At 40.3% G+C, this 72,089-nt stretch overlaps 1 protein-coding gene across 1 annotated transcript; it reads right to left on the bottom strand.

Moving 5' to 3' along the window:
• Positions 1-56,453: 56,453 nt before the first annotated feature.
• Positions 56,454-57,527, bottom strand: LOC141613810 (uncharacterized). The gene has a single exon (XM_074432553.1). The coding sequence runs from the start codon at positions 57,525-57,527 to the stop codon at positions 56,454-56,456; it is 1,074 nt and encodes a 357-aa protein (XP_074288654.1).
• Positions 57,528-72,089: the final 14,562 nt, after the last annotated feature.

Genomic DNA, 72,089 nt, shown 5'->3' with positions numbered 1-72,089 from the left:
GGTATGTCATCTTATATTCATATGATTGAGATTAACCATGCAAGTTTCGGAACTTGGGTACTAGATACTGGTTGTGGTTCTCACCTATGTAATCATTTGTAGGGCCTAAAGAACATCATACCTCTCGAAAAAGGTGATGTGGACCTGCGAGTCGGGAATGGAGCACGAGTTGCTGCTGTCTCGAAGGGAACATATTTAATCCAACTCTCTAGTGGTTTTGAGTTATTTTTATATAACTGTTACTATGTACCCAGTTTGTCTAAGAACATTATTTCTGTTTCCGTACTTGCAAAAGACGGTTTTGCATTTTCAATAAAGGATAATAGCTGTATTTTCTCTTTCAATGAAATGATTTATGGCAAAGCAGTTTCCATGAATGGAATTTATATCTTAGACCAAACCACAGAAGTATTACACATGAATAATAAGAAATTAAAGGTTGGTGACAAAGATCAAACCTATCTATGGCATTGTCGAATGGGACACATAAATGAGAAACGTGTAAAGAAACTCGTTGATAATGGGACTATTCCCGCATTCGAGTTTTCTACATATGACACGTTTGAATCATGTCTCATTGGCAAGATGACTTGAATTTCCATCAAAGGTGTTGGAATGCGCGCTAGTGACCTATTAGGACTCATACATACTGACGTATGTGGACCTATGTCAATTACCGCTAGTGATGGCTATAGATATTTTATCACTTTCACGGACGATTTGAGTAGATATGGATATGTCTACTTAATGAAGCATAAAAGTGAGTCCTTTGAGAAATTCAAGGAATACCAGAACAGGGTTTAGAACCAACTGGGTAGAAAGGTTAAAGCACTCCGTTCAGATCGGGGTGGCGAATATCTTTCAAATGAGTTTGATCAACACCTTAAAGACTGTGGAATCGTTTTGCAGTTAACTCCACCTGGAACACCTCAATTAAATGGTGTGTCCGAACGGAGAAATCGAACCTTACTTGATATGGTTCGATCCATGATGAGTCACACGGTAGTGCCTGATTCATTATGGGGTTTTGCTCTTTTTGTCACCGCTCTTATACTTAACCGAAGTCCGACTAAAGTCACGACAAGACTCCATATGAAATGTGGAAGGGAACGGTCCCTAACTTGTCCTTTATTCGGGTTTGGGGCTGCGAGGCTTATGTCAAGTGGAGACACGAGGATAAGCTCGGCCCGCGATCGGTCAGGACATACTTTATTGGTTATCCAAAAGGAACATTTGGTCATTACTTCTATTCGCCTACCGAACATCGAGTTTTTGTTGCGGCTAGTGCGACGTTCTTAGAGAAAGAATTTCTCGAGAACAAGACGAGTAATAGAACCTTCGAGCTGTCGGAGATTCCAGAACCAACAACCGAGGAACGGATGGAGGATGTGGTTCCTCCAACTGATGATACGGTTAATATTCCTGAGGAACCTAGGAGGTCGGGTAGAGTCTCTAATCCTCCGGACAGATACATTGTTATGGTCGAGGAGAAAGACGTTTTACTCCTAGAGAGTAATGAACCCGCAACCTATAAAAGTGATATGGCCTGTTCCGACTCAAAGCTATGGCTCGAAGCCATGCAATCTGAGATGGACTCCATGTATGAGAATAACGTATGGGATCTAGTTGATTTACCTAATAAGGTAAAACCTCTACAGTGCAAATGGCTTTACAAAAAAAAGCGTTCTATAGACGCGCAACCAGATACCTATAAGGCACGACTAGTGGCAAAAGGTTTCACTCAAGTGCACGGATTGCATTATGATGAAAATTTTGCACCTGTAGTTATGCTACGTTCCATTCGGATAATCTTAGCGATTGCCGCTTTTCATGATTATGAAATTTGGCAAATGGATGTAAAAACCGCCTTCTTAAACGGTTATTTGGAGGAAGAGTTGTACATGGTGCAACCCAAAGGTTTCACAGATCCTGAACATCCTAAGAAAGTATGCAAGCTTAAGCGTTCCATTTATGGACTTATGCAAGCTTCTCGGAGTTGGAATCATCGATTCGACCAGGTAATAAAAGAGTATGGTTTCACTCGATCGGTCGAGGAACCATGCTTATATATCAAGTCGAGTGGGAGCAAGATTGTATTCTTGATATTGTATGTCGATGACATACTCCTGATTGGGAATGACATTCCTCTCCTATCTTCGGTTAAAGAATGGTTGAAGAACCATTTCCAGATGAAAGATCTGGGTGAGGCACAACGCATTTTGGAAATCCGTATCTACCAAGATAGATCATGACGGACGTTATCACTTAGTCAGGAGTCTTATTTGGATAAGATTCTTGAGAAGTTCAACATGACCTACTCCAAGAAGGGGAACCATCCAATGACGACTGGGATGCAGTTGAGCAAGTCTCAGTCACCCACGACGCCTGAAGGGATTAAGCGCATGAGTCGTGTTCCTTATGCATCTGCAATAGGATCGATCATATATGCCATGATATGCACACGTCCAGACGTGGCATATGCATTGAGTATGACGAGTCGGTACCAAAAGACTCCAGGTGAAACACACTGGATAGCTGTTAAAAACATCCTCAAGTACCTAGGGAGGACTAAGGATTGGGTATTGACTTATGGAGGAGATACTAAGCTATGCGCAACCGGTTACGCAGATGCTAGCTTCCAAACAGATCGAGATGACTCAAAATCTCAGTCCGGGTTCGTCTTTACTCTTAATGGTGCTGCGGTCAGCTGGAAGAGTTCCAAACAGATTGTTGTAGCAGATTCTACTACTGAATCCGAGTACTATGCCGCTTCGGAAGCAGCTAAGGAAGCGATATGGATGCGTCATTTCTTACAAGGACTTACGATAGTTCCTAGTTCGAATGACCCGATCACCATCTATTGTGACAATAGAGGTGCCATCTTCCAGGCTAAGGAGCCAAAGTCTAGCAACAAATCTAGACATGTACATCGTAAAGCTCACCTGATCCGTGATTATGTGGAGCAAGAGGAGATAGTGATTGACGAGATTGCGACGGATGATAACATCGCGGATCCTCTCACTAAACCGTTGAATTATGATAAGCATGTAGGGCACGTTATGTCCATGGGAATTAAACGTGTTCCTGAGTTGTAGTAGTTGAGTATGGATTTGATACATTATCTTTTTCATATACTATAACTTCATCGTTTTAAATATAATATTTTGTTTTTCATGTGGATTGTACTGACAACATTGAACGCCACAAAGTGAACTGAATTACTTTATATTTGTTTTGGTCCGTAATCGCCAATGTGAGCTGATAACTCCGGCTATTATATTGTGTAGTCGATTGATGGTGGGTTCAACGAGCCATAAGTCAAACGGTTGACTGATCGATCACAGATGCGAGATTATAACGATACCTCGTAGGACAACTTTTTGTGACAACGTAATGGAGTCCTAAATGTTTAATAACATTCGGTGCCAGGTCGTGGATAGGACATCCATTGTGTTCCTAGAGTCGATTCTTTTGACTATCAACTGTCTCTTGAGATTAAGGCAGTTTTTGGGTGACTTTGGTTTCTTTCTCACGGTCTGCCGTAACTGGAGGCTAAGTAGATTTTTTCTGGGTCATTTCATACTGTGCTTACATCTGCAGGATTCGAGTTGAGGAAAATATCCAACCCTTATCAGGTATAGTTATTTCTCAGGGCCACTCGAGGAGTTGTAACTGAAATGCATGGCCATGCTCGAATGATGATTCGTTTATCAGTTAAGTTACTCTCTAGTCGGGGAAACCACTCTTGATACAGATCGCTTGTAAAATACGACCTTTGTGAATCCAGATTTGCAAATTGTTTTACATTGAGTGGGAGAAATTTTAGGATATGAGAATCGGTTATCGCACATACACTTGTGAGGACAAGTGGGAGTTTGTTGGAGCTTGGGTCCTCCACAAATTAGTGTGATAACATTTGTAATTCTCTTAAAGGTTCACAAGGGTATACTTCGTATTTAATCAGTTGATTAACGATTACCTAATAACGGTTGGTTTGCTAGAAAGTTTGACGTTATTATCATACAGATGGCGGTGATCAACTGGTCCCTAAAGGTCACACCTATAGGATGTGTTTGAGAGATGTGGTTATAGAAATATAATCACATTGATGCCTTATATGACTAAACAGTTAGTCAATGTGTTGATGAGACCATTATTTAATGAAGATTAAATAATATTAGTTGAGACGAATTAACTGTAAATTCGTAAATTGAATATAATAAGTTATATTTAATTAAATGTATGTAATGTTAGCTTGGACGAATTAATATGTTAATTCGTACTTAAATGTAATCGGTTATATTTAATCAACAAGTTAAATGTGTCATAGTGGTAATAGTAAGGGTACTCAAACCAAGAGGTTATGGGTTCGATCCTCACTAGAAACACATTTTATACATTTTTGGAATAACCGAAAATAAGGATTTTAATCCTTATTATTTCGGTTCCTATGGGCCGAATTTAAGAGAAAAAATATCTCCCTCTTTCACCCTAATTTCGGTGACAATAAGAGGAGTGTAGGGGTTTTTTCCTTAACCTAATTCTTTTCCCATTCTTGCCTCTCATCTCAACAAAAAACACAAAACCTAAAAAATTAATCAGTGATTTTTGGATCGATTCTAGCAAAATCAAAGGGCATATCTCATATTGTCTTGGGTGCAACTGATAGGCGAATATCAACTTTGATATTGTTCTTAGGCCGTATTTGCTAGGACCGAAGGTTATTTCTTAATCCTTTATGCTTTTGTTTTTCAATTTAGTTTTATGACTCGTAATCATCACTTTATTATTCGTTATAATCCTTGAATTTAAAGGGATGCATACAGATAAATCTCACAGCGACTCCTTGTGAGACCGAGACTTGCCCACTGGGAGGTGCTGAGTAGTTGTAGTTGTTTGTCCGCGTTTTGGACTTTCGTTTGTACATATTTACATTTTGCGTGAGGCGGTTTGTATATTTGTGCTTTTGGATTGTAGTTTATTTTGTTTGGCTTTTTTGTGTTGTGTTTCGGAGGAGCACGGTTAGCTGCTGATTCCCTTTTGCTTTGCATTTGTTCCTGCATTGTTAGTGTAGAAAACAAGCAATATAACACATATGCATAAACGTAAACACGCAAAAGCATTTGATGAAAACAAAATAACCACGACGACTCGAGGTTAAAATTGAAATTTGAACAGAAATTTTGAAAATTCCGCAACAGGTCGTCACGTTTGGATTTTTCAAATGAAATTGTTATGAAATTTTGAGCAATTGACTCGTGTTTGAATTAAATTGCATCGAAATTTGTCGAAAATTGATTTGTAATTCGAAAAACTAAAACTCAAACCGTCACGGATGAATTTCAAAAGAGATTTTGTGAGTGTAGTTGATTTGATTTTTGTGAGATCAAGACTCGGATTTGCAAGAGCAGGAAAATTGACCTCGTCTTATCAATTTTCGAATTTTGTGGAAAAATGCAAAAAAGCGAAAAATTTTCGGAATTTTCGACTGACATGGAAACGATCCATCGCAGATCAGGGCGACTAGCACTTCCCCCCCTAAAAAAGATGAGAAAAACCCGTATGTTTAAAGCTGCGTCATGGAAACCGTGCCGGATTTTGTAAAACACGAAAACAAGGAAATGTGAGTGTGAGAAAACACAAAAATTTCTGGATAGGCCCGAAGAGGCGCGAGTCCTGCGGCGGGAGGATTTAAGTGTCAGGAAGAAACACAACTTTATAGGGACAAATCAAGGTGCGGATTCTAAGGACCAGCCAAAAGGGCGCGAGGCCATAGGCGATGGAAGGGAGCTTCCCCCTTTTTCGGATAAAAGCGCTGATTTTTTTTGTATAAATAGGGACGCTTGTGCTTAATTATTTCATCATCCGAAACACGAAAAACGTCTCTACAAAAACCTTTCTTCTTCTTCTTCTTCAACAAAATAATTCATGGATGCTTTCGAAAATAGGTTGTGACATTGGTGTCGGGATTTATCACCTCCGGAGAAGTATCAACTCGTTGTAATGGTGCAATCCTCGTTACTTGAAGTATGCTCTCGGTTTTGGGATTCGAAGCATCATGTTTTCGCTTTCCCGAAAGGTGAAATTTGTCCTCTTGCCGAAGAAGTGGGCGACATTGGTGTATGGCCGGGTTATACTCCGGTGCTTCCTCCGACTCGGTTGTGTTACAAAGAAAAGTTCCGTTCAATGTTGGGCTTGTCAACGAGCCAAGTGAACTCTCTCCTTGCTCCTCATGGTGTGGATATGTTGGCTCTTATCAACATTTTCTCGAACCGTTTGGATGTCAATGTTTCGGAGGTGGATAGGAAAAGGGCTCTTGCCTTTTGCCTAGTGCACGCATACCTCCTTGTCGTAGCCTTGAAGAAGGAGGGGTCAAAGTGTTATGGTAGTATGACCCTTGTGCGTGTAGTTGAGCAAATGGAGCACGGTTGGGATCTATCATGGTTGGTGCTTGGCGAGATCATCTAAGCTTTGGAAAAGAAGGGCTCTTGTGGAGAAGCTCCTTCGTTTGGATCTCCAAGGATCCTCCAAGTGTGGCTATTGGAGAGGCTAAGGTACGTAGAGCCTCCGGCCGATTCTTCGTCTTATTCCTTATGTCACCTTACCATGAGGAAGAAGTTGTACTCGAATAGTTTTGCATTCACCGAGGCCTATTGGACCTCGATATTGGTGGAGGAGGGTGGTCCTCATATCCGTTGGGTGGTGCCTTGGTGGCACTTGACGTCCTTCACGGGGTTGCCTACTTCGGCCGCTAGTTCTTGTTCTTTGATGGTGGTGGGTTTGAAGGTTGCTTCCTTCATTTATCCCGAAAGGTTTATGAGGCAAATGGGGAGTCAACAAAAAGTAACCGCTCAAGATACTCTCATCCAAGAGAGTGTTTTTCGAAATTCTGAGCTCGTGGAGATCTTCGAAAGATGGTGTGCCACTCGGACGACATGGGAGGTACCAAACCCCATTGCCACGACATGGGAGACTCCCGCTTATGTCAAGTGGTCAAGAGCTCAAACCTTGGAAGAAAGATCCAAGTCTCGTAAAGACAAGGTCGTTGACTTGAAGTATAGAGAGGTTGGCAAGGCTAGCCATGCCTTCTTTGATGATTTTGTCGATGGAGCCAGCCCGGATGTAATGAGGCCACCAAAGAGTATAAGCTTGGGTCCCAAAGAGGTAGTGGGTCGTGTATGGGCTCGACTTGGACCAAGTATAAGGTCTTGCAAGAGACCGGAGGCCGTCACCGTTTTAGATCCGTTGAGGATCCGTTCTGAAGAGGAAGTCCATGCTAGGCGGGCCAACAAGAAGAACAAGGGGAAGATGTACCCCGAGAGAAAAGGCAAGGGTAGAATGGAAGAATGAATATCTCCACTAACCATTTTACTATTATGTTGTATTAGTGTTGTGAGTTTTTTATTATGTTGTACTAGCTATGTATTGTGTACTTTGTGCTAGTTTTACTATGTGAGATGTCTTAGTCGACATTCTAGCTTTGACAAGTTGTAGACTTGCTTAGCTTTATTTATTATCAAATTTGTAATCCTTCTCATTATTAATTAAATAAGAGGATTGCTTGTGTCAAAAGAAATTGTGAACGCTTGTTTCTTCCATCCATTTTGTAAAGGCAATTTCGGTTTTAATTATCCTAAACATTGCACTTATGAAATGGGGTTTTTTTGTGGGAAGGGAGACAGGCTTCCATTTTTGTATTTTTGTGGAAAAGGGAATGTTTTCCCCCCCCTTTTTTTTAAGTTGATATGGGTGATTTTTTTTGTTTTGTGGGGATGGTTGTATCCTTCTTGTGTAAGAAAGGACTGCCTACGTATCCACCTGAAAAGGTGAAATTAAACCATGATTGTAGTTTAAACGTTTTGTAAATTTTATTTGGGTTTTGTGGTTGTATCCTTCTTGTGTAAGAAAGGAATGCCTACATATCCAGTTGAAGAGGTGAAATCAAACCATGCTCGTAGTTCAGGTGTTTTTTTGTGAGTGCAAATGGATGTTGCCTTTGACAGATCAAAGGACGTTTAAAACATGGCAAGGTGCCGCAACTTAGACTCGATAAAACATGCAATTCAAATCAGAACGCGTTGAGGAACTTGATTTGAAAGGGATATTGTGGTTACTAGTTGTGAGAGTAGGGTAAGGTTTGTTGGTTGCTATATCTTGCTAAGAGATTTACTGAAAAAGATATCTCGGGTCATGTATGACTAGCAAGATACATCAAAGCTCCAACTGCACTCAAGTACGGTACTTCAGGACCAAGGACTTTCTCATTTGCTTCACGAGGTCGAAACGGGCCGTTCTTCACATCAAGTGTTCTTACAATCATAAGAGTATTCAACGGATGTGCTTTATCCATTTTAAACTGTTTTAGCACTTTATCAATATAGGTCCCTTGATGTAACAAAATTCCACTGTCAAGATGTTCAATTTGCACACCAAGACAAAATTTTGTCTTTCCTAAATCTTTCATCTCAAATTCTTTCTTCAAACATTCGACGGCTTTTGTAATTTCTTCAGAAGTTCCAACAATATTAAGATCATCAACATAAACAACAATAATCACAAATCCGGATTTTGACCTCTTTATGAATAGACACAGACAAATAGGATCATTTTTATAACCTTCTTTTTACAAATATTCACTAAGACGGTTATACCACATACGCCCGGACTGTTTCAAACCATACAAAGATTTGTTTAGCTTGATTGAATATGGCTCTCTTGGACTTGATTTTAATGTGTCGGGAAGCTTAAAACCTTCAGGGAGTTTCATGTATATTTCATTATCAAGTGAGCCATATAAATAAGCTGTAACAACGTCCATAAGACGTAAATCAAGTCCTTCCCTTATAGCCAGACTAATCAGATATCGAAACGTAGTTGCATCCATTACAGGAGAATATGTCTCTTCATAATCAATACCAGGTCTTTGTGAAAAACCTCGTGCAACTAAACGAGCCTTATATCTGACTATCTCGCCCTTTTCATTTCTTTTTCGCACAAACACCCATTTGTAGCCTACTGGCTTTACTCCACTGGGTGTGCGAATTACTGGCCCAAATACTTCTCATTTAGCCAATGATTTTAATTCTACTTCAATAGCATCTTTCCATTTAGGCCAATCAAGTCTACGTCTGCACTGATCAACAGACTTTGGTTCTGAAGGAAATGTAGATTCATATACATACTAACATATTCATATATGTCGAAATAATTTGTCATAAAATTAAATACGGATTTTATGCATGCAAACAATATAACAAAGAGAAGAAATCATGTTCTTACAATGAGTATTCGGTTTTATTGGGCACAAAAGAAATCTCCTTTTCTTTTGTTCTTGAGCTTTCCTTATGGATGAACCAAGATCCAAGTGTAGGATCTCTCCCTAAGCTTTATACCCAAGGCTTTCTCTTAATCTAATTAATATTATAAGTACTAGTATAATATTAATCTAGTAGAAAAATGAACCAAAAATATTTTGGTATTGCTCCTAAAACCGGGTAGGAGAATAGATGAGGAAGGATGAAATTTTTATCTCTCTAAAAATTATATCATCAAGTAAGAATGAATAATTATCTAACCACACACTACATATGGTGAATGATAAAGATAATAAGTAAAAGAACTCCTTGTTCTTTCCAAGGGAGAACCGGGTAGGGTGGAGGGAAATGGCCTATGCATGGCCTTTGTGCTCTTACACAAAAGGCACTAGGTATGCATGCCTAAATTAGAGTAATTATCATTATGCTTACCACTAACTTAAACAAACACAATATTTGTTTAAACAACCTCCCATTTTCGGCACATATGATAATATGAGATCCATATTATTTTTTTTTTGTCAAATGTCAATATGTCACATGTCATATGTGACATAAATTTGTTATGTAATTTTTAACATGTTAAAAATCAACGTATTAATAAAAATACGTCACATACAAAAATCGACTTAGTAATTTCATAATTACTTGTGCCAAAATATTTTACCAATTTATAAATCGTATTTATAATAATTCATTCAAATTTAATTGTTTCTAAACAATAATTTCATCCGAGTAATGATACAATTCAATTACTCGGACAACCGTATCTCATTTAATCACATTTCAATTTGATACGTAAATTTTACTTCCAAAATCGTCCGTCAATTTTCAAGTAATTTAATTAACTCGCAACATTATACGATTAATTAAATAATCAATTAAGAGTGTTGCCCTATAGGTATGACCTAGGGGTCAATCGATCACCACCGTCAAACGACAAGAATGTCAAACTCTAGTCACCAATCATTACCGATATATGTTGACCATTGACAAGAACAATATTACTTCCCAATTGTATTCTTTATAATGAGGTTTAAACGTGTGATCATCATGATCAATAGTCGTGATCGCATTATTGTCGGAGGACACATATTCCAACAATCTCCCACTTGTCCTCGACAAGTGTGCGTCACCAATTCTCTTGTCCTATTACTATCTCCCACTCAATGCAAGGTGTCTTTCAGGTCGTACTTGCAAGTGATCATATCGAGAGTGGTTTCCTCGATCTGGAGAATAACTGATTGACCGGACTTATCTATCATAGATACTTTCCGAGCGTGGCCACGCATTTTCCAATTCATTACTCCTCGAGTGGCCCCGAGATATTGTTATAACCCTGACTAGGGGTGGACAATTCCTATCGCACTCATTCCCTTCGACTAGCCACACCATCATAACCCAAAATATGCCCATTTGACCCCATTTACGAAGGTCGTAGTAACACAAATCAAAGTTAATCTGAAACTGTGCCATCTTAGGCGAATAGTCTTTAGTCAAAAGAATCGACTCATTTGAATACTATAGTAGCTCTCGCCAGGACCAGGCTATATAAATTTGCCAGAACTCTATAAGCGGTCATAAGGCCCGACAAAATGTTCCTAACATGATCACGCCTATGTGATCGACTAGTCATCTCACATGACTCTATGGCACTTGAACTTGCCATCAATCGCCTCACACTCTAGTCACTTCGAGACGTCACCTCATATAAGTAACTATGGGCAAAAACAATGTTAATCCATGTTCACTTTAACGGGGTTCAATTGTCTCTACAACCCGTTTGGATATAACAAAGTATAAATTTAAAGATAAAAGACAAATGTGATTATGAACATGAACAAAAACAACACTTTTATTTCATTTCAAAATCTAACAAAAACTTGGTACACGTTTAAGTCCCATGGACGTAACATGTCCATCATGCTTAGCTGCGATAAAGGCTTGGTGAGCGGATCGGCTATGTTGTCATCCGTCCCAACCTTACAAATCGCAATTTCCTTTCTTTCAATGAAATCTCTTATTACATGATACTTTCTAAGTACATGTCTAGATCTATTACTAGACTTTGGCTCCTTAGCTTGGAAGATCGTCCCACTATTATCACAATAGAGAGTGATGGGATCATTGGCGGTAGGTACTACTTTTAGACCTTCCGTGAATTGCTTGATCCACATAGCTTCCTTGGCGCTTCGATCTTTGCTATGTACTCACCTCCGTTGTAGAATCCGATTCTGACTTCCTTGAAGCTTCTCCAGCTTACGGCACCACCATTAAGCATAAACACGAAACCAGCTTGTGATTTCAAGTCATCTCTATCTGTTTGAAAACTTGAGTCCGTGTATCCATTAACACGCAACTCAGTGTCTCCTCCAAACACAAGGATAGAATCCTTAGTTCTTCTCAAGTACTTAAGGATGTTCTTTACAGAAGAATCCAGTGACTCTCACCGGATTTCCTTGATATCTACTCGTCATACTCAAAGCACACGAGACATCGGGACGTGTGCATATCATGGCGTACATGATTGATCCGACGGCGAAGCATAAGGGATCAACTTCATGCGTTCAACATCATGGGGCTCGGAGGGAGATTGAGTCTTGCTCAATATCGTCCCGGTTCCCATAGGTACCAAACCCCTTTTGGATTTGTCCATGCTGAACCGTCGAAGAATCTTATCGACATAAGACTCTTGACTTAGTGCCAATATCCTCTTGGATCTATCTCTATAGATCCGGATACCTAATATGCGTTGTGCCTCTCCTAAATCCTTCATTTGGAAGTGGTTACCTAACCACTTCTTGACAGAAGACAACATTGGAATATCATTTCCAATGAGTAGTATGTCATCGATATACAAGATTAGGAACACAACATTGCTCCCACTGAATTTCATGTATAAACATGGTTCCTCAACACTTCGAGTGAAACCATTTTCTTTTATAACATGATTGAATCGATGATTCCAACTTCTAGATGCTTGCTTAAGACCATAAATGGATCTCTTAAGCTTGCACACTTTGTTAGGATTTTTAGAATCAACAAAACCTTCGGGTTGTATCATGTACACCTCCTCTTCTAAATGCCCATTTAGAAAAGCAGTTTTGACATCCATTTGCCATATTTCATAATCATGAAATGCGGCGATCGCTAACAAAATCCGTATGGATCTTAGCATGGCTACGGGGGCAAATGTCTCATCATAATGGAGACCTTGGACTTGGGTATATCCTTTTGCCACTAGCCTAGCTTTGTAGACATCATCATGTCCTTCTATGCCATTCTTGACTTTGAATATCCATTTGCATTGAAGGGGTCTTGCCCCTTTAGGCAAATCTACCAAGTCCCAAACTTGGTTTTCATGCATAGAATCCATTTCGGACTTCATGGCTTCAAGCCATAAGGAGGAATTTGGACTAGAGATTGCGGCCTTGTAGGTGGCGGGCTCATCACTTTTCATAAGCAATACATCGAGTGTTCCATCTTCCTCGATAAGTCCCACATATCGATCGGGATGGCGAATTACTCGGCCCGTCCTTCTTAGTGGAGGAGGTACAACCGCGTTAGACGACGAAGGAACATCTTCTTGCGTCTCTACCTCGGTTTGTGGCTCTTGAACTTCATCAAGTTCAAAATTTCTCCCACTCTGTCTCTTAGAAATAAACTGGCTTTCTAAGAAGACAGCCTCGGAAGACACAAACACTTTGTTATCTTGAGGTTTGTAGAAGTAGTAACCTCGAGAGGTCAAAGGATAACCTACAAAGATGCATTTTTCGGATCTTGGGGCAAGCTTATTGTCGGGTTTAGCCTTGACGTAAGCATCACATCCCCAAATTTTCATATAGGATAGATTAAGAACTCTTCCTTTCCATGTCTCAAATGGAGTCTTTTCGGTGGCTTTAGTGGGACTATTATTTAAAGATAGAATTGCAGTTTGGATTGCAAATCCCCAAAACGAGTTCGGTAACTCGGTTTGACTCGTCATGGATCGAACCATATAAAGTAGGGTTCGATTTCTCCTTTCGGCAACACCATTCAGTTGTGGTGTTCCGGGTGGAGAAAGTTGTGATATAATACCACAACCTTTCAAGTGTGAATCAAATTCAAGACTAAGGTATTCACCACCACGATCGGATCGTAGTGCCTTAATCCTTTTGTTCAATTGGTTCTCTACTTCGTTTTGGAATTCCTTGAATTTCTCAAATGCTTCACTCTTGTGTTTCATTAAATAGATATACCCATATCTACTCAAGTCATCGGTGAAGGTTATAAAGTAGTCATAATTACCACGAGCGGTGATACTCATTGGTCCGCATACATCAGTGTGTATGAGTCCCAATAGCTCACTAGCTCGTGTCCCTTTACCACTAAAAGGATTACGAGTCATTTTGCCAAGTAGGCAATATTCGCATGTACCAAATGATTGATAATCAAATGGTGTAATCACATTAGTTGAAATTAATCTTTTGATGCGATTCTCGTTTATGTGACCTAATCGACAATGCCAAATGAACGCTTCACTTGGGTCACTTGATTTGAGTTTCTTTGATTGAATGTTATAAATATCATTCGTTGGATTTGAGGTCTCTAAAATGTAAATGCCATTAATGGAAGAAGCTTGGCCAATAACCAAATCATTCCTAGAAATAGTACAACGATTGTTCTTAATGACAAAACAAAAACCGTCCATGTCTAGCATGGCGATTGAAATAATGTTTTTAGAGAGCGTAGGCACATAAAAACAATTATGCAAATACAACTCAAATCCATTTGGCAAAGCTAGAACATAAGTTCCTTTGGATTCGGCCGCTACCCGAGCTCCATTTCCAAGGCGTAGATCCACATCTCCCTTGCTAAGCCTCTCCACATCTCTTAAACCCTGTAAATGATTACAAAGGTGAGAACCACAACCGGTATCTAGTACCCATGTCGTAGTGGAAGTATAATTTATATCAATAACATAAATTTCTTTAGGAATTGTACCTTTTGGAGTAACGAGTCCTTCCCTTATATTTCGCAAATACATAGGGCAATTCCTAAGCCAATGTCCCATGCCATAGCAATAATGGCACTCATCATTAACTTGCTTGAAGTTTTTGACTTTCTTTCCTTTCTTCTTGAACCTCTTTCCCTTTGACGCAAGAACTTGATTGCTAGAGCTCCCACTAGCTTTGGCATCTTTATCTTCCAGAGACAAAGACCCTATAGATCGTATGAGGTAGTCTTCTTGAGACGGACTCACACGAGGTCTAGTAGTAGTGGGTGGTTTAGAAGAAGTGATGAAGTTAAGGTTTCCATCCGAACCTATCCCAAAATGAAGTTCTCTAGTTGTATCGAATTTGTTGTTGGAGCAAACGTCGTCAAGAACATTGTGATATGACTCAATAGTTATAGGTGCGGTAGCATTTGATGGATTCATTGTAAAAAACTACAAATATGGAGGAAAAGGAAATATTAACATTTGTCTTTTTAAATCATACTTGCAAATTAACAAGATATGAACATTTATATAGTGACCTCTACCAAACTATAATAAATGATTCCAAGACCCAAATTCATATCAACTTAGGCACGGGGTAGCCGATGAAACCCTCATCAATATAACTCAGTGGATTAACCTTTTAATCGATTCTACTTTTAGAACTCTTGGTCGATAAAATTACTCTAATATTTATCTATAGCCCAAAACACATCAACAAGGGCACGGGGTAGCCGATGAAACCCTTATCAATTACTTTTGTTGAGTTCAATCCAAATTTCGAATAAATGTGTCCATTGTCCAAACTCACATTAACTTAGGCACGGGGTAGCCGATGAAACCCTCATCAACATGAATTCGGTGGATTAGACATTTATCACCCACTTCCCCTACGTAACAAGGTTTGTACCCCGGGGTAGCCGAGTGCACTCCCTCGCGAAATAGGTTTTCATGGTTTCTACTATTTGGTAAGGCTATGTCTCAATTAATTGTTTTAGCGAGAGGTCATGTCAATTTATTATCTATCACGTTTTAAGTGAACTAAAGCGGTGAACTACGATAATTTGAATTGACACGGTCGATAAACTCGATAAAATAAGGATGCATGTTTTAGTTATGGCGATTTAGCGATGCATGTGACATAAAATAAAATGCAAGTATAAAGATAAATAAATCCTAGTATGGCCTTTCCTAAAAATAGAAAACTATTTATCTATTACATATTCGGAAACCAACTCCATTGGTCCCTTGAACTTCGGTTGTTTCACGCATCTCGAGGTAAAACCGTCTTTATGTATCGCCATTCTTGAAGAAATCCGTCTTTGGGTACTCCGGAATGAATAAAATTACATAACAAATTACATAATTTCCTATTATACATTTGTAACTAAAATAAAATAAATTTATTAAATTACAAAACGGTGATACGAGATCACAATAAAAATTACAACCGAATCGATATTCCCATACATTTCGGGAAATACCAATTAAAATCTAAGGCCATACTAAGTAAAATTACATAATTCAAAATTACATAAATTAAAATTATGACAATCATAAAGAAAATGCAGCATTATAATATGTATGAACATGCTCAATTTTTATGCTAAATCGCCTTTAATAGCCAATATCGTATATTACTCGGTTTTTACGGATTTGCGTGATTTCAACATTTTATAATCACAAAAATACATAAACTCATATTTATGCATAAGTTAATTACCCTAACCTCTTAGGACTCAAAATTTAGTCTTCACTAATAATTTGACCATAATTAACCCATATTTTATAAAAATTGTTCATAAATGGACCAAAAATTACAAAATAAGCTATTAAACTTCAAATAAATCACAAAATTTCAAATAAATTCAAAATTTGAAATTTAAACTCATGAACATTCTGGAAAAATTCCATGACACTCATAATGTTCAAAATCTTAGGTTAAAAATTTCGAAAATTTACCGGAAAAACAATGTTGCGGTTTATCGATTTTTTTAATAAAATAATCATAAAAACATGGAAAAATTTTTTTCACTAACTTTTCAATTTTAGATCTGAAAAAGATAATAAAATGCAACATTAGACGTTTTTCCTAAGTCATAGATTATGTTTTATTAATTTTTCACTAATAATGTCACTATTTATGCTATTTTTCTTCAAAAATCCATAAATCATGCAAAAAGACTTCTTTATAGCCAATTATTTTACACACATCTTGTAAAATTGCATGTGACAACATATTAATTTTCTATGACCAGATTCGAAATTTAACTCATATTAACCTATTTTTCACCTAAATCCGAATTTAATAATGAAAAATTCATTTTTCGAGCATAACATGTCCAGAAATTATGAAAATTTACAGGTTATCTCAAAATAATATATGTGACAACATATCCAAAAATTAATGGAAAATTCGAAGTATAGCTAATTTTAGACCAAAAATGACATTTTTACTCATAAAATCACATTTAAATGCCATTATTGTAAATTATGACCAATAAAAATCCGAAAAATTAACCAAAATATCCTAAAACATTTTAGGACCATAAATATTAACATGCATGGTTTAATTTCGTGATATATCATAATAACACAAATTTTACAAGTTTTATTTGTTATTCTTATAACTCGGAAAAACTTTTAACCGATTTGCATGCAAACAACTGTGGCTCTTGATACCGATTGAAGGAAATGTAGATTCATATACATACTAACATATTCATATATGTCGAAATAATTTGTCATAAAATTAAATACGGATTTTATGCATGCAAACAATATAACAAAGAGAAGAAATCATGTTCTTACAATGAGTATTCGGTTTTATTGGGCACAAAAGAAATCTCCTTTTCTTTTGTTCTTGAGCTTTCCTTATGGATGAACCAAGATCCAAGTGTAGGATCTCTCCCTAAGCTTTATACCCAAGGCTTTCTCTTAATCTAATTAATATTATAAGTACTAGTATAATATTAATCTAGTAGAAAAATGAACCAAAAATATTTTGGTATTGCTCCTAAAACCGGGTAGGAGAATAGATGAGGAAGGATGAAATTTTTATCTCTCTAAAAATTATATATCATCAAGTAAGAATGAATAATTATCTAACCACACACTACATATGGTGAATGATAAAGATAATAAGTAAAAGAACTCCTTGTTCTTTCCAAGGGAGAACCGGGTAGGGTGGAGGGAAATGGCCTATGCATGGCCTTTGTGCTCTTACACAAAAGGCACTAGGTATGCATGCCTAAATTAGAGTAATTATCATTATGCTTACCACTAACTTAAACAAACACAATATTTGTTTAAACAACCTCCCATTTTCGGCACATATGATAATATGAGATCCATATTATTTTTTTTTTGTCAAATGTCAATATGTCACATGTCATATGTGACATAAATTTGTTATGTAATTTTTAACATGTTAAAAATCAACGTATTAATAAAAATACGTCACATACAAAAATCGACTTAGTAATTTCATAATTACTTGTGCCAAAATATTTTACCAATTTATAAATCGTATTTATAATAATTCATTCAAATTTAATTGTTTCTGTAAACAATAATTTCATCCGAGTAATGATACAATTCAATTACTCAGACCGTATCTCATTTAATCACATTTCAATTTGATACGTAAATTTTACTTCCAAAATCGTCCGTCAATTTTCAAGTAATTTAATTAACTCGCAACATTATACGATTAATTAAATAATCAATTAAGAGTGTTGCCCTATAGGTATGACCTAGGGGTCAATCGATCACCACTGCGTTGCACGACAAAAGAATGTCAAACTCTAGTCAGCCAATCATTACCGATATATGTTGACCAGTTGACAGTAACAATATTACTTCCCAATTGTATTCTTTATAATGAGGTTTAAACGTGTGATCATCATGATCAATAGTCGTGATCGCATTATTGTCGGAGGACACATATTCCAACAGGTTCATGATCTTCATTTTCATGCATGATATCAAGCACTACATTAAATGCAAAAACACCATCATCGACGTCGACATTATTTCGGTTCCATGTTTTTCTAGACATGACATAATTTATCTAGATCTCTTCATAATTTTTATTTTCAGGTACCTGAATCTCTTCTAGATTAATATTATCAGTCATGTCTCCAAGCTTTTCAAGGGGCTTTTCAAAAGCTATCTTATCCTCAATATTGTCATTATCAACTTTTGCTCCTTTTTATTTTCGAGGATTTTTATCTTTGGAACCAATAGGTCTACCACGCTTCATACGTGCTTTAGACTCATTTGCAATAGAAAGTCCTTCAGGGACATTAATTTTAGCTTGGGCATTTACAGCTGGTATATGAGATTTTATCACTCCTTTTGGATCAGTGAAGGCATTTGGCAGTTGGTTTGCTAACCGTTGTAAATGAATTATCCTTTGAACTTCAAGTTCACATTCTTTAGTACGAGGATCTAAATGAGATAATGATAATTCATGCCAACTTATCTCTTTTACCAGTTGTTTAATATCTCCCGCTAACGTTGGGAAAAGTGATTCATCAAAATGACAATCAGCAAAACGGGCCGTAAATAAATCTCCTGTAGATGGCTCTAAAAATTTAATAATTGATGGAGATTCGAACCCAACATATTTTCGCAACCTTCTTTGGGGTCCCATCTTTGTACGTTGTGGTGGACTAATTGGAATATATACACCACAACCAAAAATTCTTAGACGAGAAACATTTGGTTCGTGACCAGAAACCAACTTTAGGAGAGATGATTTATGATAACTCGTTGGTCTGATACGAATTAGTGCTGCTGCATGTAAAACAGCATGCCCCCATGCCAAAATAGGCAATTTAGACCACAAAAGCATTGGTCTCGTAATTAATTGAACGTGTTTTATTAATGACTCAGCAAGACCATTTTGAGTGTGAACATGTGCTATAGGATGTTCAACACTTATCCCAATAGACGTATAATAATCATCAAAAGTTTGTGAACTAAATTCACCAGCGTTGTCAAAACGGATAGTCTTAATGGGATAATCTGGAAAGTGAGCTCTTAATCTTATCAATTGAGCTAGTAATCTCGCAAATACCAGGTTGCGAGTTGACAACAAGGACACAAGTGACCATCTAGTTGATGCATCAATTAATACTATAAAGTATCGAAATGGTCCACTTGGTGGATTTATAGGTCCACAAATATCACCTTGTATCTTTTCCAGAAATGTAAGGGATTCATTCCCTATCTTTATAGGTGATGGCCTAATAATCAATTTGCCTTGTGAACAAGCGGCGCATGAAAACTCATTATTTTGAAGAATTTTCTGATTCTCCAATAAATGTCCACATGAATTTTCAATGATTTTTCGCATCATTAATGATCCGGGATGGCCAAACCGGTCATGCCAAATAATAAACTTGTTTTTATCTGTAAACTTTTGGTTTACTAGTGCATGAGATTCAACTGCACAAATTTTCATATAATACAAGCCAGAAGATAACGCTTGTAGTTTTTCCAACACACTTTTCTTATTCAAATTTGCACGTGTGATATATAGGTATTCAACCCCATTCTCATTTGCTGTCTCAACATGAAATCCATTTCTACGGATATCATTAAAACTCAGCAAATTTCTTTTTGACTTAGGAGAGTACAAAGCCTCCTGTATTTCAATATTTGCTCCATTAGGTAACAAAATATTAGCTCTTCCCGAGCCTTCAATTAATTTTGTACTATCAGCAATTGTACAAACGTTTGTCTTTTCCTCTTTAAGACAAGTAAAATATTTCTTATTTTTGAGAATTGTGTGCATAATCGCACTATCCGCGAGGCATACATCTCCATGTGTAGCTCTGTAGATACCCAGTATCTGCTGAGACTCCAACAAACACCCGATGATTATCGGACTATAACTTGCTTTGGAATCGCGGCGTTTGATCGACAGTTTGTGTACAACTTTACGTCGGAAAACATAAAACGATTTCGAAAATAAAACATTTCCAAACTTTTCAAAAGTACCTGGAGTGTTTAATGCACGACGACGGGGTCGCAATGACACTAACTAGAGTCAAAACCGACACCGAACCAAAAACCGACTCAAAAATTCAAATCCCGACTCCAACAACGAGTCAAACCGAGTCAACCACCAAAAACAAAACATTCAAAGGCTTCTATACTAAGATTTCCCGGATTCATGAATGGTCAAGTACCAAACATGTGACTACAAATCCTAGGATAGACATGATTGCACTTGTGTGAAAGTGACAGGACAACTCGAAGACCCGCGACGTGGCTCGCGCCTCTTTGAGCAGCCCAGGTGGCCACGTCACTTAAAACTCACACAACCACTCATTTTTCTATAAATACCCCTCAAATGCCCCCATTTGAGAATTTACGCGAGTGTCCGCCCCCTCTTTTCTCCCTTAAAATTCTCAACTCGACTTCTTAAGTCACAATCCGACGCGTATTTACGACCTACCGATCGTAAATACAAGCCTTACACATTGTTTGGTACCGTCATCATGCATTAAATCACTTGACCAACCACTTCGACCACTACACCGTCACTAATCTCAATAAAACACTCTTTTTACTTACCAAAAAGGTTTTAAACCGAGTCTTTTCCGACCAAACAAGTCGTTACACTTACGTCGGTTTCTAACCATAACCAAACATGTAAGTATGAGGGTGTAAAAATCCTTCTTTTATCATGTCTTCATTTGTTTTATGACTATAACATGCTAAAACATGCATAACACGATCCAAAACATGGGATAAACGAGCCAAAACTGAGTTTTGGCCCGAGGCGTGTTCTTTTTGTGCACAAAGGCTCGCGCCTCAATGGGGTGCCCAGGTCAGAACTCAACCGTGTTTGTTCTCGTCTTTCCCCTTTAATTCATTTTCATATTTGTAATCGGTTTTTACCATTTAAAATATTTTCAAACCTTTTTTTATTTTAGTTCATTTGTTTTAACCATAAAACATTTTTCACCCTTGGTTCCTCATACCATGACGGTTAAATCCGTGTTTCGGTGATGGTATTTGGTTAATAACATTTAAAAAGTATTTTAAAGCCTTTTATTTCATTTCTTTACATTTTGGGAGGTATTTTAAAGCCTTTCACCATTTTTTTACATTTTCAAAACAAGCATATTAGTCACCAACACAAAGTCATCCTTGGTTCTACATACCATGCCGGATTTTAACCCGGGTACGATGATGAGTATCGACTAATTATATTCAAGTGAACTTAGAAAAATTAGTTCATAATTATTTTCAAAACTATTCATGTCAAGCTTGCCAAGTCGAACTCAACACCGAATATCATCAAAATCATGATGATTATTCGAGTCTCGTTCCTCAAATCAACAAATGCGGTCTAAACGACCCTTTCAAACCAAATCGGGTCAAATACCCATTTTTCAATACGATTTATAAACGTTTTCTAAATGGTCAGAACACGGTATATAACCGTTGGTTGACTCGCGCCTAAAACAGGCCCCTTCTTTCTTATTTCCAAAACCAGGGGAGGCCCCCTTACAATGCCGGCACGCTCGCGCCTCATATAGCCGCCTGGCACACGGCCTGTTCCCTTTCCAGCATTAGTCTAGGACGATCCCGACTCCGGTTAGCCCGGATATAGGACGGATCAGATGACTATCTGCTCATTCAAAAAATCGTATTTGCAAAATGCTCTACTAAGACAAACGGATCACGTTATGCGCCATAAACCTAATACGGTAAATGGATGTTTAATTGCCGTCTTGCATGCAAATCAACCATTAATCCAACTCGACATCTTATGCTTGATATTTAGATTAAATCAACCGACTTAGAAAGCTCTCACATGTTAGGTTTAAATTATTGGATGCGCATTCATGCATTTAAACCGTTTTATCAACTTTTGCATTCAACCAACCAAGATCGATCAGTAGAGGCTACTACCGTGGGCAGGATTGGGTGTCTGATTAAAGGGCTTCCCAATACGTACCTTCACCACTTACTCAGAATCTTTGGATAGTGGACGACCTTATTCAGGGCGTACGAGAGTCATTCTAGAGATAGGATGCTAAAGAGGGACGATTCCTTATCTTTAGTACCTATGTCAAAAACTGCTTTGTGCTTCGTTTGACCGAGGTATAAAGTGGATTCGAACAGGTTCCAAGCATCCCACAAATGCTTGGTGGCGACTCCGAACATCTCTAATCGTTTCGAGACCCTTACCGAGGCGAAACCGACCGATCTAAAACAATCCGGTCGAAAGCATTTTTACGCCGCCGAGCGTGGCTTTCAAAAGACCGCTGTATGTCCACAGATCGGCTGGGCTTGCAGGTGAGCCATGTCGACAGATTGGCGACTCCGCTGGGGAGAAGTAGGACACTTACGTCTTTGTGATCCCTAGATGGTGAGACTCGAACGAGGTCTTGGTTGGAATGCATTAATTGATATTACGGTCACAGTCGGGTTCCTTGTCCGGGCCCACAACCTAACCTTCATCGACCAATTGGCTCGTCTCGTCGGCGTGAGTTTTCTCATCCCCGCGTTTCGAATCCCGATTGAGTCAAGCATACCAGTGACGTCACACATTTCTGTTTCGTCAAAGAGCTTTTATCACTTTCGAGCAAGAGGCTAGGGGACCCTCCTTACACATTTTGTTTGGATTGGTATCCCTCTCGTAAATCGGGGTTTGATCGCTTGGTGTGTAACCCACCCTTCTAAGCCAAAATCCGTGTCACCATAATGCATAATATAATGAACTGTGAGTTCTTATGTGCTACTTGATCATAAGTCCTTCCGCGTCATTTTCAAACTTTTAAAAACACCCTTTTGCGCCGTTATAATGGCCATTTTAAACCTCGGTCTTTTGTCGACCGTTGCACGCCTTTCTAGGCCGCCGTAATGACGATTTTCAAACTCGGTTTTTATAACCATTTCAACACGCCTTTCTAGGCCGTCGTAATGACGATTTTTAAACTCGGTTTTTATAACCATTTCAACACGCCTTTCTAGGCCGTCGTAATGACGATTTTCAAAACCCAGTTTTTATAACCACTTTAACACGCCTTTCTAGGCCGTCGTAATGATGATTTTCAAAACCCGGTTTTTATAACCACTTTAACACACCTTTCTAGGCCGTCGTAATGACGATTTTAAAACCCGGTTCTTTACAACCATTTGAAATAAACCTTTTTTACGCCGTTATAATCGCCGCGTTTAGACACGGTCTTTAACCCGTCTCGCGCCGACAATGGCTCTTTCAAAACCCAAGAAAAGCACACACCCTTTTCTCGAGACACTTTCGAGATCCCGAGGACCATGCACCGTCCCCGAGACCTCTTCAAACATTTCAAACTCGATTTTTAAAACATACAATTTTGAATTTCAAAAACCTTCTTGGGAGACAATACATTGTTTTTTGAGCCGATTCAAACTCAAACCGTCTTTTGCAAATAAACTTAAGACAACCCCTTCAACTGACCGACTTGCAGAGATCTCTATCTTCGGAATCCGTCCGCAAAGCGACGAATGAATCTTTTTGAAAATTTCTATTTTCGAAAACTTCAGTCCACCGTTCCAATTCCGCTTCGTGTCTATCGAGTCGAAGCAAACGTAGTTATGGGTCTTTACTTATGAGTCGTCTCACCATGAGACTCGTCCAATGGCGTCACGCCGCTACGTTGGATAGGAGTCAATGGTTCGGTCAACACCGTCACGTCATAAATCGAGTCAGCACCGAGGTACCACACACGGACCCCATCGTCTTGTTGAGTCTGATCTTTGTGTCGTCCTTTGTGTTTTCTTCGTTCAGTCTTTGAACCGTGTCGGATTAAGTTGTAATGTGAGCCATTTTTCCGCCTCAGAGCCATGGCCCCGTCTTCAACTTCGTCTGTCAACAGCAACAACAATGATAACAATAGAGATGTCACGACTGCTCAGCTAGCCAGCCTGCTCACCGCTGTTAAGGTCACCCTGGATCGTGTCGAGACCCGTATCGACACCCTGGAAAACAAAGAAGCTGGAGAACATAACACTCCACCTCTGACTAAAACTGAGAAGAGGATAAAGCTCTTGGAAGAACAGCTCCTAGCCCGGGGTAATAATATCCATCTTGAGAACAACCGAAGGTTTGAACCTGTTGGGGATCAACTACCTGACAACTTTACCCTGACTAATGTACCTAAGTTCAAAGGAGTGGAGGACCCGCTCAATCATATCCGTGCCTTCAAAGACTACATGGCCATAAAAGGGGTCAAACTGGAGCTCTTCACCCGGATCTTCCCATCATCCTTGGAACCGATCCCTCGCCAATGGTACTACTCCCTTGACCCGAAGAACCTTACTACCTGGGATGAGGTCGCGGTTGAATTTTCTAAGCAATACGCTGACAATGTTGAAATCCAAGCTAATACCCGTACCCTTGAGGTCCTAACCCAGAATGTCAAGGAGGTATTCACCGAGTTCTTAACCCGTTGGAGGAGGGTAAGTACTCAGCTGGTCAGCAAGCCGAGGGAATCAACTTTGGTTGAAAAGTTCGTCAACAATCTCCGCCCAGTGTATGCCAACTTACTGAGGTATCAAAATATTAAGACCTTCCAGGATCTGCAAATTCTGGGGACACGAATTAAAGATGACCTCCGAAAGGGTGTCCTAGCCAAGACAACTGGCAGAGGCTACCAGGGATCCACCTCAACCGGATCTCGCCCTTATGGTCAAACGAATAAGATCGATGAGGTCAACCTCGTAGAACCATCTGCTAAGAGAGCTGAGCGCCCCCAGAGAGTGTTCACTAATATAGGGTCAAGATACGCAAGTGCCCTTAAGAGGCCCATGGACCAGAGAAAGTTACAACCAATCGGACCCACCCCGGATCCGACCGATGCTAAGAAATCCGGCTTCTGGAACCCCAATGCCTACTGTCAGTACCATCAAGGGAAAGGGCATGATATAGAAACTTGCTTCAAACTCAAACACATCATCCAAGACATGATTGAGAAGGGGGAATTGCCTTTACCCCCACCGACTAAGCCAAACAACAAAACAAATCCTCTCGGAATCCACGCTATCTCCAATGATGAACAAACTCTGGACTGCTCTCACCTCATCCTGCCAATTGATGATGAGGTGAACACCTTGGAGAAAGATCCCTCGGACGGGGTATTTGTGTTTACTACCGCAACTATGCTCACCATGTTCCAACAGGTTGAGGAAGCCATAGTTAGCCTCTCCGAGAGGATTACCCGACTTGACGATGCTTACCGCCGGCTTATCTTCAATCCTCCACCACCACGCCCGAGGGAGAGTCCCCCGAGCGCCCAAAACTACCCTCACCGGGACGGATTGCTCCCGCGACCATTCTGGCATGCACCTCACAATAATCATCCTCACAATAATCACCCTCACAATAATCAACCCCACAAAAACTACCCTCACAGAAATATCCCTCACAAAAATTGCCCACCAAAGAATACCCCTCCAAGGTGCCTTCGAGATCCTGAAATCAATGGCATCTGGAGAGATGATGTTGAAGATATCTATATTGTCCCAGGGAAAGAGAAACGGGCGAAAGAGATCGGTCACCTTACCCGGTCCGGACGCCCCTATCAGAACCCGAACAATTCAGCGGTCGCTCCAACAACAAACGAGCAAGTCGTCCCGGAAGTAGACACTCAACCAAGAGCTCCTGAGAATTCGATCCTCAAGCAGCTTCAGAAGGGAAAAGCCGAGATCTCAATTTGGCAACTGATCGCGACATCCTTTGAGCATCGACAGGCTTTGCTACAGGCCTTGGGAAAATTGACTGTGCCCTCCACCTCTTCCCTTGAATAAATAGTGGCACATATGACGAGGGATGCCCCTGACTTGAACAACCCAGTCGTCTTCTCTGACGAAGATATCCCTCCCTTCGGAGCCAATCATAACCTTGCCCTGTACATTACCGTACAATGTCTCAAGAAGAATGTACCCATGGTCCTTGTAGATGACGGATCCGCGGTAAATGTCATTCCCCTCAATACTGCTAACAAGCTGGGTATTAAGGAAGCTGATTTGGTCCCAACAAATCAAGGAGTACGCGCCTACGACGTCACTCGTCGTAAGGTCGCAGGGCTCATCACTTTGACTGTCGCAACCGGACCACTGGAAAGGCAAACCAGTTTTCAGGTGGTCGACATCGACGCCTCCTTCAATATGCTCCTGGGGCGTCCCTGGATTGACGCCGTCAAGGCAGTTACCTCAACTCTCCACCAGAAGATCAGGGTCCCCTTCAACGGGAAAACAATCACAATTCCTGCTTCCCCGATCAAAGCTGTCATGAGGAATGGAATAGCCTCCCAGACCATTGAGGAAGATGCTAAAGAAATGTGAGGGTTCCAAGCTGTGAATGCCATAACTAATGAATTAACACCCTTTGATTGTGACCCGTTTGGCAACCTCACAGTCAACCGCATCATGATGCGCCAGGGTTACTTCCCGGGCTTGCCCCTCAATCCACTGAAGAGCACCTTACCTCCCTTGAAACAGGCTAAGGTCCCCAACATTCCCTTCGGACTGGGATATGAACCTACCGATGAAGATATCCAGGAGATGAACCTCCTAGTTCGGAAACGCAAGAAGCACGGAGTTATCCTCCGTCCCTATCATTTGACCCTCAATGGATACTTTGTTCCCGAGGGAGAATCAGAGCTCTACCATGGCTTTCCGGAGCCGATCTATGACTCTATAGCCAAGGCCAGGTACCCGGGTGTGGAAGTCTTCCAGGATTGCTACTTCATCCCCGATAACACCGAAGCTGCATCAACTGAGTCTAAGCCGTCGTCATGCCTCGATGGACAAGTTGTCACCCTCCTCTTTGGAGAGGATAACATCAAGCACCTCGACTATGAGGACATTATCAACATCGCCCTGAAGGACAACCGATTTGACCCAACTGCCTTGATCTCCGACACTGACCCGGAGAAAGCTACACAAGGCTGGAGGAAAACCGTTAAGTGGACCGATCGCCAAGGCCGCATTCTCAAGATCACAACTGGAGAAGGCCCTATGTTCAAAGAGGGAAGTGGAGAAGAATCTGAATCGGAGTCTGAGTCGGAGTCAGAGTCTGTCATAGCTCCTAAAACTCCTGATGTCCCAGTCAAGGTCCCCTTCCCGCTATTTTATCACAAGGTCGTGGCTGATTCAGAGGCTGAGTCTACTAGGGTCACCCCCACTCCCATGAAAGGTGACAACCTGGAGCCTGTTCTAGGGGCCACCTCCTCTGCTGCGTCGCCTCTAACTGACCACGAGATGTCTGTCCTCTCCGAGCTTTTCGCTCGTTTCAACTTAATGAACGCTAAGTTTTCTTATGCCTCGTCTCAATTTAACTGCAATGCAATTCTGAATAATTATGAGGAATTTGACTTGAGTGACTACCCACCTCACCTAGCCAAAGAACTTGACAAACGGGAAACCAGAACCCCCATTATTGAGGAGACCGAACCTATTAACGTAGGGACCGACAACACACCTCAAGAACTTAGGATAGGGACAACCCTGGACCCCTCGGAAAGACAACAGTTCATTGACCTCCTCCACGAATACAAGGACGTATTCGCCTGGTCCTACAGAGACATGCCTGGGATTGACAGGGAAATTGCAGAGCACCGGATACCCATTAAGCCCGGGGCTAAACCCGTGAAGCAGAAGCTACGCCGGATGCGTCCTGAATGGGCCCTAAAAATCAAGGAAGAAGTGGATAAACAATTCAAGGCTGGTTTCATGAAAGTGTCTGAATACTCTGACTGGGTGGCCAACATTGTTCTGTGCATCAAGAAAGACGGGAGAATTCGGGTTTGCGTCGACTTCAGGGATCTGAACAAGGCGAGTCCAAAGGACGACCTCCCTTTGCCACATGTTGACATTCTGGTAGACAACACTGCCGAACATGCTCTCCTATCATTCATGGACGGGTATGCAGGGTACAACCAGATTAAAATGGCTGAGGAAGACATGCACAAAACTGCATTCACTACACACTGGGGTACATATTGCTACACAGTCATGCCTTTCGGTCTCATCAACGCCGGGGCTACCTATCAAAGAACCGCTACCACTCTCCTACATGATATGATGCACAAGGAGGTATAGGTGTATGTCGATGACATGATCGTCAAATCGAGAGAACGGGACGGCGACATCAACGCCCTTCGAAAATTCGTCGCTCGTCTGCGGAAATATAACATGAGACTAAATCCTCAGAAGTGTGCATTCGGGGTCACCTCCGGAAAACTCTTGGGACATGTCGTCAGCAAAAGAGGCATTGAGATTGACCCAACCAAAATCAAAGCCCTTCAGCAAATGCCTCGGCCTAGGAATGAGAAGAAGATTCGGGGATTTCTCGGTCAGGTCCAATACATCAGCCGCTTAAATGCCAAGCTCACCATGATTTGTGAACCAATATTCAAGAAACTTCGCGCCTCCGATCACACTGATTGGGACGACAACTGCCAAAAGGCCTTCGACAGGATAAAGGAAATCTTATCCAAACCTCCTGTCCTCATGCCACCTCAACCAGGGATTCCTTTATCCCTATACCTGACTGTTACAGACACAGCCATGGGAGCAATGCTAGCACAAACAGTCGACGGCGAAGAACGAGCCATCTACTACATCATCAAAAAGTTCATTGAGTACGAGACAAGGTACACCCAACTGGAAAAGACATGCCTTGCCCTAGTATGGTCAAAAAAAAAGCTGTGGCATTATATGCTCAGCTACACGGTCCACATCTACTCCAAGATGGACCCGGTCAAATATATCTTCGAAAAACCCGTACTAAACGGAAGGCTATCTAGGTGAACACTCATGCTGTCCGAGTTCGATCTCAAGTTTGTACCCCTCAAAGTTATTAAGGGAAGAGCAGTCGCCGATTTCCTGGCAGAAAATCCCGTCAACGAGGATCCAACGACCGACACATGGTCACTTCCTGACGAAGACATCCTTTGTGCCGATTCCGACGCATGGGACCTATATTTCGATGGTGCATCTAATCTAAGAGGCTTCGGGGCGTTGGAATCCTTCTAATATCGCCAGAGGGAGAACATGTTCCGATCTCGGTCAAACTAGACTTCATCGTCACCAACAATGCCGCTGAATATGAAGCATGTCTCATCGGCCTGCAAGCAGCCATCACACTTGGTATCAAAAGACTGAGGGTCCATGGCGATTCCTCGCTCATCATCAATCAGGTGTCCGGATCATGGAAAATCCGATGTGACAGTTTAGCTCCCTACTGAGCGAGAATCAATCAAGAGGCCGAGTTCTTCGACCAAGTCGACTACTTCCAATTTGCTGATGCCCTGGCAAGAATTGCCGCACTCGTCAACATACCTGACGACATGACGTCGATGCCCCTATGTGTCGAGACAAGGAGCGAGCCAGCTCACATTTGTGCCATCAACAACGACGAGGAAAGCGATGATGAGCCTTGGTACCAAGCCATCCTCAACTACAAAACCAAAAACGAATTCCCTCCTAACTCTGACCAAAGAGGACAAAGAGTCGTCCGTTTACTTGCATCACAATTCGTGATAAACCAAGACCAATTATACAAAACAACACCCCAAGGGATTCTCCTCCTTTGCATTGACCATCACAAAGCCAAAAAAGTCATGGGAGAGGTCCACGATGGAGAATGGGGCCCTCACATGAGCGCAATGATGCTTACCCGAAAAATTATGCGGCTAGGTTACTACTGGACCACCATGGAAGCCGATTGTCGTAACTACGTCAAGCATTGTGACAATTGCCAAATCTTCGCCAACATACAACATATACCACCATCCCTTTTATACACCATGACGTCACCCTGGGGAATCGACATCATCGGGAAAGTTAACCCGGTGGGCACCAAGGGACATTGTTTCGTCCTCGTCGCCATCGACTACTTCACCAAATGGGTGGAAGCGCAGACATATGCAGTTTTGACCGCCAAACAAGTGGCCAAGTTCATCCAGAACAACATCATCTGCCGATATGTGGTACCCCATGAAATCATCAGCGATCAAGGCTCTCACTTCCGGGCGGAAACTCAGGCCTTGCTGGACAAATACAAGATCAAACGACATCGATCATCCCCCTACCGTCCCTAAACCAACGGAGCGGTGAAGGTAGCTAAAAAAACTCTTGTCACCGTTATCAAGAAAATGCAAGACAACTACCGCGATTGGCCGAGCAAACTCCCATTCGCACTCTGGGGATACCGAACCTCCATTCGAACACCGACAGGCGCCACACCCTTCTACCTAGCATACAGTATAGAGGCAGTTCAACCGGTAGAGTTAGAGGTCCCGTCTATGTGCATCTTACTGGAGAGTCAAGTCCCTGAGGCGGAATGGACCCGCCGAAATTACGAACAACTCACTCTTCTAGACGAACGGCGACTCAACGCCTTGAACAACGTCCAGCTATACCAACGACGTACACAACGGGCGTTTAACAAGAGGGTCAAACCCAGGAACATTAAGGAGGGCGACTTTGTCCTCAAGTCGGTCCGAGCACCGCTACCCGTCGATCCGAGGGGAAAATTCAAACCCAACTGGGTCGGGCCATACCTGGTCAAGAAAATACTTTCGGAGGGCGCAGTGAGACTGAGTGACCTAGATGGGGAGGATTTTACAAACCCGACCAACCTAGACCAACTCAAGAAATACTACCCTTGAACCATAGCAACTAACGATCCAAGCCTAGTTTTACAACTAGCGTCCACCTTAACCCTTTTCAAGTCAAGTTCCTCAAACGCGTTCTGATTTGAAATTGCATGTTTTATCGAGTCTAAGTTGCGGCACCTTGCCCGTTTTGAAAGTCCTTTGATCTGTCAAAGGCAACGTCCATTTGCACTAAAACAAACAAAAACCCCTGAACTACGAGCATGGTTTGATTTCACCTCTTCAGATGGATACGTAGGCAGTCCCTCTTATACATGAGGGATACAACCACAAAACCCAATCAAAATTTACGAAACATTTCGTACTACGATCATGGTTTGATTTCACCTCTTCAGGTGGATACGTAGGCAGTCCTTTCTTACACAAGTAGGACACAGCCATCCCCATAATCAAAAAACATCACCCACATACAAAAAACATCACCCACATCAACTTTCAAAAAAGGAGAAAAGGGAAAACCATTCCCTTTCCCACAAAAATACAAAAAGTAGCCTTTCTCCCTTCCTACAAAAATCCCACTTTCCCAAGTGCAAACGTTTAGGACGATTCAAATCGAATTGCCTTTACAAAATGTATGGAAGAAACAAGCGTTCGCAATTTTTGACACGAGCAATCCTCTTATTTAATTAATAATGGGAGGGATTACAATTTCAAGAACAAATAAAGCTCGACGAGTCTGCAACTTGTCAAAGCTAAGGTGTCAACTAAAACACCTCACATAATAAAACTAGCACAAAACACACAATAACTAGCTAGTACAACATAATAAAAACTCACAACAATAATACAACATAATAATAAAGTGGGTAATGGAAGTCTTCACTCTTCCATTCTACCCTTGCCTTTTCCCTCGGGGTACATCTTCCCCTTGTTGTTCTTGTTGGCCCATCTAGCATGGATTTCCTCTTCAGAACGGATACTCAACGGATCTACAACGGCAACGGCCTCCGGTCTAGTGCAAGACCCCATGTTCGGCCAAAATGAGCCCATGCACGGCCCGCCATGTTCTTGGGACCCGAGCTTCTCCTCTTTGGTGGTCTCATCACATCGGGACTAGCTCCGTCAACATAATCCTCGAAGAAGGCACGGTTGGCCTTGCCAACCTCTCGATACTTCAAGTCGACAACCTCGTCCTTACGGAATTTGGACCTCTATTCCAAGGATGAAGCTCTTGACCACTTGACATAAGCGGGAGTCACCCATATCGTGGCAACGGGGTCCGGTACCTCCCAAAGCGGCCGAGTGGCCCTCCATCTTTCTAAGACCTCCACAAGCTCGGAGTTCCGAAAAACATTCTCTTGGACAAGGGTATCTTGAGCGGGCACCTTTTGCTAACGCCCCATTTTCCTCATGAGCCTTTCGGGATAAATGAAGGAAGCAACCTTCAAACCCACCACCATCAAAGAACGAGGACTAGCACCCGAAGCGGGCAACCCCGTGAAGGACCTCAAGTGCCACCATGGCACCACCCAACGGATGTGAGGACCACCCTTCTCCGCCAATCTTGCGGCCCGATAAGCCTCGGTAGAAGCAAAACTATCCGAGTACAAATTCTTCCTCATGGTAAGGTGACGGAAGGAATAAGAAGAAGAATCACCCGGAGGCTCTACATACCTTAGCCTCTCCAATAGCCACACTTGGAGGATCCTTGGGGATCCGAATGAGGGAGCTTCTCCACAAGAGCCTTCCTTGTCCAAAGCTTGGATGGTCTCTCCAAGCACCAACCATGATGGATCTCTACCATGCTCCATTTGCTCAACCACATGAACAAGGGTCATGCAACCATAGCATTTCGACCCCTCCTTCTTAAAAGCATCAACAAAGAGGTACACATGTATAAGGCAAAAGGCAAGAGCCCTTCGCCTAGCCACCTCTGAAACATTGGCATCTAATCGATTGGAAAAGATGTTGATGAGAGCCAACATGTCCACACCATGTGGAGCAAGAAGGAAGTTGACTTGACTTGTCGACAAACCCAACATGGAACGGAATTTCTCCTTGTAGCACAACCGAGTTGGAGGAAGCACCGGAACACAACCCGGCCACCCACCAATGGCTCCAACCTCTTCGGCAAGAGGACAAATTTCACCTTTCGGGAAAACGAAAACATGGTGTTTCGAATCCCAAAACCGAGAACATGCTTCGAGGAATGAGGATTGCACCTTGACTTGACAGAGCACCAACAATTGACCAACTCCCATGCAAATGATTTGATACTTTTCGGGAGGCGACAAATCCTGGCACCATTGTCGCAAAGCATTCTCAAAGGCATCCATGAAATATCTTTGTGTAAAAAGAAAAAGAAGTTTTGTAGAGATGTTTTTGTGTTTCGGATGATGAAACAATGAAGCGCAAACATCACTATTTATACAAAACGATCAGCGCCTTTTTCAGAAAAAGGGGAGAGCTGGCTCCCATCGCCAGGCTGCTCGCGCCTCTTTAAGCCCTCCCCCAGGATTCCCGCTTTGACTTATCTCTTTCAACTTGTGTTTTCTCCTGACACCTCAAACCTCCCGCCAGAACGCTCGTGCCTCTTCGGGATGATCCAGGACATTTTGTGCTTCCTCACACTCACATTTCCTTGTTTTCGCGTTTTACGAAATCCGACACGGTTTCCATGACGCAGCTTTAAACATACGGATTTTTCTTTCTTTTTTTTAAAGGGGAAGGGCTAGTCGCCCCGATCCGCGATGGATCGTTTTCATGTCAATCAAAATTCTGAAAAAATCGAAAATTGATAACACGACATCAGTTTTCCTCAAAATTTCAAGCACTCACAAATTCGAGTCTTGACCTCAAAAAATCAAATCAAATACACTCGTAAAAATCTTTGCTAAAATTCTTCCCTGACGGATTGAGTTTGAAATTTTTCGAGTCACAAATCAATTTCAACAATTTCAACGCAATTTAATTCACGACACGAGTTAATTGCTCAATTTTCAAATTAATTCCTTTTGAATTCCAAGCGTGACGACTTGTCGCGGAATTTTTCAAAATTCATTTCAATTTTCAAAATTCAATTTTAACTTCAAGTCATCTTGGTTAATTTTGTTTTCAATCAAATGCTTTTACGTGTTTACGTTTATGCATATGTGCTACCTGTTGCCTGTTTTCTACACTAATGATGCAGGAACTGGAGTAAAGCAAAAGAAGAATTAAAAGCCGACAGCGCTCCTCCGAAATACAACACAAAAAAAGAAGCCAAAAATCACAAAATGAGCTACAATCCAAAAACACATATATACAAACCGCCTCACGCAAAATGTAAATATGTACAAATAAAAGTCCAAGACACGGGCAAACTACTACAACTACTCAGCGCCTCCCGTCGGACCAGTCCCTGTCTCACGAGGAGTCGCCGCCAACGCAGACACTACCACCTGTCAGACTCCCTCTCCGAAGAATTCTCCAGCGTCTCGCGCTCCATCTCGACATGAAGCTCCTCCGCTGCAACCAACTGAGCCTTGAGAGAAGCAATCTCTGCATCTCGGGTCCGTAACTCGTCCTCACGACGCCTCAACTCCTGGTCCCGACGAGTGATCCCCAACCCCTGGGCCTCGATCATTGACCTAGCTGCATCCAACTCAGCACGAACCCGAGCAAGCTCCGCTGGATCCGCAGTACCCTACAAAACACAATACAGATCATCAAGATCTAAAAACGTGAAACGCAACACAAAATACACAAATACAACACACAAAAGTACCTGAGAAAGCTGAGCCTCCCTTGCAGCCAGGTCACCAGCAAGCGCCCTCCAGCGGTTAGCCATCCGCCACAAAGCCTGATGACTAACGGTCGTCACCTGCAGCCAAAAAAGGTCCTTCAATACAATGCTGTTGGAAATCTATATCTCACTACTAAACATATTCATATATGTGATGATTTAATTGTAGTCATAAAATTAAATATTGATCTTATGCATGCAAACAATAATAAGAATAAGGAAGAAATCATCATTCTTACATTGGTATTTCGGATCAAAAGGGCACAAGAGAGTTCTCCTACTCACTTGTTCTTGAGCTCTCCTAAAATGGATGAACAAAGGATTCAAGTATTGAATCCCTCCCAAGGAATAATACCCAAGATATTCTCTTAACAAAATTAATATTATTATTACTAGAACAATATTAATTTAAATAAAATTAACCCAAAATCTTTATTTTTGTTCATTTATTTTCGGTTAAGAGAGGAGAAAGAGGAAGAAAATTTATCACTCTAAAACTCTTATTTTAGATGGTTGAATGAATAATAATAATACACTCTTCATGTAGTATATTAGGTTTAATTATAGAGAAAACTCCTTTGGTCTTTTCTATAATGAAACCGAGTAGGGGGAGGGTAAAGGGGCCAATGCATGAACAAGGTTGTCTTCACAAGAGCAAGTAGGTTTGCATGGCTAGTTTTTAGGTAATATAATTATGTTTTCCACTTAATAAATCAACACAATATTTATCCTAAAACACCCACTAATTTCGGTCATATTAAGATAAAATGGATTCCATTTTATCTTTGTCAATTTCTCAATTTGTCACATGTCACATGTCATGTAAAATTGTTATGTATTTTTAACATATTAAAAATCAACGCATTAATAAAAATACGTCATATACAAGATTGACTTAGTAATTCATAATTACTTGTACCAAAATATTTTACCAATTATAAATCACAACATCTTGTATTTATAATAAATTATTCATTCAGTTCAATTGTTTCTGTAAACAACAATTTCATCTAAGTAATAAAACAATTCGATCACTTAGACCGTATCTTATTTAATCAAATTATAATGAGATACGTAAATATTACTTCCAAAATCGTCCGTCAATTTTAAGTAATTTAATTAACCCGTATCGTCATACGATCAATTAAATGATCAATTAAGAGTGTTATCCTTTAGGTATGACCTAAGGGGATCAACTGATCACCGGCGTCGCACGACAGTAATGTCAAACTCTAGTCAGCCAATCATTACCGATATGTGTGGACCAGTTGACAGTAAAAATTACTTCCCAAATTTATTCTTTAAAATGAGATTTAAACATGTGATCATCATGATCAACAGTTGTGATCGCATTATTGTCGGAGGGCACATATTCCAACAATCTCCTACTTGTCCTCGACAAGTGTGCGTCACCAATTCTCTTGTCCTATTACTATCTCCCACTCAATGCAAGGTGTCTTTCAGGTCGTACTTGCAAGTGATCATATCGAGAGTGGTTTCCTCGATCTGGAGAATAACTGATTGACCAGATTTATCTACCATATATATCTTCCGAGCGTGGCCACGCATTTCCAGTTCATTGCTCCTCGAGTGGCCCTGAGATATTGTTATAACCCTGACTAGGGGTGGACAATTCCTATCGCACTCATTCCCTTCGACTAGCCACAGCCATCATAACCCAAAATATGCCCATTTGACCCCATTTACGAAGGTCGTAGTAACACAAATCAAAGTTAATCTAAAACTGTGCCATCTTAGGCGAATAGTCTTTAGTCAAAAGAATCGACTCATTAGAATACTTTAGTAGCTCTTGCCACGACCAGGCTATATAAATTTGCCAGAACTCTATAAGCGGTCATAAGGCCAGACAAAGTGTTCCTAACAGTCTGCCTATGCGATCGACTAGTCATCTCATATGACTCTATGGCACTTGAACTTGCCATCAATTGCATCACACTCTAGTCACTTCGAGACGTCACCTCATACAAATGACTGTGGGCAAATACTATGTTAATCCGCGTTCACTTTAACGGGGTTCAATTGTCTCCACAACCCGTTTGGATGTAACAACGTATAAAGAAAAGATAAAAGACAAATGTGATTATGAACATGAACGAAAACAACATTTTTATTTCATTTCAAAATCTAACAAAAACTTGGTACACGTTTAAGTCCCATGGACGCAACATGTCCATCATGCTTGGCCTGCGATAAAGGCTTGGTGAGCGGATCGGCTATGTTGTCATCCGTCCCAACCTTACAAATCGCAATTTCCTTTCTTTCAATGAAATCTCTTATTACATGATATTTTCTAAGTACATGTCTAGATCTATTACTAGACTTTGGCTCTTTAGCTTGGAAGATCGTCCCACTATTATCACAATAGAGAGTGATGGGATCATTGGCGGTAGGTACTACTCTTAGACCTTCCGTGAATTGCCTGATCCACACAGCTTCCTTGGCGCTTCGATCTTTGCAATGTGTACTCAGCCTCCGTTGTTGAATCCGCAGTCACAGCTTCCTTGAAGCTTCTCCAGCTAACGGCAGCACCATTGAGCATGAAAATGAAACCAGCTTGTGATTTCATATCATCTCTATCCGTTTGAAAACTCGAGTCCGTGTATCCATTAACACGTAGCTCGGTGTCTCCTCCAAACACTAAGATAGAATCCTTAGTTCTTCTAAAGTACTTAAGGATGTTCTTGACGGCAATCCAGTGACTCTCGCCTGGATTTCCTTGATATCTACTCGTCATGCTTAAGGCATACGAGACATCAGGACGTCTGCATATCATGGCGTACATGATTGATCCAACAGCGGAAGCATAAGGGATCATCTTCATGCGTTCAACATCATGGGGTTCGGAGGGAGATTGAGTCTTGCTCAATATAGTCCCAGTTACCATAGGTACCAAACCCCTTTTTGATTTGTCCATGCTGAACCGTCGAAGAATCTTATCAACATAAGACTCTTGACTTAGTGCCAATTGTTAGAAATCTAGATCTCTTTACTAACATATTCATATATGTTTTATCTTTAATTTAGTCATAAAATTAAAATGTGATCTTATGCATGCAAACAATAAGTAAAAATAAGGAAGAAATCTTCATTCTTACATTGATTTTCGGATCAAAGGGCACAAGAGAGTTCTCCTACTCTCTTGTTCTTGAGCTTTCCTTAGTGGATGAACAAGGAGTCAAGTAGAGAATCCCTCCCAAGGTTTTATACCCAAGATAACAACTTAATAAAATTAATACTATTATTACTAGAACAATATAAATTTTGTATAAAAATGACCCAAAAATATTATTTGGTCTCTCTATGTTTCGGTTAAGAGAGAGGGAGGAAGAGGAAGTTTTTATCTTTCTAAAACTCTAATTTTTGATGAATGAATAAATTAAATTCCACTAGTGAATATCATAGTGTATATTAGTTAAAAGGGGGAAAAAGAAGGAGCCAATGCATGCACAAGGTTGCCTTCACAAGAACAAGTAGGATTGCATGGCTAGTATTAGCCAAACATGATTATGTTTACCACTAACATAATTAACCTAATATTTTCCTAATCTTCCCATTATTTCGGTTATAATAGATAAAATGGATTCCATTTTATCTTTGTCAAATTGTCAATTTGTCACATGTCACATGTCATGTAAAATTGTTATGTATTTTTAACGTATTAAAAATCAACGCATTAATAAAAATACGTCATACACAAAATCGACTTAGTAATTCATAATTACTTGTACCAAAATATTTTACCACTTATAAATCACAACATCTTGTATTTATAATAATTTATTCATTCAAGTGCAATTGTTTCTTTAAACAATAATTTCATCTAAGTAATAAAACAATTCGATTACTTAGACCGTATCTTATTTAATCAAATTTCAACAAGACACGTAAATATAACTTCCATATTCGTCCGTCAATTTTAAGTAATTTAATTGACCTGTATCGTCATACGATCAATTAAATGATCAATTAAGAGTGTTACCCTATAGGTATGACCTAAGGGGATCAACTGGTCACCACCGTCTCAAGACAGTAATGTCAAACTCTAGTCAGCCAATCATTACCGATATGTGTGGACCAGTTGACAGTAAAAATACTTCCCAATTGTATTCTTTAAAATGAGACTTAAACATGTGATCATCATGATCAACAGTTGTGATCGCATTATTGTCGGAGGACACATATTCCAAAATCTCCCACTTGTCCTCGACAAGTGTGCGTCACCAATTCTCTTGTCCTATTACTATCTCCCACTCAATGCAAGGTGTCTTTCAGGTCGTACTTGCAAGTGATCATATCGAGAGTGGTTTCCTCGATCTGGAGAATAACTGATTGACCGGATTTATCCACCATGGATTCATTCCGAGCGTGGCCACGCATTTCCAGTTCATTACTCCTCGAGTGGCCCTGAGATATTGTTATAACCCTGACTAGGGGTGGACAATTCTTATCGCACTCATCCCCTTCGACTAGCCACAGCCATCATAACCCAAAATATGCCCATTTGACCCCATTTACGAAGGTCGTAGTAACACAAATCAAAGTTAATCTGAACTGTGCCATCTTAGGCGAATAGTCTTTAGTCAAAAGAATCGACTCATTTGAATACTATAGTAGCTCTCGCCACGACCAGGCTATATAAATTTGCCACAACTCTATAAGCGGTCATAAGGCCCGATAAAGTGTTCCTAACAGTCTGCCTATGTGATCGACTAGTCATCTCACATGACTCTATGGCACTTGAACTTGCCATCAATCGCATCACACTTTAGTCACTTCGAGACGTCACCTCATGTATGTAACTATGGGCGAATACAATGTTAATCCGCGTTCACTTTAACGGGGTTCAATTGTCTCTACAACCCGTTTGGATGTAACAAGGTATAAAGAAAAGATAAAAGACAAATTCGATTATGAACATGAACAAAAAAACACTTTTATTTCATTTCAAAATCAAACATAAACTTGGTACACGTTTAAGTCCCATGGACGCAACATGTCCATCATGCTTGGCCTGCGATAAAGGCTTGGTGAGCGGATCGGCTATGTTGTCATCCGTCCCAACCTTACAAATCGCAATTTCCTTTCTTTCAATAAAATCTCTTATTACATGATATTTTCTAAGTACATATCTAGATCTATTACTAGACTTTGGCTTCTTAGCTTGGAAGATCGTCCCACTATTTTCACAATAGAGAGTGATGGGATCATTGGCGGTAGGTACTACTCTTAGACCTTCCGTGAATTGCCTGATCCACACAGCTTTCTTGGCAGCTTCTGATGCTGCAATGTACTCAGCCTCCGTTGTTGAATTCGCGGTTAGCGCTTCCTTGAAGCTTCTCCAGCTAACGGCACCACCATTGAGCATGAAAACGAAACCAGCTTGTGATTTCAAGTCATCTCTATCTGTTTGGAAACTTGAGTCCGTGTAACCATTAACACGAAGTTCGGTGTCTCCTCCAAACACTAAGATAGAATCCTTAGTTCTTCTCAAGTACTTAAGGATGTTTTTGACGGCTATCCAGTGACTCTCACCTGGATTTCCTTGATATCTACTCGTCATGCTCAAGGCATACGAGACATCAGGACGTGTGCATATCATGGCATACATGATTGATCCAACAGCGGAAGCATAAGGGATCATCTTCATGCGTTCAACATCATGGGGTTCAGAGGGAGATTGAGTCTTCCTCAATATAGTCCGAGTTACCATAGGTACCAAACCCCTTTTTGATTTGTGCATGCTGAACCGTCGAAGAATCTTATCAACATAAGACTCTTGACTTAGTGCCAATATCCTCTTGGATCTATCTCTATGGATTCGGATACCTAATATGCGTTGTGCTTCTCCTAAATCCTTCATTTGGAAGTGGTTACCTAACCACTTCTTAACAGAAGACAACATCGGAATATCATTTCCAATGAGTAGTATGTCATCGACATACAAGATTAGGAACACAACATTGCTCCCACTAAATTTCATGTATAAACATGGTTCCTCAACACTTCGAGTGAAACCATTCTCTTTTATGACATGATTAAATCGATGATTCCAACTTCTAGATGCTTGCTTAAGACCATAAATGGATCTCTTAAGTTTGCACACTTTGTTAGGATTCTTAGAATCAACAAAACCTTCGGGTTGTATCATGTACACCTCCTATTCTAAATGCCCATTTAGAAAAGCGGTTTTGACATCCATTTGCCATATTTCATAATCATGAAATGCGGCGATCGCTAACAAAATCCGTATGGATCTTAGCATGGCTACGGGGGCGAAGGTTTCATCATAATTGAGACCATGGACTTGGGTAAATCCTTTTGCCACTAGCCTAGCTTTGTAGACATCATCATGTCCCTCTATGCCATTCTTGACTTTGAATATCCATTTGCATTGAAGAGGTCTTGCCCCTTTAGGCAAATCTACCAAGTCCAAAACTTGGTTTTCATGCATAGAATCCATTTCGGACTTCATGGCTTCAAGCCATAAGGAGGAATTAGGACTAGAGATTGCGGCCTTGTAGGTGGCGGGCTCGTCACTTTCTAAAAGCAACACATCGAGTGTTCCATCTTCTTCGATAAGTCCCACATATCGATCAGGATGGCGAATCACTCGACTCGTTCTTCTTAGTGGAGGAGGGACAACCGCGTTAGACGACGAAGGAACTTCTTCTTGCGTCTCTACCTCGGTTTGTGACTCTTGAACTTCATCAAGTTTAAAATTTCTCCCACTCTGTCTCTTAGAAATAAATTCTCTTTCTAAGAAGACAGCCTCGCAAGACACAAACTCTGTGTTATCTTGAGGTTTTTAGAAGTAGTATCCTCGAGTGGTCGAGGGGTAACCTACAAAGATGCATTTTTCGGATCTTGGGGCAAGCTTGTTGTCGGTCTTAGCCTTGACGTAAGCATCACATCCCCAAATCTTCATATAGGATATATTGGGAACCCTTCCCGTCCACATCTCACATGGAGTCTTTTCGGTGGTCTTTGTGGGACTATTGTTCAAAGATCTAATTGCGGTTTGAATCGCAAATCCCCAAAATGAGTTTGGTAACTCGGTTTGATTAATCATGGATCGAACCATATCAAGTAAGGTTCGATTTCTCCTTTCGGCAACACCATTAAGTTGTGGCGTTCCGGGTGGAGAAAGTTGTGATATAATACCACAACCTTTCAAGTGTGATCAAATTCAAGGCTAAGATATTCCCCACCACGGTCGGATCGTAGTGCTTTTATCTTTTTGTTCAATTGGTTCTCTACTTCATTTTGAAATTCCTTGAATTTCTCAAAAGCTTCACTCTTATACTTCATTAAATAGACATGCCCATGTCTACTCAAGTCATCGGTGAAGGTTATGAAGTAGTCATAATTTCCTCGAGCGATGATACTCATTGGTCCACATACATCGGTGTGTATGAGTCCCAATAGTTCACTAGCTCGTGTCCCTTTACCACTAAAAGGATTATGAGTCATTTTGCCAAGTAGGCAATATTCGCATGTACCATATGATTGATAAACAAATGGTGTAATCACATTACTTGAAATTAATCTTTAAATGCGATTCTCGTTTATGTGACCTAATCGACAATGCCAAATGAACGCTTCACTTGGGTCACTTGATTTGAGTTTCTTTGATTGAATGTTATAGATATCATTAGTCGGATTTGAGGTCTCTAAAATGTAAATGCCATTGATGGAAGAAGCTTGGCCTATAACCAAATCATTCCTTGAAATAGTACAACGATTGTTCTTAATGACAAAACAAAATCCATCCATGTCTAGCATAGCGATAGAAATAATGTTTTTAGAGAGTGTAGGCACATAAAAACAATTATGTAAATACAAATCAAATCCATTAGGCAAAGCTAATACATAAGTTCCTTTGGATTCGGCCGCTACTCGAGCTCCATTTCAAGGCGTAGATCCACATCTCCTTTGCTAAGCCTCTTCACGTCTCTTAAACCCTGTAAATGATTACAAAGGTGAGAACCACAACCGGTATCCAGTATCCATGTCGTAGTGGAAGTATAATTTATATCAATAACATAAATTTCCTTAGGAATTTTACCTTTTGGAACGATGATTCCTTCCCTTATATTTCGCAAATATACGGGACAATTCCTAAGCCAATGTCCCATGCCATAGTAATAATGGCACTCATCATCAACTTGCTTGAAGTTTTTGACCTTCTTTCCCTTCTTCTTGAACTTTTTGCCCTTTGAAGCAAGAACTTGATTGCTTGAGCTCCCACTAGTTTTGGCATCTTTATCTTCCAGAGACAAAGATCCTATAGATTGTATGAGGCGGTCTTCCTGAGACGGGCTCACACGAGATCTAGTACTAGTAGGTGGTCTAGTAGAAGTGATGAAGTTAAGGTTTCCATCCGAACCTATCCCAAAATGAAGTTCTCTAGAAGTGTCGAAATCATTGTTGGAGCAAACGTCGTCAAAAACATTGTGGTATGACTCAATAGTTATCGGTGCGGTAGCGTTTGATGGATTCATTGTAATGAACTACAAATATGGAGGAAAGGAAATATTAACATTTGTCTTTTGAATCATACTCGTAAATGAATTAACAAGATATGAGCATTTATATAGTGACCTCTACCCAACTATCATAAATGATTCCAAGATCCAAATTCATATTAACTTGGGCACGGTAGGGCCGATTCATCCCTTATCAATATAACTCGGTGGATTAACGCTTTAATCGATTCTACTTTTAGAACTCTCGGTCGATAAAATTACATTAACATTTATCTTTAGCCCGGAACACATGCGACTACGGTCACGAATACTTCCGTTGAGCTCAATCCAAATTTTGAATAAATGTGTCCATGATCCAAATCCACATCAACTTGGGCACGGTAGGGCCGATTCATCCCTTATCAACATGAATTCGGTGGATAGACATTTATCACCCACTTCCCCTACGTAACAAGTTTTGTACCCCGGTCGGGCCGAGTGCACTCCCTCGCGAAATAGGTTTTTATGGTTTCTACTTTTTGGTAAGGCTATGTCTCAATTGTTTATTTTAGCGAGAGGTCATGTCCATTTATTATCTATCACGTTTTAAGTGAACTAAAGCGGTGAACTACGATAATTCTAATTGACACGGTCGATATACTCGATTAAAAGATAATGCATGTTTTAGTTATGGCGATTTAGCGATGCATGCGACATATAAATAAAATGCAAAACATAAAAATAAATCCTAGTATGGCCTTCCTAAAATAGAAAATCTAATTAACTATTACATATTCGGAAACCAACTCCATTGGTCCCTTGAACTTCGGTTATGGCACGCATCTCGAGGTAACACCGTCTTTATGTATCGCCTTCTTGAGTGGCACCGTCTTTATGGAACTCCGGAATAAGTAAATTACATAACAAATTACATAACTTCCTATTATACAATTGTAATTAAAATAAAATAAATCTATTAAATTACAAAATGGTGATACGAGATCACAATAAATTACAACCGAATCGATATTCCAATACATTTCGGGTAATACCAATTAAAAACTAAGGCCATACTAAGTAAATTACATAATTCAAAAATTATATAGAATAAAATTATGACAATCATAAATAAAATGCAGCATTATAATATGTATAAACATGCCCAATTTTATGCTAAATCGCCTTTAAGTAGCCAATATCGTATATTATACGGTTTTTACGGATTTGCGTGATTCAACGTTTTATAATCACGATAATTACATAAATTCATATTTATGCACAAGTTAATTACCCTAACCTCTTAGGACCCAAAATTAGTCTTCACTAACTATTTGACTATAATTAACTTATATTACTTAAAATTGTTCATTAATGGACTCAAAATATAATAAAATGCTATAAACTTCAAATAAATCAAAAAAATTCCAAATAAATTCAAAATTTGAAATTTAAACTTATCAACATTCTGAAAAAATACCATGACACTCATAATGTTCAAAAACTTAGGTTAAAATTTAGTAAAATTATCGGAAAAACTATGTTGCGGTTTATCGGATTTATCAATAATAATCATAAAAACATGAGAAAAATTATATTCATTAAATTTTCAATTTTAGATCTGAAAAAGATAATAAAATGCAACATGTGACGTTTTTCCTTAGTCATGGGATATGTTTTAGCAATTATTCACTAATTAAGTCACTATTTATGCTATTTTTCATCAAAAATCCATAAATCATGCATAAAGACTTCAATATATCCTATTATTTTACACACATCTTGTAAAATTGCATGTGACAACATACTAAATTTCTATGACCAGATTCGAAATTTATCTCATATTAACCTATTTTCCATTTAAATCCGATTTTTATCATGAAAAATCCATATTTTGAGCATAAGAACTCCAAAAATTATGAAAGTTTACAGGTCATCTAAAAATAATATATGTGAAAACATATCCAAAAACCACTTTAAAATTCGAATTTTAGCTAATGTTCGTCCAAAAATGACATTTTTATCATAAAAATCACATTTTAATGCCAATATTATATAAGATGAACAATAAAAATCCATAAATTAACCAAAATATCCTAAAAACTTTTTAGGACCAGAAACTTTAACATGCATAAATTTATTTCGTGATATATCATAATAACACAAATTTACAAGTTTTATATGTTAATCGTATAACTCGGAAAAACTATAACCGATTTGCATGCAAACAATCAAGGCTCTTGATACCGCTTGTTAGAAATCTAGATCTCTTTACTAACATATTCATATATGTTTTATTTTTAATTTAGTCATAAAATTAATAGGTGATCTTATGCATGCAAACAATAAGTAAAAATAAGGAAGAAATCTTCATTCTTACATTGATTTTCGGATCAAAGGGCACAAGAGAGTTCTCCTACTCTCTTGTTCTTGAGCTTTCCTTAGTGGATGAACAAGGATTCAAGTAGAGAATCCCTCCCAAGGTTTTATACCCAAGATAACAACTTAATAAAATTAATACTATTATTACTAGAACAATATTAATTTTGTATAAAAATGACCCAAAAATATTATTTGGTCTCTCTATGTTTCGGTTAAGAGAGAGGGAGGAAGAGGAAGTTTTTATCTTTCTAAAACTCTAATTTTTGATGAATGAATAAATTAAATTCCACTAGTGAATATCATAGTGTATATTAGTTAAAATAAGAAGAAAAAACCCATGGTATTTGTCTTCTCAAAACCGGGTGGAAGGGGGAAAAAGAAGGAGCCAATGCATGCACAAGGTTGCCTTCACAAGAACAAGTAGGATTGCATGGCTAGTATTAGCCAAACATGATTATGTTTACCACTAACATAATTAACCTAATATTTTCCTAATCTTCCCATTATTTCGGTTATAATAGATAAAATGGATTCCATTTTATCTTTGTCAAATTGTCAATTTGTCACATGTCACATGTCATGTAAAATTGTTATGTATTTTTAACGTATTAAAAATCAACGCATTAATAAAAATACGTCATACACAAAATCGACTTAGTAATTCATAATTACTTGTACCAAAATATTTTACCACTTATAAATCACAACATCTTGTATTTCGAAATTTATATGACCAGATTCGAAATTTATCTCATATTAACCCATTTTTCATTTAAATTCAATTTTTATCATGAAAAATCCATATTTCGAGCATAAGAACTCCAAAAATTATGAAAATTTACAGGTCATCTAAAAATAATATATGTGAAAACATATCCAAAACCCACTGTAAAATTCGAAGTTTAGCTAATTTTAGTCCGAAAATGAGAAAAATCATAAAATCACATTTTTAATGTCATTACTATATAAGATGAACAATAAAATCCATAAATTTAACCAAAATATCCTAAATACATTTTAGGATCAGAAACTTTAACATGCATAATTTATTTCGCGATATATCATAATAACACAAATTTACAAGTTTTATATGTTAATCGTATAACTCGGAAAAACTATAACCGATTTGCATGCAAACAACCAAAGGCTCATGATACCGCTTGTTGGAAATCTATATCTCACTACTAAACATATTCATATATGTGATGATTTATTTTTAGTCATAAAATTAAATATTGATCTTATGCATGCAAACATTAATAAGAATAAGGAAGAAATCATCATTCTTAAATTGGTATTTCGGATCAAAAGGGCACAAGAGAGTTCTCCTACTCACTCGTTCTTGAGCTCTCCTAAAATGAATGAACAAAGGATTCAAGTATAGAATCCCTCCCAAGGAATAATACCCAAGATATTCTCTTAACAAAATTAATATTATTATTACTAGAACAATATTAATTTAAATAAAATTGACCCAAAATCTTTATTTTTGTTCTCTTATTTTCGGTTAAGAGAGGAGGAGGAAGAAAATTTTATCACTCTAAAACTCTTATTTTAGATGGTTGAATGAATAATAATAATACACTCTTCATGTAGTATATTAGGTTTAATTATAGAGAAAACTCCTTTGGTCTTTTCTATAATGAAACCGGGTAGGGGGAGGGTAAGGGGGCCAATGCATGAACAAGGTTGTCTTCACAAGAGCAAGTAGGTTTGCATGGCTAGTTTTTAGGTAATATAATTGTGTTTTCCACTTAATAAATCAACACAATATTTATCCTAAAACACCCACTAATTTCGGTCATATTAAGATAAAATGGATTCCATTTTATCTTTGTCAATTTGTCAATTTGTCACATGTCATGTAAAATTGTTATGTATTTTTAACATATTAAAAATCAACGCATTAATAAAAATACGTCATATACAAAATTGACTTAGTAATTCATAATTACTTGTACCAAAATATTTTACCAATTATAAATCACAACATCTTGTATTTATAATAAATTATTCATTCAGTTCAATTGTTTCTGTAAACAACAATTTCATCTAAGTAATAAAACAATTCGATCACTTAGACCGTATCTTATTTAATCAAATTATAATGAGATACGTAAATATTACTTCCAAAATCGTCCGTCAATTTTAAGTAATTTAATTAACCCGTATCGTCATACGATCAATTAAATGATCAATTAAGAGTGTTATCCTTTAGGTATGACCTAAGGGGATCAACTGATCACCACCGTCGCACGACAGTAATGTCAAACTCTAGTCAGCCAATCATTACCGATATGTGTGGACCAGTTGACAGTAAAAATTACTTCTTAAATGTATTCTTTAAAATGAGATTTAAACATGTGATCATCATGATCGACAGATGTGATCGCATTATTGTCGGAGGACACATATTCCAACAAATGCAAGGCAAAACACGAATGAGGAAAAATGTTCAAGTCATGAACTCACCCTCATAACGCTCAACCTCCACTCCATCCCAACATCGGTCACCTCAGCAACCGCAGGCTCCGACAGGCGCAACTGTAGCTCCTCACCGCCCGGTCCCTGAAAGGTGGTCTCCGCCGGGAAAACTGGGGGCTGAGTCCTCATCAACGCGTCGACCCCCTGCAATTCGGGTCTGCATCAAAGGTAACAAACCCTCCTATCAAGGAGATAATGAAAACAAAAGAACAGAGGAAAACATACCTCAATCGGGTACCAGGCAAGCCTCGACAACCGAAAGGTGTCGTAGTCGACGTCCCGCAGCAACAGCGCCTCACCTCCCTGACCGTGAAGGTGCTCCTCAACCTCGTCGGGGGTCGACTCCTGGAACAACACCCTAGGCGGGTCGACCGGTACCACGAAGATCTCAGTAAGGCATTGACGAGCTAAACGCTCGCCCACGTACCAAACCGGCTCGATCGCCGTCTCCAAGTACAAACGCTGGGAGCTGCGAGGCCGCAGACGCTCCATGAAGGCGGCCGACACGTCCGTGTAATACTCCCAAGGCCACCCTACAAACTGCATTCAGAACAAAGCTACTCAACCGACTGGGGGCTTCCTAAGCTACCTAGTCATCCTATCTAATTCTATAAAGAAGAAAGAGTAAGGAACAACGACTCACGTCAGCAACTCGAAGCTTGTTCACGAGATGCCTGAAGTCCTCGTAAGTCGACTTAGTCGACTTCTTCCGAGCCACCGTCCAACCCCTCACAGCAGGGTAGGTCAAGGGGACACCGCTTGTGGTCCCCGGACGCAGAGCGGTGAAGTAAGCGTACAACCAAGCCTGTAATCAAACACAGCAAACACAAGTCAGCTAATTTCTCAAGGATTGCCAAAATCAAAACCAAAATCAAAATCAAACTCAAAACTACAAAAACTCTCGTACCTCCAAGATGAGGCCGGGACCAACCAAAGCAGGGGCGCTACCATCCCGCACTACCTCCGGACGCACCGCTGCGTGCATGTACCGGGTGAAACTCGCCAAGGCCGGCGTAACCCAGTCAAACTGATCCAAAGTGTCGAGGTCAGCAAGGAGTGGAAGCACTTTGGTCGACAAGCGCTCACCCTTGTCGCCAAAGTACGTGGCACCCAAGAAGTACCACAACCACAACCGCGCCTCCTGCGCGTCAGCCCTAGCCTCAGCCTCCGGACTCGCCAACAGCGCCGGAGCAACACCCGCCACTCTCTCTCTGAAGTGGTCTCTCACGTACGAACTCGCGATCAGTTACGGAGTAATGTCGGAAGGCTAAGGCAAAGCAGTACCGATCAGATGAGTAACCGCAGGAGAAGACACTCTCTCCGGTGTCTCTGTAAACTCAACAGGCGTCTCGCCACAAGGGAGGCCGGATATCATGGCGAAATCCTCTAAGGTCACACCGACCTCCCCGAACTCCATGTGGAACGACGACGTCGTATCCCAGTACCGATCCAACATGGCACGAATCAGACACAGGTTCGACCTAATCGAAGACCTGTGAATATCCCGCCAAGCGGCCACCAACGGCCCAAAAGCCGGCTCTCTATCAACGCCCTCGTCCCGGATCGGAGAACGTCTTAAAGGCCCAAGCAGGTAGTAAAGCCCGAGAAAGTCCTCATGGTGCCGATCTCCTGAAATCAAAAACAAACAACGTCAGAACGCCTATTCAGGTCTGACACTTCAAAAGTGACGAAAGTTCAATCAAGGGACACGACTCACCAAGCCCTCGTGAGCACGGTAGGAGATGTGCCTGTCCAGTCGAAGCAACAACTGGCTACCGTCGAAACCCTCGGCCAAAGCAGGCGCCGCCCGAAGGTTCAGCCCCCGCGGGGCTGTAACCCGTCTAGCATCCCAACTCGCGACGTCAGCGTCGTCCTCAACTGTCTCCGCCCTCCGTCTCTTCTAACCACGAGACTCAACGTGACGGATGGAAGGCCTCTCAACGAACCTAACGACGTTCTGTAACGTCCGTCTGGTCAGCCGAGGAGCCCGTCTCCTCGTAGAAACCCTCCTCCCGGAGGTACCAGCCTCAGACCCAGTCTGAGCTCTCCCAGCGCCGATAGCCCCAACAACGGGCTCCTCACGCTTCTCAACGGCCCTCTCGGCCCCAACAGTCTCCGCAGGGGGTCCCTTATCCTCGGAAGCATCCTCCACTACCGCGGCGGGTACACTAACCAGAGTGCTGACCGACCCCGTCCCGAACAACTCCTCAAAAGTCGCTGCAAGAGACCCAGCCTGTCCCGAACACTCTCCTGCAAACAAAAAACGTCAGCCGAAATTTCGGCATTATGACGGCGTAAATTGGACAAACCCAAAACAAACAAACAACCTGCAAAGCAAAGCAAGGGCAACCCCGCCCAAACCCAACCAAACAAAAAAAAACAATTCACAAAAAACGCACAAAAAACAACGACTCGCCCTTCTTTTCAAGCAAAAGACGAGTCGAAACAACCACAACAAAAAAACGGCACCCCAAGACCCACACAAGGTCCGCCAACAAACCAAAGTACATTCCCAATGTAATGAAGAATTTTTCTACGACTCAAAAAAGCAATTTCTACGCCAATTTGAGCGCAAACCGGTCAAAAATTCAAAAACGACCGCAAAGAGGCAACGCGATTTTATCACGCCTCAAAGCGACCTAAACTACCAATAAGGTCCATTTCAAGGCAAACTGACTCAATTCAAGCTCAAACAGGCGCTTATTCCGTCAGACATAAGACCGTCACAAAAGGCAAAACTTCCAATTTTGCCCGCAATACACAACAAAGGTCCACAATGGCAAATACGGTTTTTCCCGACTACAATGCAACCTAGTGGGACCCATTACCGCACTCACGTTTTTCGAACATAAGGAGCGGGAACGAGGACCAAAATGCAAACTAAAAGCACCCCTATACTCCTAAACGGGTTTCTAACCTAATGCAATCATCAATTTCACTGGAAATGGGCTCAATCAAAAATGCCCAAATCGATTTGCTAGGGTAAAACTTTCGCCCTAATTCAATTTAGCTAAAAGACCAGCAAATACAAATGGATTCAAGAGAGAATACATACCTTGAGATGACATTGTTGATGATAGCACGAATAGAAGCAAGCTAGAGACCTTCAATGGCAGTTTTTGGTGTGTTTATGTCGAAGGTTGAAGACGAAATGAGGGAATGGCATGGGACCAACCTCGTGTCTTTTACAAAAAAATAGGGAAGCTCCCTTGGTTCGCCAGGTAGCTCACGCCTCAATCAAGTGTTCCCTGCTCTTTCAGCGAACTTTTGGGCTTTAGCCCAATTTCCCGTAATAAACTTCATGTTTTCAATGACGATATTAAGGGCCGTCATTTTGCAAATACAAAAACAAATAGTGAAATCAAAATTCACTATTTTCCTTCAAAAATTTCAAACAAACGGCGATCAAAACCGCCATTTTCCCTTCAAAAATAGTGAAAAATTCAAAATTCACTATTTCTTCAAATTTCAACGACGGCAATTAAAACCGTCATTTTTTCAAAATAATAGTGAAAAATTCAAAAATTCACTATTTCTTCAAATTACCATGACGGTGATTAAAACCGTCAATTTCAAAAACCAAATAATAGTGGAAAATTCAAAATTCACTATTTCTTCTATTTTCAATTTCAAGAATAATAGTGAAAAATTCAAAAATTCACTATTTCTTCCAATTTCATACGACGACAATTAAAACCGTCATTTTCGAAATAATAGTTGGAAATTAAATTTCAATATTTTCACCACACATGTCAACGGCGGCACATAAACCGTCACTTCGAACGTAATAGTGAAGATTCCCAATTCACTATTTCCTTCACATGTCAACGGCGGCACATAAACCGTCACTTCAAAAATAATAGTGAAGATTCCAAATTCACTATTTCTATCACATGTCAACGGCGGCACATAAACCGTCACCTCAGTCGTAATAGCGAAATTTAAAATTTGTTATTTCCTTCAAAAAATTCAAACAAACGAGTAGTGGAAGTTCAAAATTCGCTATTCCTTCAAATGTCAACAGGGGGCTTCCTCGCGGAACCCGCTTATTTCAGAAACAGTGATAGTGGAAATTCAAAATTCAATATTTTCACGGCGGAATCATTAGTCCGCTACTTTCAAAACAAGCCCATTCGACGCGGCAATTCTTACGGTCAAGTAACCAACCCTCCATGGCTGGCGAGCCTTATTACGCATCACGGCTGGTGAGCCCTCCTCATGTAAGCCCCATGGTTGGTGAGCCTTACAACGCATCGCGGCTGGCGAGCCCTCCTCATATACGCACCGTGGCTGGCGAGCCTTATTACGCATCGCGGCTGGCGAGCCCTCCTCATGTACGCCCCATGGCTGGCGAGCCTTACAACGCATCGCGGCTGGCGAACCCTCCTCATATACGCACCATGGCTGGCGAGCCTTACTACGCTTCGCGGCTGGCGAGCCCTCCTCAGGTACGCACCATGGCTGGCGAGCCTTACTACGCATCGCGGCTGGCGAGCCCTCCTCATGTACGCCCCATGGCTGGCGAACCATACAACGCATCGCGGCTGGCGAGCCCTCCTCATCTACGCACCATGGCTGGCGAGCCTTACAACGCATCGCGGCTGGCGAGCCCTCCTCATATACGCACCATGGCTAGCGAGCCTTATTACGCATCGCGGCTGGCGAGCCCTCTTCATGTACGCCCCATGGCTGGCGAGCCTTACAACGCATCGCAGCTGGCGAGCCCTCTTCATATACGCACCATGGCTGGCGAGCCTTATTACGCATCGTGGCAGGCGAGCCCTCCTCGTGTACGCCCCATGGCTGGCGAGCCTTACAACGCATCGCGGCTGGCAAGCCCTCCTTATATACGCACCATGGCTGGCGAACCTTACTACACATCGCGGCTGGTGAGCCCTCCTCATGTACAACCCATGGCTGGCGAGCCTTGCAACGCATCGTGGCTGGCAAGCTCTCCTCATATACGCACCATGGCTGGCGAGCCTTACTACGCATCGTGGCTGGCGAGCCCTCGTCATATTCGTACCACAGCTGGCGAGCCTTTATCCGCAAACGTGCAAGGACGTATCCGAAGATGCCTCAGGTATGACTTCTTCTTATGGCTGGCAAGCCTTTGTACGTAGTCTAACGGACTTTAAACAACCCGCACGGATAGTCGACAGACTCTAAACTGTTCCCGACGACAGGTCCTTGGCTCGTGCACTCGAGTCGCCTTGGCGTCGCCCTTCCCGACGGCAGGTCCTTGGCCCGAATCCTTTCGAGCCGCCTCGACGTCGCTTGAGTCTCCAGGTTGTAATCTTCGATTGACCTGGGGGTTCTACTTTGACTTTCGCCCTATCCAAGCCTCAGTCAAAGTGGGGGCTCAGAGATACCCGTGTCTGCCGAGACTCCAACAAACACCCGATGATTATCGGACTATAACATGCTTTGGAATCGCGGCGTTTGATCGACAGTTTGTGTACAACTTTACGTCGGAAAACTTAAAACGATTTCAAAAATAAAACATTTCAAAACTTTTCAAAAGTACCTGGAGTGTTTAATGCACGACAACGGGTCGCAATGACACTAACTAGAGTCAAAATCGACACCGGACCAAAAACCGACTCAAAAATTCAAATTCCGACTCCAACAACGAGTCAAACCGAGTCAACCACCAAAAACAAAACATTCAAAGCCTTCTATACTAAGATTTCCCGGATTCATGAATGGTCAAGTACCAAACATGTGACTACAAATCCTAGGATAGAACAAATCATGATTGCACTTGTGTGAAAGTGACAGGACAACTCGAAGACCCGCGACGTGGCTCGCGCCTCTTTGAGCAGCCCAGGTGGCCACGTCTCTCAAAACTCACACAACCACTCATTTTCCTATAAATACCCCTCAAATTCCCTCATTTGAGAATTTACGCGAGTGTCCGCCCCCTCATTTCCCCCTTAAAATTCTCGACTCGACTTCTTAAGTCACAATCCGGCGCGTATTTACGTCCTACCGATCGTAAATACAAGCCTTACACATTGTTTGGTACCGTCATCGTGCATTAAATCACTTGACCGACCACTTCGACCACTACACCGTCACTAATCTCAATAAAACACTCTTTTTACTTATCAAAACGGTTTTAAACCGAGTCTTTTCCGACCAAACGAGTCGTTACACTTGCGTCGGTTTCTCGCCATAACCAAACATGTAAGTATGAGGGTGTAAAAATCCTTCTTTTATCATGTCTCCATTTGTTTTATGACTATAACATGCTAAAACATGCATAACACGATCCAAAACATGGGATAAACGAGCCAAAACTGAGTTTTGGCCTCGAGGCGTAACCCCTTATTGTGCACAAAGGCTCGCGCCTCAATGGGGTGCCCAGGTCAGAACTCAACCGTGTTTGTTCTCGTCTTTCTCCTTTAATTCATTTTCATATTTGTAATCGGTTTTTACCATTTCAAATATTTTCAAACCTTTTTTATTTTAGTTCATTTGTTTTAACCATAAAATATTTTTCACCCTTGGTTCCTCATACCATGACGGTTAAATCCGTGTTTCGGTGATGATATTTGGTTAATAACATATAAAAAGTATTTTAAAGCCTTTTATTTCATTTCTTTACATTTTGGGAGGTATTTTAAAGCCTTTCATCATTTCTTTACATTTTCAAAACAAGCATATTAGTCACCAACACAAAGTCATCCTTGGTTCTACATACCATGCCGGATTTTAACCCGGGTACGATAATGAGTATCGACTAATTATATTCAAGTGAACTTAGAACCATTAGTTCATAATTATTTTCAAAACTATTTATGTTAAGCTTGCCAAGTCGAACTCGACACCGAATATCATCAAAATCATGATGATTATTCGAGTCTCGTTCCTCAAATCAACAAATGCGGTCTAAACGACCCTTTCAAACCAAATCGGGTCAAATACCCATTTTTCAATACGATTTATAAACGTTTTCTAACTGGTCAGAAAACGGTATATAACCGTTGGTTGACCCGCGCCTAAAACAGGGCCCTTCTTTCTTATTTCCAAAACCAGGGGAGGCCCCCTTACACTGCCGGCACGCTCGCGCCTCATATGGCCGCCTGGCACAGAGCCTGTTCCTTTTCCAGCATTAGTCTAGGACGATCCCGACTCCGGTTAGCCCGGATATAGGACGGATCAGGTGACTATCTGCTTATTCAAAAAATCGTATTTGCAAAATGCTCTACTAAGACAAACGGATCACGTTATGCACCATAAACCTAATACGGTAAATGGATGTTTAATTTCCGTCTTGCATGCAAATCAACCATTAATCCAACTCGACATCTTATACTTGATATTTGGATTAAAACAACCGACTTAGAAAGCTCTCACATGTTAGGTTTAAATTATTGGATGCGCATTCATGCATTTAAACCGTTTTATCAACTTTTGCATTCAACAAACCAAGATCGATCAGTAGAGGCCGCTACCGCGGGCGGGATTGGGTGTCTGATTAAAGGGCTTCCCAATACGTACCTTCACCTCTTACTCAGAAACTTTGGATAGTGGACGACCTTATCCAGGGCGTACGAGAGTCATTCTAGAGATAAGATGCTAAAGAGGGACGATTCCTTATCTTTAGTACCTATGTCAAACACAGCTTTGTTCTTCGTTTGACCGAGGTATAAAGTGGATTCGAACGGGTTCCAAGCATCCCACAAATTCTTGGTGGCGACTCCGAACATCTCTAATCATTTCGAGACCCTTACCGAGACGAAACCGACCGATCTAAAACGATCCGGTCGAAAGCATTTTTACGCCGCCGAGCGTGGCTTTCAAAAGACCGCTGTATATCCACAGATCGGCTGGGCTTGCAGGTGGGCCATGTCCACAAGCTCCCATATACTTCATAAAATAAATGACATAAAATAAGATACATGCGAAAAAAATAATGAGAGAATGTAATAGTCTTAATTAAGCAAACACAGATGCCACAAAAATTTAATGTTTTGATAATGTAGAACAAGTCACGTATTATGCATAATATACATGTAAAGTGATACCATCAAGTTTGGTTATTAGTGCGCATGTACATACATGAGCTTCGTATTTTTTTTTAGAGCATATTATATTTTACATGTAAAGTTACTAGTGACGTAGAATTACTAGTGCACAAATATGGTGATAACAACACGACTTGTACAGACATAATTTCAGGGGTGTTATACGGACATAATTATTAATAAGGAAATGAAAGTTGGAAGATTGTAACTAAATTAAAAATTTAATTATCATAAATAAGGATCAAGATTATTAGTAGTGTCCATAAAATAAACTTAACAAACATACTTGATAATATCCGAAAACAAAGCACGACTAATAGCTAAATTGAACAAAAAATAAGTAATTTAAGTAATACAAATAAATTTAGTCCAATTTCGGGACACTTTCATCGCCAATTAAAGGGCCAATTTCTCCATTAGGAACAAAAGTCATGAAATCTGAGATGTCCAAATCCATAAATTTGCCAGATACGAAAGGTAGATTGTTATCACCATCAGCATAATTCGTCTCAAAATTTTCATGCTCAGCAGCAAAATTTGCTTCTATATTCTTCCCTTTATTATTTTTCAGAGACTGCTTGTAAAGATCATCAAGATGTTGCGCCGTACGACAAGTATTAATCCAATGTCCTGTACTGCCACAACGGTGACATGGATTTTCACCAATTTTCTTTATCCTATCATGTGGACGATCTTTTGGTTCCCCCTTTTGGTGATAATACGATCTTTTAAATTTTCCAACTCTACCACCACGAAAATTGTTTTGTCCTCGTCCACGTCCACGTCCAGGGCCACTACTTCTAGTGTGATCCGAATATTTATTTGTCGCATTCACTATAGGGAATGGACCAAAAACTGTCACATTCACTTCTGGGAATGGATCAGTGCCAATAGGACGGGACTGGTGGTTTTTTAACAGGATTTGATTATTTTGCTCAGCCACCAATAAGCATGAAACTAGTTCAGAGTATTTCTGTGAAAGTAGCAATTGTGAACTATGAAAAGTCTGATATGTTTTTTCCAACATATCTGCATCAGATATCTTTTCTCCACACAAAGTTAACTGTGAAGCGAATCTGTGCATGGTTGAGTTATACTCAATAACGGATTTGAAATCCTGTAACCTTAGGTGAATCCAGTCAAATTTTGCTTTAGGAAGAATTACTGTTGTAAGATGGCCATACCTTTCCTTCAGATTTTGCCATAAGATCAAAGAATCTTTCACAATCAAATATTCATATTTGAGTCCCTCATGGAGATGACGACAGAGAAAAATTATGGCCTTGGCCTTACTTTGTTCGGATGCTGTATTCCCAACTTTAATAGCATCACCAAGGGCATAAGACTTAAGATACATCTTGGCTTCTAACACCCATTCAGAATAATTACTTCCAGAGATATCCAAGACCGCAAAATCAAGTTTGGTCAAATTCGACATAATTAACTATTAGGAAAATAAAACAAATGAATTATAATACAATTAAAACAAATAATTAACAATGATAAGACAAATTATAAGGGAAAGATGGTGTAGATTGTAATTTATGCATGACCAAAACGTGGAACTTATGCATGTAGATTGTACTTATTGATGGATAGTAGTGTATGCATGACCAAAAACGTGGACGTCTCATGGATTATTCATAACTCTCTAATACTTTGTATAGAAAAACTTATGCATGTTGATTCGTGTAAAATTGTGGCAGCGAAAGTGATTAGGTAAATTGCACTAGCTTTTTTTTTCTTTTTTTTTTCTTAACATACAATCCGTGTCTATGAGAATAAAATTTAAACTAGGAGTTCTTACCAAGTTCTTGCCGTTTTGGTGGACAAAATATATACTAGGGTTAGAGACTCATGTTGATAACGTGTTATGAATAGTAGAGAGTTATGGGAGAATATAGAGAGAAGAAAGGTATATCAGCTTTATTCATATGGAGGGTATATATAGTATAAGAGTACATATGTAATATGGTAATAGAATATCTCCTAAAGATATGGTAATATATGGACATCCATATAATATCTCTAGATATTTCGTAACACTCCTCCTTGGATGCCCATCATCGGAGAAAATGCCTCGTTAAAACTCTACCAGAAAAACCCTATTTTATATATACTTTAACCCCTTATTTTAGCTCGGTTTATTTGAATATTGCACTTCTATTAGCGTATTTGTGAGCTAATTCCATGTTCTAGGTGTTTTTGCTCGTATTCATTGTATTTTGTAGGAAATGAAGTCGTTCATAGCTTTTTCCCGTAAAATTAGAATTACCCAAGTTCACGAGGCTAATGAGAGCAAGTCTTGACTATGCAAAGGTGTTTCGGGAAGCATAGGGGCATTTTGGGAAGAAATTGGAAAACCCGAGCAAGAGGAAACCAATCTTGGTAGGTGGATATGTAAAGAAATGAAGTTTAAATAAACGCCCAGGCCATATGCATGCATTGGATGCCAAAGGATGCCTAAGATGCCTTAGACGTACTCTTAAACACACTAGCATAGGAGTCCGCATCACCATAAAGCAAGCAGTTAAGACGAAATTAAGACAAAAATGAGAAAACCCACGACCCCGATCGGAGTGGGGTGGCCCCGATCGGGGCTGCCTTGCCTTGAATTGTTTACGTTACACCCCTTATTCCTATATAAGGGGGTTAATCCGACACTTCTTACACACCTTCTACACCACTTTTATGCTCTCATTTCAGTTCTTAGTTTATGTTAGATTAGATTTCCCTTAAGCATTTCCTTATTGTAATTTCCTTTAAACATTTCAAGTTCATTTGCAATTTCCATTTCAAGTATTTGTTCTTCTATATTCAAGTTCTATTTCCTTTATAAAGGTAATCTCATTTCTAGTACTACTTTGTCATTCCCATTTACTAATTATGATCACTTTATCATTTGTCATTAGTTTTATTTACATTATGCAAGAATAGTTAAATTTGTCTAGGGAATAAGGGAAACCATGCATAAGTAGTTCTTGCAATTGTTGAGTTAAGATGTTATAATATCGTTTCATTGTTTCTTTCACATATTTGTATTGTATCGTTAATCTTCGATAAATGATCACTATCTTAGATTAAATTTGTTAATTCACTCTTATAAGTCGAGAGGCATGAAATTGAATTAGACTAAACATGTGTTAGTAAGACGACCTAGTCATAACGAGAGTTCCCTAGGACCCGACCTATGGTTGACAATAAGGCCGAGAGGTGGTTGTGTTTAAGCCTAAACAATTAACAATATTATCAATTTCTATGTTTAACTTGAGCATTTATATATTTTGCATGTGTGACCCGACCTCCCTAGACTATTCCTTTATTGTTGATTTCTTTCATTGTTTTATCAATATTTTACAAACCCAACCAAACAATCAATCGATAACCAACCTTGATAGAATTCACTCCATGACAATTTGTTTAGCAACTCCCGTCTCCTTGTGTTCGGCCCCTATTACTACATTAATTTGTGTCTAGGGAATTTATTTTTGATTAGGTTGCGACAACCCTATCAATGCATATGATATTTACATGCCAATATTTGGGACCAACATCCCTCACATCAACAAACACTAATCATATATACAACATACTACTCACATTACTCCACCTGTCCATTCATCACATGCTATCTCATTCCATACAAGCGATTCTATCATACAGTAACATATAACGAGCCACAACACACGTATTCACACCACTTTCACAATGATCATATTACATGCCAGATTCAAACACACACACATTAATTCCATAACACATATGCATTAATATCACGATTCACATAACATTTCCCATACTCCTAGCCACCCACGTAGTGACCGACTGAGACAATTGGTACATGGTTTGGCATGAGGGTGCCTACTCATCCAAAACCGATATCCTATGGTACTCATGTCGGGTTCATTTTACTTAGACTCTCCTAGATTCATTTTTGGTTCATTTATTTTAGGTTACAAAATTGTCGCTCTGATACCACTTTGTAACATTGCAATTATCCAGGCATGATAGTTGAAGCATTACCATCTCGGTTTCCCGAGGCAGTGAAATCGGAATTACAATTAAGAAGCTTTATTAAATAAATGACAAGTTTAGTTATTACAAACATAAACTAATGAATAAATAAAATATAACTCATCTATGACTATATCATCCATGCTACACTACTCGACTCCGAGTCCAAGGCACGGCTCAAATCCCGATCACGTTAACAAGCAAAACCTGTACCTAACGTGCTGCCTATATGACCCGAAATATCATATGGATCGACACAGGCCACCCCGGAAATAGGTGACAATTACACAGACACAACAAACGTCAGTGTCAATAAATAAATAAATAAAGTGTGACACGACTCAAAGTGTCTGAGTACGCAACATGACTATGATATGAATGAGACACTATTAAACAACCACCACCACAATACCGGGACACGCCCAGACATACCGACAATCACACTGGTACCAAGACATGCCCAGACATACGAACAATCATAAACAGGTACCGGGACACGCCGAGAGGTACCGGGTTCGGAAGCCAACCGGATCCCCAGCCAGACGTCGTGTCTCAACCACACGAGTCCCTCCGTAACTCAAGCCATTAATGTGCACATCCCTCTTGGAGTGGGAAGCTCTAAGAGGCAACTCAAGCGCAAGACGGTCTCCCAACGGTATCGCGTCTTCAAAACAATCAACAACAACAAATCCTCCAATACATATATAATCACAACATACAACAGACGCCATATGCCAAATAAGTCCCAAATACCAATTCCTCGAATATTCCGACTCATCGACTCGTCATGACCAACAACATGCAATATAACTAACCCAATGCAATTAAATGATAAAAGACTCATTTTATAAACAAATATAACAATGAAACTAAGTAGGATTAACCTACCTCACAGTATATCCGCATAAGCAATTCGTAAAAGACAAGCTAGGCCCGTCTCGTAAAACCATCCCACAAAACTCATCTCCTAATATACGATAATAATACAAATACGTATAAATATATTAATCTAATTATACAAATACGACTAATTAAACCCGTCTTATACGACTACCCAAAACCCATTCCGACACTCGGTCAATCCCGCTACCCACCACTTACTGTCGCCTCCGTGGCCACCACCACCACGGTGGGCCTTGGCCAACAGCCATCACGGCTAGCAACAACAATAACAAACATGGCTACATCAAAAACCAACAACCTCGACATCCTTACTCAAACCAACTACCACCGCCCCCACCGTGGGCCACCACCACCACGGTGGTCACAACCCAACCCCCACCTGCCATCTCCCTCATATCTGGCGCCCAATGATGAGTCATAATTATATATATAATTATGCCTCCCCTTAGTTACTTTTGATATGGTTTTCGTGCTAGTTTATATTAATTACATGCCTTTTATGCTAGAATGTCGATACTTCCGCTATTCAGTGTTTAATGCAGGAATGATGCATTTATGGAGCAAAGGAATGAAATGAGCACCGCGGAGTGGGCATGAAGGAATACACGCATCATGACACGAGAATCTAGAAGAACAAAGGAAGAGAAGTAAGAAGACAACACGAGGAAAAGAGCTGAATTAGGGAGAGTCCTTGATCAAGCCCAAGTAGACTTGATCAACTGAGAAATGTACTCGATCAAGTACACTCAGGCTCGATCGAGTACACTTTATGTTAAGTATTTTTCTGCAATTTCCATAAGTCGGTTATGCCATACTATAAATACCCAACTCGTACCCTATGTTATTTTGGGACGCTTTATTTTACCTAGCTACGTATAATTTACCCAAGAAACTCTCTCAAAACTATTAGTTTAGTTTTATTGCTCTTATTTCGGATCTAAGCACTCTCTATTACGGTATTATTGTTAATCATTCTTCCATTATTAGTCATTCATTTTTTTGTTCATCTTTTATGCTTTTAATTATGTCTTCTATTATTATTGTTGTTTTTATTGCTAGTAAGCGTAGCTAATTCATTCATCTAGGATGAAAGGGGATCTAGGTTGTTAGAAGGGGATTATATAATGAATTGATAGTTAAATTGCTTTTGATTGTTGTTCAATTGTTGTCTTAAATCTGATTGATTAATTATTGGCCAGGATTAATTAATTAGCATTGCAGATTAGGATTATTGCCGACCGGATTAAGACTAATATAGGCTACGACAATTGATTAGGCTAACTTAAGAATAGCGATCACATTTAAGTTTAGACCTAGAGGACATATTAGAATCAACTGATCATATGACCTTCAACAATATAAATTGCTCTGTCAACTAGTTAAGTCATACCCCGGATAACTACCTAATGAACTTGATCCCTATACTCTTTAATATTATTGAATTTGTCTGTTATTTACATCGCAATTATTTTTAGCAAACGAAACGATCATCCTTCAAGAAAACGGTAACTTTAAGACGAACTTAAATATTAACAAATAGAACAATTAACTCGCCTCCCTGTGGATTCGACCCTTTCTTGCCACTAGATACCCGTTAGTAGTAAGTTAGGATTTATTTTGATAGGCCAACGACTGAAAAATAACCTTATCACCCAACAACCACGACAACCACCACAAAAACCGCCAACAACGAGCAACACACGACATAACACACAACCCGACTCCTCCACTTTGAACCCGATTTAAACCACCTTGCCGCCACCCAAACCACCACCTCTGACTACTACCCAACTCTCCACTCGACCCACGACAACCTCCACCCAATACCACCCCCGGTCAGTCACGAAAAAGAGGGTAAGAACTCATCTTAAGACGGTCACACAACAACAACAATAAACATGTATAGAACTCGGTCAAACCCACATTTAGGGCGGTTACTTGGGCTGTTAACGACAGGTTAGGGTGGGTCAAGGTCAAGATGGGTCTATAGTATAAATTAAATAATATAAAGGCTAGTATAAGACGGTCTTACCTTACAAAATCGGGGCGGAGGGACAGAATTCTCCTTCTCTTTTCTCTTCCTCTCATCTCCTCTATTCTCTCTCTTTTGTTTGTGTGGTGAAAATGCAAATGAAATGATAAGGTGGGTGGATATGGGATAAGGGGGTATATATAGGGTGAGAGTAGTATAAGGTGAGTGTATGTGTATGTATATACATGTATCTTATTATTATTATTATTATTATTACTATTATCATTTTTGTTATTACTATTATTATTATTATTACTATTATCATTTTTGTTATTACTATTATTATTATTATTTCATCTCAAGCCCAACTCGCTAACTACGATAAAATATTATTATTATTATATAATTATTAAATATGGAGTATTACAGCAAGCACCTTTGGAAGAGCGCCAAAGGTCCCACATTTTTAGGAGCATTGTAGATACCCAGTATCTACACCTTCCAAAAACCATCCGATGATGATCAGACTGTAACGTGTTTTTGATATGCGTGCGTGGATTGGCTATACATGAGACGGTTTAATGCACTACTCGGATATGAAAAATGATTTCAAAAGTTTTCTAACTTCATTTGCATTAAAATAACACTATTTAGAGTTAAAACCGTCTTTGGACCCAAAACCGACTCAGAAACCCGCAACTCGAGTCAACCTGAGTCAACCCGAGTCAACTCAAATCTGGAATGTCAAAAATAATGCCATGAATGTTTTTATCATGCCATTTGCATTAAAACGACCCTAATTAGAGACAAAACCGACACCGAGCCAAAAACCGACTCGAAATTCAAATCCCGACTCACACGGGTCAAACCCGAGTCAAGGACACAAAATACCTACCCCAAATATCACCCAAGAGGAAGCTTACACGGCTAACCAACCATCAAAGACCACAAATCACAACCAACAAAACATTGGTTAGAACAAATGGAAAATCCAAATTTGCGAAAAAGACAATACACCCACTTGTATCTCAAGGTAGCTCGCGCCTCTTTAGGGTGTCTGCTTAGCCTCTAAGCAAACACAACCGACCTTCCTCCCCCCATTTCTCTATAAATACCCACCATCACACCACATAATACTCACGCGAGAGTCTGCCCCCTTCTTCTTCCTTAAACTTCTAGACCCGACTTCCTAAGTCACAAAATCGACACGTGTTTACGACCTACCGATCGTAAACACAAGCCTTACACATTTTGTTTGGTACCGTCGCCATGCATTCGACCGACCCATTTGACCAACTCAACATTAATCAACATGTTTTAATTAACATATTTTCAAAACCAAATCCTTTTTTAAGGAACCTTTTTAAACTTCTTGGAACGCGATTAGTCACACCGAGAAAACCGTCTCTAAAGTCGTCTACTTCGCAAATATCAATACACGTAAGTTTGAGGGTGTAAATATCTCATTTATTTCATAGTCTTTACTGTTTTCATAACTTTATAAGCATGAATGATGCATAACACGATTCAAACACAGGTTAGACGAGCCAAAACAGAGTTTTGGCCTGAGACAGAAGCCCCTTGCTAAGCAAAGAGGCTCGCGCCTCAATGGGGTGTCCAAGTCAGACTCAAACGTGTTTGAGTTCGTCTTTCCTTCAACACTTTATTTTATTTTTACTTCTTTACTTTTACGGTTTTTACCATTTTAATTCATTTTTATGACAAATATTTTGACCATTACAAAAATCATCCTTGATTCCTTATACCATGACGGTTTAGTCCGTGACTCGATGATATTATGGTTAATTACATTTTAATGGGTATTTTAACACCCTTTTCTTTTATTTACCATTTTTCTCATTTATTTACATTTGCAAACATATTAGTCATGATTCATAATCACCCTTCGTTCTTTATACCATGTCGGTTTAATCCGAGTACGGTGATAAATATCCACTAATTACAAATAAATGTACTTAACATATTTAGTTCATATCAAACATTTTACATTTTTATTTGTAAATTATACTTTTCAAACTTGCAAATCCGACAATGAATATTACTAACATAATAGTAATTATTCCGAGTCATGCAAATCATACTTGCAAATCATTCATTACAAAATACGGTTGTAAACAACCTTCTTAACAACCAGGAGACACCTCTTGGCTCGCCCCAAGAGCCTGCCTATGTCCACATTTTAAAACCTGGGCAGAGCCCCTTCCCTCGCCAATAGGCTCGCGCCCCAATGGGGCTGCCTGGCACTGTTCTGTCCCTTTTTGGTACTTGTCTAGGACGATCCCGATTACGGTAAACCCGAATACGTTACGGATCAGATTGACAAGTTGACGTTTTTTATACTTTGTCATTTGAGACCCTTTTTCAAATAATGGATCGTGTTAATCATCATAAGCCGAATTTGGTAAATGGAGGTTTAATTTCCGTTTTCACATGCAAATCAATCTAAATCCAACTTTGACATCAATTTCTTGGTACATGCATAAACAACCGACTTAGGAAATATTCACATGTTATGTTAAACTTTTGGATGCACATTCATGCATTTCAACCGTTTTATCAACTTTTGCACTTAAACAGCCACGATCGATCAGTAGAGGCCGCTAACGCGGGCGGGATTGGGTGTCCGATTAAAGGGCTTCCCAATACGTACCCTCACCCCTTACTCAGAACCTTTGGATAGTGGATGGCCTTATCCAGGGCGTACGAGAGTCATTTTAGGCATAGAATGCTAAAAGGGAGACGAGTCCTTATCTTTAGTACCTATGTCAAACACTGCTTTGTGCTTCGTTTGACCGAGGTATAAAGTGGATTTCGAACGGGTTCCAAGCATCCCACAAATGCTTGGTGGCGACTCTGAACATCTCTATATCGTTTCGAGACCTTTACCGAGACGAAACCGACCGATCTAAAGCGATCCGGTCGAAAGCATTTTTACGTCACCGAGCGTGGCTTTTAAAAGACCGCTGCATGCCCACAGATTAGCTTGGTGTGCAGGTGGCCCGTGACCACAGATCGGTAGGTGGCCCAAATCCACAGACCGGCCTGTGGCCCATGTCCACAGATTGGCCACTCCGCTGGGGATAGATCATATGTGTCTTTGTGATCCCTAGATGGTGAGACTCGAACGAGGTCTTGGTTAAAGTGTATTAATTGATATTACGGTCATAAGTCGGGTTCCTTGTCCGGGCCCACAACCTAACCTTTATCGACCAATTGTCTTGTCCCGTCGGCGTGAGTTTTCTCATCCCCGCGTTTTGAATCCCGATTGAGTCAAGCATACCGTTGACGTTACACATTTCTGTTTCGTCAAAGAGCTTTCATTACCATCGAGCACGAGGCTAGGGCACCCTCCTTACACATTTTGTTTGGATTGGAATCCCTCTCGCAAATCGGGGTTTGATCGCTTGGTGTGTAACCCACCCTTTTAAGTCAAAACCCGTGTCAGCATTATGCATAATATAATGAAACTGCGAGTGCTTATGTGTTATGTGATCATAAGTCCTTCCGTGTCATTTTCAAACTTTTAAAACACCTTTTTGCGCCGTTATAATGGCCATTTCAAACCTCGGTATTTCGCCGACCGTTGCAAACCTTTTTAGGCCGTCGTAATGACGACTTTCAAAACCGGTTTTTCTACAACCGTTATAAAACACATTTCGCGCCGTTATAATGGCCATTTCAAACCTCGGTCTTTCGCTGACCGTTGCACGCCTTTCTAGGCCGTCGTAATGATGATTTTCAAATCCGGTTTTCTACAACCATTTCAAACAACACGCCTTTCTAGGCCGTCGAAATGACGATTTTCAAATCCGGTTTTCTACGACCATTTCAACACGCCTTTCTAGGCCGCCGTAATGACGATTTTCAAATCCGGTTTTCAGAACCGTTTCAAAAGCACCTTTTTAGGCCGTCGTAATGACGATTTTTGAACTCGGTTTTTCATAACCGTGGTCTTTTGCCGACCGTTGCACAACTTTTTATGCCGTTATAATGGCCATTTCAAAACCCGGTTTTTATACCAATTTCAAATGCAACTTTTCATTATGTTGTAATGACGATTTCAAACCTTGGTTTTCACATGCCATTTCAAAATACCCTTTTACGTCGTCATAATGGCCGTTTCAAAACTCGGGCCTTCGCCGACCGTTGCATTCTCAAAGCGCCCTTTTATGCCGTCGTAATGACAAATTCTACCCTCCAACTTTCAAAGTTCGAAATCAATTTTCAAACAAAAACGTTTTTCAAACCGTCGTAACGACGATTTTAACCCATGCAAGTTTAAAAATTTCAAATCTCGTTTTCGAAATCAATTTTGGCTTTTCTAAGCCGTCATAACGACAATTTCTATTCTCACAATTTTCGATTTGCACACCTCCTTTCAAAGCTTAAAACGGTTTTCTAACCCGTCGTAATGACGAATTGATCCTCATTATTTTCAATATCAAATCATTTGAAAACAAATTTAACCGTTTTCAAATTTCAATTCAAAATCAAATCTTTGAAAACGAATTTAACTGTTTTCAAGTTTCAATTCAAAATCAAACCATTTGAAAACAAATTTAACCGTTTTCAAATTTTCAACCCAATTTCAAATCTTTGAAAACAAATTTAACCGTTTTCATGGCCATTGTGATGACAATTCTAAATTCTTCAACTATGAATTTTTAAATCCGTGATTCGGAATTAAAAAACCGTCTTCGGAAACAACACATTGTTTTCAGAGCCGCCACAATTTCAACCTAAACCGTCTTTTGAAAACAAACCTAAGACAACCCTTTCAACTGATCGACTTTCGGAGATCCCTACTCTTCGGAAACCGTCCATAAAGCGACAAATGAATCTTTTTGAAAATTTCTATTTTCGAAAATTTCAGTCCACCTTTCTGATTCGGCCTCGAGTCAATTAGAGTCCAGTCGATTTTAAGTCAGGTCATCTAGATAACGTCGAATCTCTGCCGAAGTTAGTACCTATCTTCTGGTCCAGGTCGTGTCGCCTAATTGTCGAGACATCTGCAATGGCATTAACAGAGTCAAAACCTCTCGGGTATTAAACCCGTCTTTCCCATACATTACGGGTCAAAGGTTAAGTTTATGTACATGTCTTGTCCAACGGCTCCACGCCAGCAACAAAACTCCAAACTAAGTCAGAAGTCGTCTGTCTAGGCATCACTATGCCAAAGTCGATACTCGAGTCTAAGTTCAAAGTCATGCACCACGAGTTCAAACACAAAAAGTCATTCACGATCTTTAATGAACTCATAACCTAGTCACACTGTCGCGTCTCTACAACAAAACTGCCTTTTGTACATGTTTGTCGTACTTGCCTTTATTTGTGCAATCCCTTGCCAAGACAAGTTATAACGCCTATCGTTATGTCAAATAGGAATCCCTTGGGTGCCATCAATCGCCAACCAGAAACTGAAGAAGCCGATCAATCTGCGTCTTCCATGACTTCCGCCGAAATCAGCAACATGGTCCTTCGACTCATAGCTACCGTGGAAATCTTGAGCACTCGTCTCTCCCAAGTTGAGGACAAACTGATAAACTAGAATTTTCCCTCTTCTGATATTGAGCAAAGGGTTAAGTTCCTTGAAAGTCGGCTACTTACCATCGACAAAACCAAAACCAGACGACCTCATAGGTCCTTCCCTGATTTGGGTATGCCTAATGCCACAGCCTTGGAAAGGCTAATCTCCAAAGGAAAACTCCAACCGATTATTCCAACTCCAGACCCTCTACCAAACAAGCGAGGACGTAGATGGGACGGAAAACTGTTTTGTCAATATCACCAAGGTCGCGGACATGACACTGAAATGTGTCTCCCTCTAAAAGGTGTCATCCTTGATATGATCGAAAAGGGCGAGTTACCATTACCTCCCTCAACAAACAATAAAAGCAACCCTCCAAAAAACCCTACTGGACACAGTCAGGAATCTTTCCTAGACTGCTCTCACCTCATCTCTCCTGACGATGAGTAAATCCATGCAATTAACGAAGATGGCATACAAAGCGCAATAATGATGCTCTCTGTCTCTATCAACAACATATTCTCAAAGCTGCAAGTTGCTATCGATAACTTAAACACTCGAGTAGCTAATTTGGAGAAGAGGTTTGGTAGTACCGAAAATTAACCTGGCCATCAAGGAGAAGACAAACCCTCCATTCACCAACCAACAGCTGTTGAAAATGAGGAGTTATCGAATGGTTCGTACACCCATGAACCCACCAACAAAGAACACGAAATGGCCTCACCAAAATCCCTTTCAAAATACAAAACAACATCCCGAAAACTTCCCATTGACAACGACCAAATCCTGCTTCCGCCCAGGATTGACAAAAACAAAAACAACACTCACAAAAACATCCCAAAAAACACCAATGTTAGAACCATGGGAAAACATCAAAGGGTTTTCACAGATCTGGGAATAACATATGGCCCTACTCTGAGGATACTTGCTTCAGAAGGAATGCTCCAACCCATTGGTCCGACTCCGGACAAACCCAAACACAAAAGAGCCTGATCCTGGGATGGTAATGCCTATTGCCAATACCATCAAGGCAAGGGCCATGACACCGAAACCTGTTTCAAACTCAAGCATGCCATTCAAGATATGATTGAAGCTGGCAAAATCATAATTGCACCTCTCAGTCAAGACAATCCTTCTGGATGTCTCAAGTTAAACAGCAAGGTTGAACGTTCTCAAAGGACATTCACCAACCTCAACACAACCTATCCCGCAGGTCTTCAAAAACTTGTGACTGAAGGGAAGCTACAACCAATCGGGCCCACTCCGGACCCGGTTGAATGCAAGAAAACCCGTTTCTGGGATGGCAGTGCCTATTGCCAATATCATCAAGGAAAAGGTCATGACACTGAAACATGCTTCAAACTGAAACATGTTATTCAAAATATGATCGACAACCATGAACTGGTAGCTTCATCCCTAGGCCAACCAATTGATGAAAACAGCCCTCATGAACATCTCTTTTTGCAAGGAGATGAGAGCCTCATTGACTTTTGTCCTCATATCATCCCCAACAACGAGAGTGAAGTGCTCAAGTGGGTCAATACTCAAAACCAGACATTCAAGCCGCTGGATGCTGCGGAGGAGACCTTCGAGGAGGAAAATGATGATTAGGAGTTCGTATCTACGATTGAGTCTGAGTCCGAATCTGAGTCTTAGGCTTTCTCATATCTATCCTAGCGTCTGTCCTTTTATTCCTAAGTGACAAACTGGGGGCTATTCCCATGAGTCACACGCATTCATCGAGTCTGTGCTAACATCTTATTCATCTAAATAAAAGCATGATTTTCAACTATCATATATTCTCCCTCTTACCATTTCCCGTTGACAACGAGAATTGATTTGAGAATTGATTTAAAAGAAACAACATGTTCCAATTCAATGTGAATACACTCGAGTGACGTTCCGTACCGAGTAAGCAGAGGACTCGAAACTCCGTGTCCATTTATTTACCTATTCCATGTCTGGCAATAGAAACCTTTCATTACCACCCAATATAGAATGAGCTTCTATCAAAGGGATCCTATGACGAACCCCGATAACAAACAAGAACATCTCCTTGTTCATAATCAATGACGGAAGGCAAGCGCATTACCCACAAAAACATCCCATCACCAAGTATTAACCTCTCACCAACGGGTACATCCCCGTCTACACCTTTACCTTCCTCGAACGACGGACGGCAAAGAACCAATAGATCTATGCCAAAACATAGGCGAAAACCAAAGCGAAAGGCCAAAATCAAAGGCCCAAGCTAATAGCCATTCACCCAAAACCAAAAGGCCAAAAGCCATTCGCCCGAAGCCAAAGGCGAAAACCAAAGCAAAACCCATAGCCAAATCAAAGCTACTCAACCAAGGCCAAAATCAAAGGCCCAAGCCAATAGCCATTCAAGGCCAAAGCCAAAGTCAAAGCTAAAGCAAAAACCAAAGCCAAACAAAAGCCAAGGCTAAAGCCAAAACAAAAACAAAATAGTGAAATTCAAATTCGCTATTTTCACTAATTCCAAACGACGGAATAAAAAACCGTCATTTTCAAATCACAAATACAAAATAGTGAAATTCAAATTCGCTATTCTCACAAATTCCAAACGACGGAATTAAAAAAACCGTCCCTTTTCAAACAAAAATGAAATAGCGATATTCAAATTCGTTATTTTCCCACAATTTAAAACGACGAAATTACAAACCGTCACTTTTCAAACTTCGGACAAACGAGACCAACACCAAAATACAAAGTCCAGGACCAACAAGTCCAAAGCTCAGGACCCATAAGTCCAAAACATTAAATCCAGGACCAACAAGTCCAAAGCCCAGGACCCATGAGTCCAAAACACCAAGTCTAGGACCAACAAGTCCAAAGCCCAGGACCCACGAGTCCAACACACAAAATTACGGACCCATGAGTCCAAAACACAAAGTCCAGTACCAACAAGTCCGAAGCCCAGGACCCATGAGTCCAAAACACCAAGACCAGGACCAACAAGTCCAAAGCCCATGACCAACGTTTCTTCCCTCCAAACTCCGGGACCAACAAGTACAAAACACAAAAATACCAAAACCCAATGTCAAAGAGCTAAAACAAGAGCTCAAGACTCGTCAGCTAATAACAAACCCAACACTGCTTCACCCCTAAGTCCTTCCAGAGACTACTACAGGGAGACCTATCAAGGATCCTGGGGATTCCCCTCAAGATCATAACCAAAACTGCTTCACCCCTAAGTCCTTCTAGAGACTACTACAGGGAGACCTATCTAGGATCCTGGGGATTTCCCTCGAGATCATAACTAACACTGCTTCACCCCTAAGTCCTTCTAGAGACTGTTATAGGGAGAACTATCTAGGCTTCTGAGGATTCCCCTCTAGCCCGTAATATCACACCTTAACCTTTAAGGTCCAAACATGGGAATCTGATCCCACATTATTTACCAGCCATTTCGTGATCAGGCCACATCAAGCCGGAGACCCCATTCCGCACCACATTACAAGCCGTAACCCACCGGCCTAAACACCACAAAATACCAACTCCAGATTTTTATCTGTCAAACAAACCTCTTATTACCAAGC

This window comes from Silene latifolia, chromosome 11, assembly GCF_048544455.1.
Source record: "Silene latifolia isolate original U9 population chromosome 11, ASM4854445v1, whole genome shotgun sequence".
NCBI lineage: Eukaryota > Viridiplantae > Streptophyta > Magnoliopsida > Caryophyllales > Caryophyllaceae > Silene > Silene latifolia.
The sequence above is the reverse complement of the archived record's forward strand: the minus strand, read 5'-3'. Positions and strand labels throughout refer to the sequence as shown.

Coding starts and splice junctions, on each gene's coding strand:
- LOC141613810 (XM_074432553.1), bottom strand. CDS start 57,527: ATGTCGAATTTGACCAAACTTGATTTTGCGGTCTTGGATATCTCTGGA.